The following is a 72,089-nucleotide window of genomic DNA, read 5'->3' as shown; positions in this document are numbered from 1 at the left end:
GCATTGCTGGTAGAATGGTTATCACAAAAGTCAATCCCAAATGAAGTTCCTGGAACCCTGGTACTGGAAGGTGGGACCTGGTGAATGTCTCCAAAATCTGAAAGCTTCCCAGGCCTTGAGGACCCGTAAGGAATAAATGAGATAATAATGAGTGTGAATTACTATAGATAGTAAGTACTGAATTCAATCAACGGACTTAATTTTGTTATTGTTGGTGACGGAGCCACCTACCCAGAGTGTCATTGTGAGCAGAGCACTGATGAACTAAGCACCTATTATGAGCCAGGCACTAACTATGGTGGGAACTGAGGATATGGCGATGAATAAGACAAATATTGTCTCTTTCCTCGAGTTTACATTCTAGTAGGGAGACTAGTGAGAATCAAGTAAACAGACAAAATAATTTCAAGTTTTATTGCTTTATGAAAAAGCAAACAGGGGATAGAGATAATAGCCAACATTTTACTGAGTGGAATGTTTAATACGTCCCAAATATTGTTCTAAGCTTTACATTGACTAACACAACTCTACAAGGTCCCCGGGGGTTTAATATTCCCATTTTAGAGATAAGGAAATTGAGTCACATCAAAGCAACCAATAATACATAGCTGGTAAATTTCAGAGCCGAGATTCAAATCCAGGCAACGGTTCCTTTTTAGACGTGTCAATTTTGAAATGACTCTAAAACAGCCAAGAGGATATGTTGAATAGGCGAGTGAGGCTATGAGTCTGGGTCTAAGGGGAAAGCCCAAGCTGCAGATAGAGACTCAGGAGCCATCAGCACAGAACTGGCTTTTAGAGCCATGGACCTAGATGAAGACCCCCTAGGGAGAGAGCGCAGCTAGAGAAGAGAGGCAGGCCCAGGTTTGAGCCCTGAAGCCCTCTAACATTTAGAGCGCGGGTAGACAAAGAGGAACCTCAGAATTCTGATGAAACTCTCCAGAAGCCATGAGAGAGAAAGACATTTTAAGGATAGTGTAATCAACTGAGTCAAAAGTTCATCATCATCATCATCATCATCATCATCATCATCATCATGTCATTACTCTGGGACATTGGTTAGGACCATGTGGAGTTACTAAAGAGGCCCCAATTTAAGAAATGATAATCTGGTGAGAAGAGGCGTAACCAGGATGACCATGCATTCTCGTTTTGTCTGGGACAGTCTTAGTTTACACCTGTTGTCCTGCATCTCATCCAATTTAGCAACTGTCTCATACTTTAAACAATTTCCAATTTTACATTGAAGTATAGCTGACATACAATATTGTATTAGTTTCAGGTGTACAGCATAGTGATTTGACAATTCTAGACATTACGCAATGCTCCCCACGATAAGTGTAGTCACCATCTGGCACCATACAAAGTTATTACCATATTATTGACTATATCCCCTATGCTGTACTTTTCATCCCCGTGACTTATTTATTTTATAACTGGAAGTTTGTACCTCCTAATCCCCTTTATCTATTTGCCCATCCACCCCTAGCTCTCCTCCCCTCTGGCAACCACCAGTTTGTTCTCTGTATTTATATGTGCTTCTGGTTTTTTGTTTGTTCATTTGTTTTGTTTTCTGGTTTCCACATATAAGTGAAATCAGATGGATTTGTCTTTGTCTGACTTATTTCACTTAGCATAATACCTTCTAGGTCCATCCATGTTGTCAAGAATAACAAGATTTCATTCTTTTATGTGGCTGAGTAATAGTCCTGTGTGTGTGTGTGTATCTCACATCTTCATCCATTCATCTGTTGATGGACACTTGGGTTGCTTCCAGGTCTTGGCTAGTGTAAATAATGCTGCAATAAACACAGGGGTGCAGGGCCGCCTGGCTGGGTCAATGGGGAGAGCATGCAACTCTTGATCTCAGGGTTGTGGGTTCAAGGCCCATGTTGGATGTAAAGATTACTTAAAAATAAAATCTTAAAAAAACAAAAACAAAATCATAGGGGTCATACATCTTTTCGAATTAGGGTTTTCATTTTCCTTAAGTAAATACCCAGAAGTGGAATTACTGGATCGTATGACATTTCTATTTTTAAGCTTTCGAGGAACCACCATACTGTGTTCCAGAGTGGCCGCACCAGCTGACGTTCCCACCAACAGTGCATGAGGCTTCCCGTTTCTCCACATCCTCGCCAACACTTGTTGTTCCTTGTCATTCTTAGCCATTCTGACGGGCATGAGGTTTGTCTCATACTTTTCATCTTTGGGTATGGTAATTAATAGCTGTGCCAAAACAATTTGGTTTGGTTTTAATAGATTTCCAGTTTCTACAATCAGTCGCACAAGCTATCGGCTCTCCAGGGTCAAAGGGAGATGTGGGAAATTACAGGTTAGGTGTACATGAAATATATGTAGGGAAGGGCAGCTAAGCAGCCCTGCCACACAGCGTATAGAGAGTGGTCTGAACATTCTTGCAACAATGGTTGCGTAATTTATGCATGGTATAAATCTACAACTATGTATTTTACTGACTGATAATGCTTTTCTATTTTGTAATAAATCCTCTTCACAGTAATGAGCACAAATAAATGAACATATGTGTTTATGAAAATTTAGGTACTGAATTTAACGATTTACATGTAACTCACACAAAATGTCTGTTGATGTCTGCCACCCATGCGGCCACAGTGATAAAACTGATCACACAAAAACAGAAGACACCTATCTGCTGACAAAACATCAGCACCTACCTCAGAAGTCGGTAGTTATTTCACAATGGAATATTATTCAGCCATTAAAAAGAACAAAATCTTGCCGTTTGCAATGACGTGGATGGAGCTAGAAAGTACAATGCTAGGAAAAGCAAGTCGGTCAGAGAAAGACAAATACCATATGATTTTGCTCATTGTGGGGTTTAAGAAACAACAACAAAAAGAAACACGAGCAAAGGAAAAAATAAAAGAGAGAGACAAACAGACTCTTAACTCTAGAGAAGACACTGCTGGTTACCGGAGGGGGGGAGGGTCAGGGGATGGGGGAACTAAGTGATGGGGATTAAGGAGGGCACTTGTCGTGACGAACACCGGGGATGTACAGAAGCGCTGAATCACTAAATTGTACACCGGAAATTACCATAATGTTGTATGTTAACTCGACTGGAATTAAAATAAAAAAGAAGTTGGTAGTTATTTTAATAATGTGCTCAAGGATCACAGGCAGATGCAGAAGATTTACATATAACGCTGTAAAACATAACTTTTCAAGATCAAATGGTTGTTCTAAACTCATTTTGCTTATTTTTTATTCTAAATTTCCTTGTGTCTGTATGAAAAACGAAGCGGTAGCTGTTAAAGTGTTGGCTGAATTTGGCAAACAAATGGTTCCGTGACACGCACTTTACATCAGTGTCTTTGGGTGCTTTCAGATACAACTTCAATTCATCATAGTTCAATTATTCCATCCAATGTGTCAAATCGAATAACAGTTTTGGAAGTTAATACATTTATTTGGTTTTTTTTCAGTGATAATATGAAAATTATAAATTCTAACACAGGAAAATGTTGTGGTAAAAATAACATTTTCCCTCAATTAAGAAATCTATAGCACAGGGGCGCCTGGGTGGCACAGCGGTTAAGCGTCTGCCTTCGGCTCAGGGCGTGATCCCGGCGTTATGGGATCGAGCCCCACATCAGGCTCCTCCGCTATGAGCCTGCTTCTTCCTCTCCCACTCCCCCTGCTTGTGTTCCCTCTCTCGCTGGCTGTCTCTGTCTCTGTCAAATAAATAAATAAAATCTTTAAAAAAAAAATCTATAGCACAGGAGCATTATTGAGATTGGTTATAGGACACATGATTGATAACTGTATCCAAACTAACTGCAAAAGATTTTTCAAAGATTTATTTATTTATTTATTTATTTATTTGAGAGCGAAGGCATGCGAGAGAGCGAGTGGGGGGAGCAGAGGAAGAGAATCTTCTCCCAGACTCCCCGCTGAGCGTGGAGCCCACAGGCAATCTCCCGTCCCTGAGCCAACATGAAGAGCCCCCCAGGCGCCCCCAGACAGACTGCAATATTATACCGATGGACAAAGCTGTGGCATCAAATTTACCAACATATTTTTTCTGTAGACACAGTTCAGGTCTGAACATTTTTTTATGCGACAAGGTTCATGTTGACTACCCACCAAAATAAGAAAAACTTAGCTCAGCAGCATCAGATTTTTTTTTTTTAGTACTCTACCTAAGTCTTTTTTCTAAAAAGAGAGTTCTCTAAATTTCGGGTTCTTTCGTTCACCATCCCTTGGAAATAGTCAATCAAAATATTCAACAAATAGAGTGCTAAAAAAAAATCCCTTTGGCTTTTGAAGCTTTTAGCGAATTGCAGTTAACGAAAACAGGAAGGCATTAAAATGTCTCCCTAAAAAAGGATTGGAACAAATTACAGCGAACAACAAATAGGAGTAAGAAGCTGATCGAATCATGTGAGTATGTACTAATAATAATTACTCTACTTATGCTATTTAAAAATATTCAGATACTCAATATAAGTCATTTATAGCTTGCTTTAGTATACACAGATTTTATTTCCATTTTTTTAACAAAGGAGTTTACTTTTGACTGGTTTTTGCACACCAGTGAAATTAATTTTGGTGAAAGAATAAATATTTCAAAAATTATATAGTTATTTTTAGAGCCCATTCACTCTCCAAAGTGTCTCAGTTTGGATTAGTGGCCCTAGTATCCCTCTAACGATAGCGTACATAGGATATTAGCTTTGTCAGCAGTCAGCCAGGGCTTCAATCCTAGCTTTGCAATTGAACAGCTCTTTCTCATCTTTAAAATGGGGATCATAATAGGACACCTGGCTGGCTCAGTTGGTGGAGCATGTGACTCTTGATCTTGGGCTTGTGAGTTCAAGCCCCACACTGGGTGTAGAGAATACTTAAAAATAAGATCTTTGTTTTTAATTTTTATTTTATTTTATTTTTATTTATTTATTTATTTTCTGACGTAAAGTTCGATGATTCATTATTTGCGTATAACACCCAGTGCACCATGCCATACGTGCCCTCCTTACTACCCATCACCAGTCTATCCCATTCCCCCACCCCCCCTCCCCTCTGAAGCCCTCAGTTTGTTTCTCAGAGTCCATAGTCTCTCATGCTTCATTCCCCCTTCTGAAAAAATCTTTGCTTTTTAAAGAAGATAACCAGCTTTCATTTTTAAAAAAGATTTTATTTATTTATTTGAGAGAGAGTGTGAGTGAGAGAGAGCACAGGCAGGGGGAGCAGCAGAGGGAGAGGGAGAAGCAGGCTCCCCGCTGAGCAGGGAACCCGATGACATGGGGCTCCATCCCAGGACCCTGGGATCATGACCTGAGCCAAAGGCAGATGCTTAACCAACTGAGCCACCCAGGTGCCCCTAAAAATAAAATCTTAAAAAAAATTTTTTTTAGGGGCGCCTGGGTGGCTCAGTCAGTTGAGCGTCTGACTCGATTTCAGCTCAGGTCATGATCTAAGGGGCGTGAGATGGAGCCCCAAGTCGGGCTCCACACTAGGCGTGGAGCCTGCTTAAGATTCTCTCTCTCCCTCTCCCTCTGCCCCCCCCGCCCCCCTGCTCTGTCTCTCAAAATAACAATAAATTCACTTTAAAAAATGTTTTAACGGGGATGATAATAATAGAAACTCATTGGGTTATTGTAAGGATGAAATGAGGTAACATTCATGGCATGCTTAGCACAGCGCTGGGCATATAGAGCACCCGATAAACATGAACCATTATTATTATTGTGTTTGTTACTGTTACTAAGAGGCTATGTTCTTGATTGCTGTCAAATTATCTTTATCAGTGACTTGGTGTCCTAACATGAGCAGATTGGTTGCCTGACTTTGTCTTTACCTAGCAAAGGAACCCAGTGATCGGGACGATTCACCAAATGAAATCATAGCACAGAGCAGCATTTTCAAGAATGTTTTCTTTAGAATATTGGCACTGCAGGCTGCTCTGCCAGCAAAAGCTTCTGCAGTCAACTGCCATTGGGAAGCTCTGCCGTTGGGAAGCTCTAGCCGTGTTCTTGCACATCCGTAATACTGTGTCAGCACTGTAAACTCTGAGAAGTCTTGCCGTAAAGAAACGCTTTAATTTTGTTTAACCCTCATCTTCCCAATTTATTTGTAGCCTCTCTTCTCTTTTTTGTATGTGATCCCTCAAAATCAACAGAGTATTATAAAAAAACATATTTAATGAAACATGGATCTAGTCTTTTTCATTTTAAAAATGGAAGGCCCAATTGTGAGGACTTTCCCAAGGCCACACAGTAATAGTGGATTCATAGGCCTTGATCCTAGGTCTCCAAATCCTTGTGACTTTTCTCCTAGGAAAGGCATTTTGTATGTTATAATCTTTGTGCCACGAATGTATTAATGCAGGCTATATATTAATTAGTAGCTGTATGGTACCTTTTTTTAAAAAAGATTTTATTTATTTATTTGACAGAGAGAGAGATAGCCAGCGAGAGAGGGAACACAAGCAGGGGGAGTGGGAGAGGAAGAAGCAGGCTCCCAGTGGAGAAGCCTGATGCGGGGCTTGATCCCAGAACAACGGGATCACGCCCTGAGCCAAAGGCAGACACTTAATGACTGAGCCACCCGGGCGCCCCTGTATGATACCTTTGAAAGGACAAGGACAAGAATATTTTATAATAGCCAGAGGTTTTCTCTCATAAGTCTACAGCTTTAACAGCCTCCTGTGCTCTCTGGGACCAAGGGTCTCTGCTCATAGGCCGGAGGGAGGGACATTAGACCACAGTTAATGGGACGTTGTCTCTTGAACTTACACAAGATGAACGCCAGAGGGCGCACTTTCCTAAGGATAGTAATTCAGATTCACGGAGCCAGAAGGCATAGAAGCAGAGAGAACACTGAGGAAGACAGAAGACACTATCACTGTGGAGGCATGATGATGTTTAAGATATTAAAGTCATGGAGGACTAATTAGAAAAGAAAAGGAATCCAAATACCACTATGTCAGTGTATAAAACTTCTGTTTCATAATCAACAAAACTAAGGTAAAAAATGTAACATGAAAAAATGTGTGTATGTATATTCATATACAATATATACATATATCCTGTCCAAACCTATGACATCAAATCTTCAACAGCCAAAATATGTCAGTTTCATAGTAGAAGAAATAATATAGAAATAATTGCTAATGGGGAGTCTGGGTGCCTCAGTCGATTGGGCATCTGTCTGCCTTTGGCTCAGGTCATGATCCCAGGGTCCTGGGATTGAGCCCTACATCGGACTCCCTGCTTATCAGGGAGTCTGCTTCTCCCTCTCCCTCTAACTCTACCCCTTCTTGTGCTCTCTCTCAAATAAATAAACAAAATCTTTAAAAAAAGAGATAATTGCTAATATTTATTGAACACATATTATGCATTAGGTATCTTCTGTGCACTATCTCATTAACACTGAAACAGGCCTATGAGACAGATATTACTTGAATACTGTCCTCATTTTACACATGAGGAAACTGAGGTTTAAAATCTTAAATAACTTGTTCAAGTTCATATTACTAAGTAGAAGAGACAGCTGAGCCTCCTAGCGTCTCCCTCCAGATCACCCAACTACTCACTCCCTCCCCATGGCTTATGAGGCCCTGTGTGGCCTGGATCTCACTTCTCCAGCCTTCCTTAACACAATTTGTATCCAGCAGGACAGAAGTACTGTCAGTTCCCCGAACAGGCCACATTCCCTACATAGGCCCCTCTTCCCTTCATCTTTACCTGACTGAATCTTACTCATCCTTTTGGTCTCAGCTTAGACATCACTTCCTCCAGAAGTCTCTGCTCTCCAAGTCTCGGTTAGGTGACCTTCCTCTGTGTTTCTATAGCTCCCCCTCATTTCACCATACTGCAGGCCAATTGCCAATCTCCTGATCTGTCCCCTCTGCTAGACTGAGAATTTGGGAAGAGCAGAGACTAGGTGTGTCTTGCTCTCCACTGCATTCCCAGCTCCTGATGCAATGCCTGGCATATAGTAAGTTCCCTATCCACAGAAACCTCTCTACTTGGGACATTTCTCAGAGTCACAAAGCTGTATGGAGAGCAAACATCACCAACTCCGTCTGCCACATGCAGATGGTTATTGACCATCATTTTGGTCTCTGGCATTGGTGTTCATCAGGCATGTTTGCTGTGGTTTTGCTTAGGCTTCAACAGTTTAATGAACATTATTAACATATATCTGATACATACAAAAGCAGTGGGAGTGTTGAAAGCTCCAATGAGAAGTGATGTAGCGTTACAATAGAAACGAAACTAGAATATGAAAGTTACCAGGGTTGCACAAAAATGTACATAAAGAGTAGTGAACATTCTTTTTTTTTAAGTAGGCTCCACACCCAGCATGGAGCCCAATATGGTGTTTGAACCCATGACCCTGAGATCAAGACCCAAGCCGAGATCAAGTCAGATGTTCAACTGACTGAGCCACCCAGGTGCCCTGAGCAGTGAACATTCTGATGGATAAATACGAGATCATGCAATATGTGAAGTATGCTGTGCTTAGGAAGAACCCCCTCCCCCCAAATCAAGAAGAACCATCTATCTCGACTGAGGAAGTAAGTGTCCTAGGCTAATTCCCAGAGAACCTTATTTTGGGATGTGGGTAGCGCTAGAGGTCTTTGCCCACCTTCCAAGAGTCTTTTTTCAATCCTTTTATGACACATTACCATCCCGAGCTTCTCTGAAAACCATTATTGTGAAATCTTGAATTTAAAGATGTTATAGCAATAAGCCAGGATAATCAATCTTTATAAAGAAGGTTCGCATTCTCTTAAAAAAAAAAAAAGGCAGTGAATCCCTCCCATTGTGTATCCCCTTGCTCCATCTACATAGAATTTTACAAAATATTATCATCTAGATTTTATAATATATTACCATTTTTGAGTGCCCATTAGAGGTCAGACACTTCTTAACATTATCTCATTTAATCCTCACAATGTCCCTGTGAGACAGGTGTTATTATCTCCTTCTAGATTAGGAAACTAGGACTCTGAAAGGTTAAGTAACTTCCCCAAAGTCACACAACTATGAAGTGTTGATATTGGAATTGGAAGCATTTTGTTGGATCCAACATGCTCTTTACACTGCACCAGCCCGCCTCCCCTAAGTTCATCCTTACAACAATCATGTAAATGCAGGTACAAAAATTATCTCCACCCCCCCCCACTTGAATGAAAGCAGTGAAGCCCAGAAATGCTTAAGGGTCCACTACTAGGTAGTGGTAGAGATAGAAGTAAACTCAGATCTTCTGTCTCAGATCACCATACTTTTACTTTACTGATTCGTTAAAGGCTAATGCTCAGAAACTTTACAAGGGGGGGGTACCTGGATGACTCAGTCAGTTAAGCGTTTGCCTTCGGCTCAGGTCATGATCCCAGGGTCCTGGGATTGAGCCGTGAGCCCTGCATGGGCTCCTTGCTCAGCGGGGAGCCTGCTTCTCCCTCTGCCTGCTGCTCCCCCTTGCTTGTGCTTGCTCGCTTGTGCGCGCGCTCTCTCTCTGATATATAATTAAAAAAAAAAAACCACCTTTACAAGGGCTGGACTTTCTTAATGACCAAGGAGTATGTGCCTGGGGAGAGCTGCGGGAGCGCAGGCTTGCTCTGTTGGTGGCATGAGGAAGGGAACCAGCAGCAGTGGCTCTAGCCTGTGGATTTTGTTCCCCAGCTGCTAGGCGCTTCCCACTGCTCTGGCTTTTTGGCAACAGTCCTAATCTGCTCAGTGGAAATTGCCCATTGCTGACTTTGACTCTGCAAAATGCAATCCTGGCCAGACTGTGTGGGGCATGATAGGTTTTGTGTGTCCTTTCAAAACACTGTGTTCTGGATTAGGCCTTTGGACAATTGGTTTGGACAAATTGGTCTTGTATGACTAATTGCACCTTGTCCCATGAGTCTTTAGGGAAGTTGAACAGAATGACCCATTTGAAGATTAACTCTTCAAGTGCTGTCCTGGAACCAAGGGCTGGCTGGGAGGGGCTGGGGTGCTAAGGGGAGATATTAAAACCTGAGGACAGATTCTGGTCAAATTTCCTGAAATGATTTCCCTGGGAGTTACAGGTCTTGAATTTTGATAAGATTGGACCCCCTTTCTGATGTGTATGTGTGTCTCTCCCTGTGGATTCCAAATATTACTATTGAGTTTAGCTTGCCATTAATCTAGTATTAAACATTTTTTAAAGCAGTTTTTTTTAAAAGCATAACACCGATGCCAAGTGCACAAAGATAAATGTATGAAAATGTAGAGGACTTCTGCTTCTAGCCAAGAGGAAGTAAGTAACAGGGACTGGATTTACCCTTTGACTGAAACAACCAAAAAAAAAAAAAACCCATAGAAAATTCATGAAACAATAGTTTTCAAGACACATCAGGCAATGCAGGAAAAGTGATCCCTGAAAAATGGTTAAAAAGTAAGGTGAACCCTCCAACCCAGGCTGGATACAAAAATTGTGGGGCTCAGTACAAAATTTAAAAAGTAGGGATCTGGGACACCTGGGTGGTTCAGTCAGTTAAGCGTCTGCCTTCGGCTCAGGTCATGATCCCAGGGTCCTGGGATCGAGCCCTGCATCGGGCTCCCTGTTCAGCGAGGAGCCCGTTTCTCCCTCTGCCTGCCGCTCCCCCTGCTTGTGCTCTGACAAATAAATAAATAAAATCTCAAAAAAAAAAAAAAGTAGGAGCCCTTTTTCAAAATGCAGGAAAAAGTTTTCCTTTCTTCCAGTCTCTCCACCTGTCATGGTGATTTTGATGTGCTATTTAATGTCGCATTCCTTCAGGCATGAGACGCTTTCAGGGCAAAGGCAGACCCTCAGAGGTTCCCGGAAGCCGTGCCCTCTGACAAGGCATGCACGCACTTGCTTACCGCGTGCCCGCTGCTGCATCGGCGCCCCTAGGAAGATGAGCAAGGAATCGGCACTTCCCATACATCTGACCCCCAAACGACTGTGGATGAGCAGCCCAGGGGTACTGAAAACTCTGGGCCAGGATGATTTGGTACCTGCGTAAACGTAGGCAAGAGCTTCCTCCCTGCGGAATGTACTGCGGGGTGCCAGCCTGCCACAGGGATGGTTACCACCACAGGGACAGACATCTCATTCTGACTCTCCCTGTGCCCATGCTCAAGTTCCCACTGCAGACTAGAGGGGGGTGTTAGTTGCTGGGCAAGGGAAGAGAGGGGGAGACTGAGGTGCCAGAGGGTGAGGGGACCTATCCCAGAGAAGCAGTGAGACAGAGGGAAAAAGGGCCATGTGTGAACCCCGGTCCCAAGCCTTTGGCGCATGCTCTGCAGTCCCATGGGACTTTGCTTACAAAACACAAATTCAAAGATAAAATTATTAGGAATTTCAAGATGGTGACCATAGAGCATTAAATCCAAACATGGGCCTTTTGGAGTTTGGGGCCCTGTGCTACTTGCTTGGGCCACCAGTCGGTGAAGCTGTTCCTATTTCCCAGGGAGGGGGAACCAAGACGGCTGGGCAGCCTTCCTGAGTTCAGGAGACATGGCTGAGCATCTGGAGACACCAAGGCAGCTAGAGCACGTAAGAAAGAACAGCAGAGAGGAGAGCACTGCACACATCTGCAGATGGTGCCCCTCAAATATTCTGCAGAGTACTAAGCAGTGCATTCACGTCAGAAAACTGCCTGAGACAGGGAAAGACCCATCTGAAAGAATTAGAGGACACAGTGCCTGGTGCACACATAAGGCCGGAAATGGGGCCTGATCCCACCAGCCAGAATGGAAAACCTCATGACTTACAGGGCATCAAGTAGAGTGCAGAGAGGTCTTGCCTGAGTCGTGCCAAATAATACTAAGAAGCTCAAGGAGATTTCTAGAAATACAAAAAGATTCAAGACCCAGTATCATGAAACTGACAGTGCCCGGTATCCAATCGAAATCATAAAAGAGGCAAGGAAATACAACCCATAATGAAAATAATTTATCAAAAATAAAGCAGAAATGTTAGAATTAGCAGAAAAGAATATTAAAACAGTTATAATTGTATTCCATATGTTTAAAAAAATTAAGTAGGAACATGGAAGGTAGGAAAAGGCAAGAAAATAAAAGATAAACAACTGGGACTACATCAAACTAGAAAGCTTCTGCACAGCAAAGGAAACCATCAACAAAATGGAAAGGCCACCTATAAAATGGGAGAAAATATTTACAAATCATACATCTAATAAGGGGTCAAGCTAGCCAAAATATATAAAAACTCATACAACTCAATAAGCAAAAACCAAAACTAAACAATCCAATTAAATGATGGGCAGAGGAACTGAATAGACATTTCTCCAAAGAAGACGTCCAGATGGCCAACAGGCACATGAAAAGGTGCTCACCGTCCCCAGTCATCAGGGAAATGCAAGTCAAAACCACACTGAGCGATCACTGAGTATTTATTAGGGCTATCATCAAAAAGACAAGCGATAACAAGTGTTGGGGAAGATGTGGAGAAAAGGGAACCCACATGCATTGTTGCTGGAAATGTAAATTTGTGCAGCCAATATAGAAAACAGTACGGAGGTTCCTCAAAAATTTAAAAACAGAACTACAGTAGCCCCCGCCCCCAGTTAAGTCAGATCACCTGTAAACAAAGAAAAATGAGGCTAGCAGTAAATTCTTTAGCATAACAGAAGCTGGAAGACAGTGTAGTATCTTCCAAAAGCTGAGAAAAAAATAACAGGCAACCAAGAAATGTGCGGCTAGAAAACTATTTGAAGGCAAAACATTTTAGTTAAGGAAAAACAAACTTACACACAATAGACTTATATCAAACAAATTCGTGAAAGATGTAGGTCAGAAGGAAAAGAATTAACAACTCTGAGATGCCAAAAGGAATGAAGAAAAAATTGGAAATATATAAACTATACATTGTATAATTTCTATATATATACAATATAAATATAAAAATATATAAATATGTATATATATATAAAATATATATTTTATACATTGTATAAAATAATTTGTTCATTTATTCGGCAAGTATTTATCACCTACTGTAGTAGACTGAATGTCTACTCAAGATAACAGATCCTAATCCCTAGAACCTATAAAATGTCACCTTATGCGGAAAAAGGGGTTTTGCATGTATGGTTAAGGATTTTGAAATGAGATTATTTTGAATTATCCGAGTGGATTTCAAAATGCCATCACAAGTGTCCCTATAGGCTGAGAGGCAGAGGGAGATTGCAAAGAAAGCCAGAGGATAGAAGCAGAGTCAGAGAAGATGCTATGCTGCTAGCTTGGAAGATGGAGGAAGGGGCCAAGAGCCAAGGAATGCAAGGAATGCAACTCTAGATATTGGAAAAGCCAAGGAAACTGATTTTCCCTTAGAGCCTCTGGGGGGATGTGGCCTTGCCAACACTTTGATTTCAGCCCAGTAAAGCTGATTTCCAACTTCTGGCCTCTATAACTGTGAGAGAATTAGTTTCTGTGAATTTAAGTCACCAAATTTATGGTAATTTGTTACAGCAGCCAGGAAACAAATGCACCTATTATGGCTAGACACTGCTCTTAAGTGTTTGAGATAATCAAGGAACAAAACAAAGGCCTCTCTCCTAATGGAGCTTAAACTCTACTCTAGTGGAGTAAACAGACGATATACCATAAGCATATTAAACAAGTAAACTGATATTTTAAATACAGTGGCTATGGTAAGCCTCGTTGAAAAAGTGGTATCTGAGCAGACTTTTAATTTGTGTTTATTTTTAAAAAGAGGACAAAACTAAAATACTGGATACTACCGTGTAAGTTGGGAAAGAGGTGATCAGTATCTAAAGTGTTCTAACACCCATATATTATTTGGAACAACCGATAGTAACTTGAGACTTTGTTAAGCACACATGCTAACACATCAAGGATAATCAATGAAAGAACAGAAATAGAATATATAATTTCCAAATTAAGTACTGGGGGAAAATGGAATAAGAAAATAAACAAAATTTAATTTTTTTTTAAGCTGAGAAAGGAGAAAAAGCAAAGGAAATTAGAACAGATAGACAGCAACCACTAAGATGTTAGAAACAAATACAAATATAAATGTGGCCACAGAGATGCAAATGAATGTAATTTGCCAGTTGAAAGAGACTGTCAAATAAAGGGCAGAAAGGGAAAATCCACCTAAAATGGAAAGACACCCCTCAAATATAAGAACACAGAAAGCCTGACAGTTAAGCAATGAAGAAATATACCAAGCAAATACTAGCCAAAAGCCAGAGTAGTTATATTAATGTAAGTCAAAACAGAATTTAAAACGCATTGCTTGGGACTCAGAGGGTCCCTATAGCACGATAAAGGTGGGGCATTGTAATGCTCCTTTCTCAATTTTTGATAGGTTAAAACTAAAGACAAAAAATTAATAACAATATAGAATATTCAAAGAACCTAGTTAACACACTTGTTTGGAAACTGCTACAAATATTCACATAGAAGTCTTCTCATGCACATGGAGCAAGTTTCTCCAATGTGAGGGTGGAACTGCTTGATCGTAGGGTTTGTACAATTTTCATAAAACACTACAGATAGAATTCAAGTTCTGCGTACCCCTCTACCTTATTCTCCTTCATCCTCCCCCAAGAGATTACCACTGTCCTGGATGTGGTGTTTACCATTCTAAGGCAATTTTAAAATTTACTAGTTCAAATGTTTATGTGTAGCCCTTAAACATTATAAAGTATTATTTATACTTTTAAATTTTAAGTAAGGAATTTTAATTATTTATTTTTTGTAAGTTATTTAAAATTTACATAAATGGGGGGCACCTGACTGGCTCAGTCAGAAGAGCATGTGACTCGATCTCAGGGTTGTGAGTTCAAGCCCCACACTGGGTGGAGAAATACCTAAAAAAAAAAAAACTTAAAAAAAATAAAACTTATGTAAATGGCATCATACTGGCTGTGTACTTCACCTTGCATTTTTCACCATTGTTTTAGAGATTTATCTGTTGATGTAGTACTAATACATTCAACTGCTATATAACACTTATTATAAATCTTATACATTTATATATTTTATAAATTCAAAGTTTAAATGTTATATACTTTAAAATGTATCACAATTTATCCATTGTGCTGTTGAACACAGTCTGTCCCAATTTTTTTTTTTTACTAATTACAGATGCTATAGAAATATTCTTGTGTACTTCTTTGTACATGATGTTAGAATTACTCTAGGATATGTATCTTGAATTAGAATTGCTCAGTTTTAAGATATGGGCACCTCTGACTTTACAAAACATCACTATATTGCTTTTCAAAGTAGTTGTACCAATTTATATCACCACCATTGAATTTACATTGCTGATCATAACTGTCATCTAGTACTGAGTCTTTTCCATTTTTGCCAATTTGATGCATGTGAAATTGTACCTGTTTTATTTTGCATCCCCATGATTAGACTGATCTTAAAAATTCATTGGCCATTGGGGTTTCCCCTTCTGTGAAATGCCTATTCATATTCTTTGCTCACTTTTGAGTCTCCTGTTTTTCTTACTGACTTATAAAGCTTGTAATTTACACACAGGGAAATTAATTTTGGTGTATACTTCCAAGTTTTAACAAATGCAAAGAACACTAAAATCTTAATGTTCCATTACCTCCTGAGATTCCCTCTTACCTATCCCCTTTGTGGTCAAGTGCCTCGCCCCACACCAACCCATGCTAATCATTAATCTGTTTTCCACTCCTAGTTTTGCCTATTGCACAATGTAATGTAAATGGAAGTATACCATATGCAGCCTTTTGATTCTAGCTTTTTTCATTTAACATAATGCATGGGAGAGCCACATTGTTGAATGTATCAATAGCGTGTTCCTTTTATTTTATCTTAAAGTAAGCTCTATACCCAACATGAGACTTGAACTCTGAACCCTGAGATCAAGAATCACATGCTCTACCAACTGAGCCTGAGCCAGCCAGGTCCCCCAACAATGTGTTCCTTTAAATTGCCAAGCAGTATTAGTATTCCATTGCATATACGTACCAACCGGTTGTTTATTCACCAGCAGGACCGTTTGATTAAGTTTTTGGCAATTAGAAATAAAATTACTGTGTTTACATACAGGCTTTTGTGTGAACGTAAGTTTTCATTCCTCTTGGGTGAATTAGGAGTGGGATTTCTAGGCATCTTTAATTTTGATATGCATACTTAAGAGTCCAAAGTTAGTCTTTACCCTTCTTCTGAACAGAGGCCTTACTACATTTATATTCCAAACTCTTTCCATCTTCTATGTTAGCTTGTTTAGTAGGTGAGCGCCAATCTTAAATTAGTCATTTTACTTTTAGTCCATGTTTATTTGAATATATGAACATTTCAACAATTTGATCACCATTGCTTCTTGCATCCCACTCATTTCTCCCAAAAAACACATTTTAATGATCTACTTTGGAATGATAAATTGGAAATTAAGTAAACAGAATGTTCTAGTATTTTGATAGAAACTGATATCCCCAAAATACATATTCTTGGATGATAGAACCTGATCATCTGTTTTACGTAGGATGCTACACATTGGTCTGGAACAACTGACTTTTCTAGTCCACTTCAGTTGTGAAGGAAAGGACCCTCTGTTTATTACCGCCTACATAAGAGTCGAGGGAGAGGCTAATAGAGGCCCCCACGGGCCTCCCTTCAAGATCCTTGAGGCTTTCATGCTATTCCTGTCTGTTGTTAAAACATTTGACTCGTGTATATCTAATTTCCTCTTAAAATAATCAAATGCCAAACCGTGCTAAGCAGAATACTTAATATTCCTAAATATTTTATGAATTATTAAATATTTTAAGAATATGAAAGTCAAACAAAAGAGGGAAATGTTTGTGTAGTAACTTTCTTCATCATAATCAAAACTCCTTAACTCAAAGAGTAATTAGAAACAAATCTTTGAAAAGTGCCAACTCCACGGCATATATTGCAATGAGTGTTTTAGGACAGACGTCATGTAGGTCTGATTCTAGGAAAATTTGCCTTTGCTTTTTTTGTGTGTTATCTTTTTAAAATCTAGCAAATCCCATACTGCCCTTTTAGATATATTAACCGCTGTGAAAAATTTCCAATTATTTTTTTCAGACAATTATCTTTTAAAAATGTTTTCACAAGGTATTAACATACCAATGATTTAAATAAATCAACAATGAAATAGATATACTTAATAAAAACCAGAAAATGTTTTGTTTTGGTATATATATACATGTGTGTGTGTGTGTGTCTGTGTATATGTATGTATTTATATTTATCTATTTATCTACTTATTTATTTAGTAGGGTCCTCACCCAGTGTGGAGCCCAGTGCGGGGCCTGAACTCATGACCCTGATATCAAGACCTTAGCTGAGATCAAGAGTCAGACACTTAATCAACTGAGCCACCCAGGGACCCCTGGAAAATGTTTTAAAAAATAATTTCTGGGGTGCCTGGGTGGCGCAGTCAGTTAGGTTTCCTACTCTTGGTTTCCACACAGGTCATAATCTCGGGGTTGTGAGATCGAGCCCCACATTGGGCTCTGTGCTCAGTGGGGAATCTGCTTGGGATTCTCTCCCTCTGCCTCTCCCCACATCCTTGCACGTGCAAGTGCTAGTAATTAAAATCTTAAAAAAAATAGGGGCGCCTGGGTAGCACAGCGGTTAAGCGTCTGCCTTCGGCTCAGGGCGTGATCCCGGCGTTCTGGGATCGAGCCCCACATCAGGCTCCTCCACTAAGAGCCTGTTTCTTCCTCTCCCACTCCCCCTGCTTGTGTTCCCTCTCTCGCTGGCTGTCTCTATCTCTGTCGAATAAATAAATAAAATCTTAAAAAAAATAACTTCTGACATAGAGGAAGAAAATACCTTTATGCATAGCAGGGACTTTTAATCAACACAAAACAGTTAAATACCTGAAAAGAATTCACTCTTTGATAATTATTTTCAACTTAATGCCTTACTGGCTACTTAAGACTGATTTAGGAAACACAAAAAAGACATTACCTCTATGTTAAAGGGCATACAATGTATAAAGATATGATTTGTGACAATAACTACACAAAGGAGGGCAGAGTTGTATAGGAACAATTTCTGTATACTGTTGCAGCTAAGTTGGTTACTAATTCATACTAGTTTGTTGTAAATTTAAGATGTCAATTGCAATCCCCTAATCACCAAGAAAATAACTAAAATGATAGAGAAAAAAAGGAATGAGAAGGGAATCAATACACTATATTACAAAAAAAATTCAAACACAAAAGATAGTAATAAAGGTGTTGAGAAACAAAAGATACAAGATATATAGCAAACAAATAGCAAAATGGCAGTTTTATCAGTCATTATTTTAAATGCAAATGGCTTAAACTCTCCAATCAAAAAAGGCAGAGATTGAAGACTGGGGGTGGGGGTGGGGGAATGGGATAGACTGGTGACGAGTAGTAAGGAGGGCACGTATTGCATGGTGCACTGGGTGTTATACACAACTACTGAATCATCGAACTTTACATCGGAAACCGGGGATGTACTGTATGGTGACTAACATAATATAATAAAAAAACATTAAAATAAAAACAAATGAAAGACTGGATTAAAAAAAAAACATTAATTATAGGCTGTCTGTAAGAGAGTCACTTTAGATCCCAAAACACAAATAGGTTGAAAGAGAAAGAAGGGATAAAGATATGCATGCAAATAGTAACCAAAAGAGAGCTAGAGTGGCTCTATTACTATCAGACAAAATAAACTTTTAAGTAAAAACCTGTACAAGAGACAAAGAACTGTAATATATATTAAGGGTCAACCCATTGAAAAGATATAACAATCTATACATAGAAACACCTAACAGAGTCCCAAATTACAAGAAGCTGAAATTTACGGAACTGAAGGGAGAAACAGACAGTTCCACAATAATAGGTGAAGACTTCAATACCCTACTTTCAATAATGAACAGAACAAGAAGGTCAATAAGGGAGCAGGCCTTAAACACTATGCACATTAAGTCCACATGGAGTATTCATTCTCCTGGAAAAATCTATGTTAGGCCACAAGTCTCAATAAATTAAAAAAAAAGACTCAATCATACACAGGATCTTCTCTGACCACAATGAAAAAACTAGAAATCAATAACAGAAAAGTGAACAGTTCACAATATGTAAAAATTACACAGCACACTCTTAAATTACAAATATATCAAAAAAAAATCACAATGGAAATTAGAAAGTGCTGAGATAAATGAAAATACCGTACTAAAACTTAACAAGATGCAGCAAAAATAGTGCCAACAGGGGAATGTATAACTGTAAATGCCTACACACACAAAAAAAATCAAATCAATAAGCTAACTTTTATACCTTAAGGAACTAGAAAAAGAGAAGTAAATAATAAATATTAGAGTGGAAATAACTGGAGAACAGAAAAACAAAAGAGAAAAGCAACAAAGTCAAAAGTTGGCTCTTTGAGAAGATCAAAATGGACAAGCCTTTAGCTAGACTGAGAGTAAACTCAAATTACTAAAATCAGAAACGAAGGTAGGACATTACTACCAACCTTACAGAAATGAAAAGGATGAAAAAAAACCCACTATGAACAACTGTACACCAATGAATTGGATAACCAAGATCAAATCAACAAATTGCTAGAAACAAAATACTAAAACTGCCTCAAGAAGAAACAGAAAACCTGAACAGGTCTATAAGCAAAGAGACTGAATTGAGTAATTTAAAATTTCCCCATAGAGAAAAGCTCAGGACCAGATGGCTCCACTGGTGAGTTCTATTAAATATATAAGAATTAACACCAATCCTTCTCAAGGTCTTCCAAAGAATAAAAGAGGAAAAAACACTTTTTAACTCCTTCTATTGAGAGAAAAGCCAAAGACACAAGACTACTACAGACAAGTCAATATCCCTTATGAATATGTAATGCAAAAATCCTCATCAGTGGGCGCCTGGGTGGCTCAGTTGGTTAAGCATCTGCCTTTGGCTCAGGTCATGATCCTAGGGTCCTGGGACTGAGTCACACATCAGGCTCCCTGCTCAGCGGGGAGTCTGCTTCTCCCTCTCCCTCTGCACTCCCCAGCTTGTGCTCTCTCTCAAATAAATAAATAAAATCTTTTTTAAAAATCCTCATCAAAATATTAGCACACCAAATTAAGCAACATATTAAAAGGATTATACACCATGATCAAGTGGGATTTGTCAGGAATGCAAGGGTGGTTCAACATATGAAAACCAATAAATGTAACACACCAATTTAATAGAACAAAGGGGAAAAGCCACAATTGTCTGAATTGATGCAGAAAAAGCATTTGACAAAATACAACATTCTTAAATGACAGACAGTCAGAAAACTATGAATAGAAGGAAACTTCCTCAACATGATAAAGGGTATTTGTGAAACCCCCACAGCTAATATCGTTCTCAATGGTGGAAGACTGAAAGCTCTCCCCCTAAGATAAGGAACAAGACAAGGATGCCTGCTTTAGCCACTTCTATTTGACATTATAGTGGAAGCTCCAGAGAAATTAGGCAAGAAAAAGAAAGAAAACACACCCAAATTGGAAAGAAAAAAGAAAAACTATCTCTCTTTGTAGACAACGAAGATGCTATATATAGAAAATCCTTAAAAATCCACAAAAATATATTAAAGCTGGTAAACAAATTCAGCAAAGTTGTAGGGTGTAAGATCAACACAGAAAGATTGTATATCGGGAGCCTGGCTGGCTCAGTCAGGAGAGCAAGTGACTCTTGATCTAGGGTTGTGAGTTCAGTCCCATGTTGGGTGTAGAGATTATTTAAAAATAAAATCTCTTGGGGCGCCTGGGTGGCACAGCGGTTAAGCGTCTGCCTTCGGCTCAGGGCGTGATCCCGGCGTTCCGGGATCGAGTCCCACATCAGGCTCCTCCGCTGGGAGCCTGCTTCTTCCTCTCCCACTCCCCCTGCTTGTGTTCCCTCTCTCGCTGGCTGTCTCTATCTCTGTCAAATAAATAAATAAAATCTTTAAAAAAATAAATAAATAAATAAAATAAAAATAAAATCTCTTAAAAAAATTGTATATGCTAGGGGCACCTAGGTGGCTCAGTCAGTTAAGCATCTGCCTTCAGCTCAGGTCATGATCCCAGAGTCCCAGGATCCAAAACCCGGTCAAGCCCTGTGTAGGGCTCCCTGCTCAGCAGGGAGTCTGCTTTTCCTTATATTCCTTTACCCCTCCCCCTGCTCCTTCTCTCTCTCGCTCACTCTCTCAAATAAATAAAATCTTCAAAAAAATTGTATATACTAGCAATGAACAATCTGAAAAGTGAATTAAAAGAACAATTCAGGGGCGCCTGGGTAGCACAGTCGTTAAAGCGTCTGCCTTCGGCTCAGGGCGTGATCCCGGCGTACCGGGATCGAGTCCCACATCGGGCTCCTCCGCTATGAGCCTGCTTCTTCCTCTCCCACTCCCCTGGCCGTGTTCCCTCTCTCGCTGGCTGTCTCTCTGTCACATAAATAAATAAAATCTTTAAAAAAAAAACAAAAAACAAAAAACAATTCAATTTGTAACAGTACTGAAAAGAACAAAATACATAGGAATACATTTAACCAGGGTGATATAAAAGACTTGTACAATGAAATGTATAAAATATTACTGAAAGAAATTTTTTTAAAAGATTCATTCATTGCAGAGAGAGAGAAAGCATGTGCATGCATGAGTGGGAGGAGGGGCAGAGGAAGAGAATCTTCAAGCAGACTCCCCACTGAGCACAGAACCCCACCCAGGGCTCGATCCTATCACCCATGAGATCATGACCTGAGCTGAAACCAAGAGTTGGATGCCCAAACAACTGAGCCACCCAGGCGCCCCTACTGAAAGAAATTTCTTAAAGACCTACAACAAGTGGTTTAAAAATGTAAAGACATTGGGGCTCCTGGATGGCTCAGTCAGTTAAGCATCTGACTCTTGATTTCAGCTTAGGTCATGATCTCAGGGTTGAGATCGAGCCCCGTGTTGGGCTCTGTGCTGCATGTGGAGGCTGCTTAAGATTCTCTCTCCACGGGGTGCCTCAGTGGCTCAGTCAGTTAAGCATCTGCCTTTGGCTCAGGTCATGATCCCAGGGTCCTGGGATCGAACCCCACATTAGGCTCCCTGCTCGGCAGAGCCTGCTTCTCCCTCTCCCTCTGCTGCTCCCCCTGCTTGTTCTCTATCAAATAAATAAAATATTTTTTTAAAAAAATATTCTCTCTCCCTCTCCTCCTGCCCCCCCTCACTCACATGCTCTTTCTAAAAAAAATGTAAAGACATCTTATGTTCATGGTCTAAACTAAGACTTAATACTATTAAGATGGCAATACTCGCAAAGAGATCTATACATTTAATAGAATCCGTATCAAAATCCCAATGGCCTTTTTTGCAGAAATGGAAAAGTTGATCCTAAAATTCACATGGAATAGCAAGAGACCTGAATAACTAAAAAAATCTTGAAAAAGTGTAGGACTCACACTTCCCAATTTCAACTTATTAAAAAGCTACAGTAATCAAAATAGTGTAACACTGGTATAATGATCCATAGATGGATCAATGGAAAAGTCCAGAAATAAATCCATAGCGCTATGCTCAACTCATTTTTGACAAGGGTAACAAGAGCATTCAATGGGGGAAAGAATAGTCTCTTCAACAAATGGTGCTGGGACAACTGGACATCCAAATGCAAAAGAATGAAGTTGGACCCTTACTTGATGTTACATACAACAATTAACTCAAATGAGATTAAAGGTAAAAGTATAAAACTCTCACACAAGAAGACACAGAGGTAAATTATTAAGAGCTTGGATTTGGTAATGGTTTCTCAGCCATGACAACATAAGAACAAGAAACTAAAAAAAATTAATTGGACTTCATTAAAATGTAAAATTTTTGTACATCAAAAGACACTATGAAGCAAGTAAAAAGATAACCCACAGAATAGGAGAAAATATTAGCAAACCACTGTATCTGATAAGGGTTTTGTATCCTTAATATATAAAGAACTCCTGCAACTCATCAACATGAAGACAACCCATTTTAAAAATGGCCCAAAAGGAAGGGTGCATGGGTGGCTCAGGTGACAGAGCATGAGACTCGATCTTGGGGTTGTGAGTTCACGCTCCACACTGGGCACAGAGATTACTTTAAAAAAATGGCCAAAGGACTTGAATAGATATTTCTCCAAAGAAAAGGTACAAATGGCCAACAAGCACATGAAAAGATAGTCGACATCAATAAGTCATCAAGGATATGCAATTCAAAAACCAGCACTTCACACCCACTAGGGTGGTTATAATAGGGGAAAAAAAAAAGAACAAGTGTTGATGAGGGTGTGGAGAAATCTGAACCCTCGTACATTGCTGGTGAGAATGTAAAATGATGCAGCTTCTACAGAAAAGTTTAGTGGCTCCTCAATATATTAAGCAGAGAATTGCCATATAACCCGGCAATTCCACTGCTGAGTTCATAACCAGAAGATTTGAAAACAGGGAGGTGAACAGGTATTTATACACAAATCTTCATAGTGTTGCTATGCCACACAATTGCCAAGGGGAGTAAACAACCCAAACGTGCATCAACCGATGACTGAATAAACAAAATGTGGTACATACATACACTATTACTCAACCATAAAATGGAATGAAGTATTGACACATGCTCTATCATGGGTGAAACTTGAAAGCATCATGCTAAATGGTAAGAAACCAGACACAAAAGGTCACATATTATATGCATGGATATGAAATATTCAGGCTAGGCAAATCCATAGAGATAGAAAGTAGATTAGTGCTTTCCAGAGGCTGGATAGAGGAGGAATGGGGATTAACCACCTAATGAGTACAAGGTTTCCTTGGGATGATGAAAATGTTCTGGAACTAGAGAATGGTGATGGTTGCACAAAAGGGTGAATGTATTAAATGTCACTGAACTGTACAATTTAAAATGGTTAAAATGGGGATGCCTGGGTGGCTCAGTCAGTTAAACGACCGCCTTTGGCTCAGGTCATGATCCCAGGGTCCTGTGATCAAGTCCTGCATCAGGTTCCTTGTTCAGAGGGGAGCCTGCTTCTCCCTCTGCCCCTCCCCCTGCTCATACTCTCCCTCTCTCTGACAAATAAATAAAATTTTAAAAATGGTTAAAATGGAAAATTTTGTGCAATTCACAAATTTTTTTAATTAAAGAAGAGGTTTTAAAATATTTTATTACAATTAGAGGTTATGGGGCACATGAGTGGCTCCGTTGGTTAAGCACCCAACTCTTGATTTTGGCTCAGATCGTGATCTCAGGTTTGTGAAATCAAGCCCTGCGTTGGTTTCGCACTGGGTGTGGAGCCTGCTTAAGATTTTTCTCACTCCTTCTCCCTCTGTATCCCCGCTCTCTCGCAAAAAAAAAAAAAAAAAAAAAAAAAAAGAATTAAAGGTTATGAGGAAAATGTTTTTATAGCTATAGAACTATTAATTTCTAATGTGGCTCCACAGCATATTACATTCTACATCAAATAAAAAAGTTCTACACGAGGCGTCTGGGTGGCTCAGTAGGTTAAGCGTCTGCCTTCAGCTCAGGTCATGATCCAGGGTCCTGGGTTGGAGTCCTGTGTCATCATCACTGGGCTCCCTGCTCCTTCCTCTCTCTCTCTCTCAAATAAATAAATAAATAAATAAATAAATAAATAAAATCTTTAAAAAAAAAGTTCTCCAAAAGAAAGTTTACAATTCTTTTTACTGTGCTAGACATAAATTCTAGGGATTGGGGTTTTTTTGTAGTATATTTAAAAAAATTTTTAAAGTAGGCTCCACACCCAATGTGGGGCTTGAACTCGCAACCCTGAGATCAACAGCTGCATGCTCTATTGACTGAGCCAGGCAGGGAATCCTAGGGATTGTTAAATATAAAAGTATACTATGTGTTCAAAAAAAGAAATACCTATTTTATAATAGCAAGGAAAAGAACTGAACAAAATGTTATATCTGAACCAAGTGTTTCCAGGTGAACAAATCTCTTCACATTCAAATGTAAAGCAAATTTTTGTAGGAAACTTAAAAAATATTGATTAATGAAGCACTAGCAAGGACATCATATAAAGCCTAATTATGCAAATTCCCATTAGTACTGCTCTTTTCTTTTTAATGAACAGTATGTTTTGGCAATTTTATGTAGATGACAGAACAGAACATGTTTATAACACTTCCTGCCGTTCACAGCATTAAACAGAATGGTCATTAAAACAAACAAAAAAACAGCTAATGTAAAAGAAGATTTATGGATACTAAGATTAAAAAAGAAGCTTCTGAAAATCTTGAGACCCAGATGCCTAAACAGAATAAACTGCTTTCCTCAACTGTACACACATGTACAAGATCAGAATTCTCAAGAGTGTGGCTAGACAGCATGTTCAGACTGTTCAACAGACTCAGGAACTGGGTTAAAAAAAAGCTTCCTGATTCCTGATTCCTTGGTAAGGTCCTTGATGTGCATCTTACAGTGACAGTACACAGCAGAAGTCATTATTAATAGCAAAGGAAGATCAAGTGCCATTACTGAAACAAAAGCATTTCATCTTTTATTCTTTCCTCAATGTAAATCTAGTTTCACATTCACTTTATGCAACAATCCACCTTTTGAGAATTCGAATGTAACAGTGTTTACACTTGCACTTGGTTTTTCTAAAATATGACATTTAAGAATGAATACTCACCTTGAGAATTCCTGGGAATTTGACTCACCCTTTACCAATACCCTCCTCCACATTCCTATAGCATTATCACCAAACAACCACAAAAATAAAAAAGAGAAAATTTTAAAATAACAAAATTGACAGATGTAAATTCATTAAATCATTAGGAAGATTTAAAGTTCTGTTGTCTCGTAACTTTCTTAAAAATGCTTGAATTTTAAAGATCTTCTCCAGAAACTTTTTTTAAATAAAAGTTTTATTGGAGAAAAATAGAACCACCACGTACACAGGGAAAAGAGCACAAAAATTTAACTGATACAGAACAACTGAAAGTCACAATTACCCAATGTTGTTTGCAATTATTTTTCAATATCTTAAACAGCTCCCCTCCACTTGTGTGTTAATATTCTTGCCAATTTTTCAGTTGAAACAGCATCAAGTTTTCAAAAAATTAAGAGCCTCAGGGAAGGGACCAGCTTTCAAGATAACAAAAGTGACACCAAGAGTCTCCTCCTAACAGGGACCAATTCTACCTAAAAATGCCTTAAGAGTAACTACTGAGTCTTGTGGAATAGTCTATATATCTCAGAGACCATCAGGGATGAGTTAGAACACTGACAGAAATGGTCCAGTGTGGAGAGAGGACGAACAGAATTGCTGCATTTCCTTGTCAGATGAGCCCATGCAAGGAAACCAGGGAGAAGCTGAGAAAATATAGGCAATGGCTGCTCAAAAAGAATTAGGAAGGCATTCTAAATACCACATATTGTTAACAGTGTGCAAGTTGATGCAATCAGAGAGAAACAGGCAACTTTTTTATAATAGCTGGTCACAGGGCTTGAGAATTCAAGAAAACAGTCAATAGTAGACACAAGAGCCAAAAGTCTCCTCAGTTGACAGTTAGGACCTAGGTATTCTTCCTAACGGCTCCAAATAGTCAAGAAAATACACTGTTGCCAAAAGCATCAAAGCAATTCTGATTTTAAAAAATCCACACAAAATTTTCTGCTTCTCCTCCAAGATCGATTCCCTTCAAGGAAAAACAAAGAAGCAAAAAACAAAAAAACCCAACCACCAAACCCACAAAAGCCAACCAACCAACCAACCAATCCCCCACTGATGCTAAAGAGAAGGCTTTTTACTCACATCACCAATTTGAGTAACAATACTTTTGCTATTGTCTATGTATGAACAATCCTAGGACATTCCCCTGAAAAGCAGATGTCCAGTGGCTATGAGAACTCTTCAAGAAATTTTGAAAGGAATAAGATCAGAATACAGATTTTGAAATTCCCACTTAAGAGGTATATGGAGAAAATAAAGGAAGACCTTTACTTTAGGTCTTTAGGAAGTTAGGAGGATGACAGTTTTATTTAGCAAAATGGAGAGTTGGGGTGCTTCCCCAAAAAAAACTTTGGTAGAGAAAATAGGAATGCTAAATCCTAGGAAGCCTGTAACAATCTAACAATTGGTCCAAGTTGAAGACAAAACTGTCCAAACAACATTGAAGTCTATAGGAAGTTGAAAACTAGTTGATGAATTTTTGCTCTTGTAAAAATTTACAAAACACATGGGTTTTGGTCTCTTATGCAATGTTCATATTGTATTCATTTTTAATATGAAGAGTTGGGTTTTTCTCTCCTACCATGTTCTTCTAATACAGCTGATCAGCAATTTTCTATTTCAGCTATTTTTATAAGTACCTGTTAATCAGAACAGTAAACTCAGGGCTAAGCCATATACACACATCCCATGGTCATAAATAGAATGTCTTAGGATGTGTATATACAAGAGATTATGTAAGCAACTGTCCCTCTACTTGAAAACTTGTTTCCAAATAACTTTTTTTTAAAACATCCCTTTCAGTGTAACAGAACATTACGTAGTAAAATATCAATAGCTATGACAACTTATTTTTCTTTTCAAGGGAAATCACAAAACAGGTGAACAACCAAGTCCAGGGTGGTTTTTCTATTTGATAAATACATCCAGAACTCTGTACAGTAAATAAAGTTTGCATGCAGTTTAAGTATCTTTAAATGACATTTTAAGCAAATAAACCTTTTGCTTCATAATTAATGGTGTATAAGAACCCCCCCTCCTTTTTTAATAGCCATAGGACCTCTTCCCCAGTTCCAAACAGGAATCATGAAGACCAGGTACTTTCTTAAGAATTTTCTGCACATCATACTAAATAACATGCAAAGAGTTCAACAACATTCTTCTTAAAGGTTAAGTATTAACTCTTTAAATGGGCATGTTAACCACTGAAAAAGTCGACTCAACTATTTCCATTACACTGCTTCATTTGGTCATTGGTAGTATAAAAGAAGTCAAATAATATAGGATCAACAAGTTAGTTTATCCACTGGCTACCGCATATGATACCAAATACTCGGAGGCCAAGGTTTTATGCAATGTAATTGTATTGGTTTGGATTTTCTTTATCTCTTTCCATGTAATCCCGATCAATTAAGGATTCTATTCTCTTCTTAAGATCAGCAGGCTGTAAGAGAAGGCAAATTTTCAGTGCAAACCTTATAATCATTGGCTCAAGCCCATGTACCAATACCCCATTTAAAAAAAGAAGTTTTGGCTCACTGATTTAGTGTATTTAAATATCCTTATTTTTTTAAAGAGAAAAAGTATAATGAAAATAAAACCAGATTAAGAAATGTTTTTATACTATACATATACCGTCACATCTCGTCATATCATTACACAATACTTTGTTACTTTTCTACCTTAAAGAGGTCTTTTGAGAACCAGATACTCTCCGCACAAATACAAAAGACTAACTTATCATAACTTCACATGAGAAATACATTATAGTTTAGGGAAACAGAATTGCTATTTAGTTTTGCCAACAGAGTGTGAGAAGATAAGTAGACCCTAAATTTGGGCAAAAGCTAGTTCTCACAGGCAGGTTGCGTTTTTATAAATTAAGGTAAAAAAATGTACTACAGAAAACACTATTTACAAGAATGCTACAACAAATGGTCTGATAAGTGAATTACCTCCTAATATTTTAGGTTTAATGTAAGATTTACCTGTTACCTACTATAAACAATTTGGATTTTTGAATCCTACTTATGGTTGAAAAATTGAGACAGCTTCTAACTTGTTCTCACCATTGCATTCATAGCTCTTAGATGACAAAATTTCACTGTTTTGTATCTAGCCCATAAAAAGAATATAATCTTGCTGACAGAGTTTTTCAGATAGCGTAAAATGGCCACTTGATTTGAGAAGAGTAAAGAGCAAAAGTAGTTTGATGGGGTGGCCAAAAACCAACATTTATTATAATGATCCTTTAACTGCCTCAGTGACCTCTCTGGCTGGAGATGAAATAGTTGTAAGGCAGAGCATGAGGGTAAGAGTGTGGTCATGAGAAGGCAGTACTAGGTTTGGAGAAGAGAGAAAGCCTGCCTTATTAGCATTAATCACTAACAAGCACTTACAATGCCAGGCCCAGTGCTAAGTTTTGTACACAGATCATATCTCATTTACGCCTCACATTATCATCCCCATTTTACAAAACAAGGTGAAATGATTTACCTAAGCCCAAAGCTGCTGAGAACCTCAAGAGCCAAGAGTCTATCCAAACTCTACAAAGTGTTTATCATCACAAAGGTTTGAGAACCTTCTAAAAAAACCTTGGAAAACAGGCCAATAAAACACCACATTGTCTAAGCCTCTTTATTACTGGACATTTACACTGGCACATGTCCATTTAAATGACCAATTTCAGGTTGCCAGAACAATTGTTAAACTTTTCAAAAAGATGCCTGATGGTTAATTATCTGTGCAGAGTTTTTAATGGACACTTAGATAAGCTAACTAAACAGAAGATTAAAATAACCAAATCTGTCAAAATACCAAGGTATTTCAAAAAGAAAAAAAAAATAACAAAAATAACAAACCTCAGAGGAAATATTGTGAATGAACCTGAAAATTTCACACTCATTTAGCAGCTAAACTTTCAGGTTTAAGATCCCTTATGACTTTCCCCTTTGTCCCAGTTACCCACATATGCTAACAAAGGGTTTTGGGGGGGGATCATATATATGAGCATGAGAAATGAAAACTTTTGTCCCTCCAAATGGTCTTGAGGCTTTAATCTATGTTTTTAAGATTCGTGTCTGAAAATGTAATGTGTTCTCTTTTATATATTATAAGGTCAATTCAAAAACACAGAAGTACCTACCTTCACTGGAAATTTCAGCTGGTTGTACACTTCTGAAACAAGAAGATTGTGGCTAAGCGTCTTTCTCATCTTCATAATCCGAACAATTGCAGCATCAATTTGATACTGTCTGTCTTGAAATACTCTTTCTGTAGTGCTTGCTTGTTCCTCAACCTAAAAAAAAAGTTTTTAAACTTAGGAAATGTACCTGAAGTGAAACTTGCTTACACAAATTTGTACGTTTTAGGGACATGACACACTATTAACGGTTTAAATACACTGAATTATTTAAAGAAATCTTATAAATACAGATGATGACAGGAAAAAACCTACAAACAACTCTTTTCTGTCCTAATTATATTGTCCTGTACCACTGAAGTAATGCCAATATTAGTTAATAGAAAAATACCACTTAAAGTTGCCTTTTTAGAAGTAGAGAGCTGGCTGATGGAGCATTTACCATTTTCTTTTACTTTGTCCTCAAAATCTTCTAAATGTGTCACAAGGGGTTACTGCCCAGATTTCTGTAGGACATTAGCTTATCTGCAAAACAGACTGACTCTGATCTCTGACTTAAAGTATGGTACTAGCTAAGCAAACTAGAGTCAAACTTTTTAAAAATTAATTTTTATTTTATAATACATAAATCAGAAATGCAGTGTTAGCTATTATATTTGCTCAAGACTGACAGAAATTTAGGTGTTTAGGAGACAGTTTATCAATTTTAATGCTAAAGCAAAAAAAGGCCATCTTTAGCACCTAAGTTAAAAGAACAGTTTGGGCTTCTTGTAGTTAATTTCTTTCTGATACAGCATAAATGTTTTAAAAGAACACAGTACTCTTCTAAGGGATTATCACACCTTTAATGTGAATGTAAATAAGACAGGAACGTGTCTGAGATACCGACCTCTATCCCACATTAAAACTTTTCCTCATGTACTGCATTAAACTTTTGGAATTGAAACCAAATGGTTTCAGGAAATGCTGCAGTTGTTTCTTTCTGTAATAAAAGTCTCTTACAAATTCAAATGGCAAAAACAAACAAAAACTTCACTGTTAATCAAAGAAATACTAACTAAATTGGAGTTTTCACTCGGCAAGTTGGCAAAGATTTAAAAAAGAAAGTATAATCTTTAGTGCTGGTGAGGGCACCATTAAGACAGGCATTCTCACTGCTAGACAGAGTGTAAATTGGTCCAGAAGTTCTGGAACGCAATACGACATCATTTTTAAGACTCTTACAATGTTCATACTCTTTAACCCCAAAGAAGTACTTCCATGAATTTATCATAAAGGAAGTCTCAGAGAGATTAAGATTTAGGTACAAAGATGTTTCTTGCAACATGAGAGACTATGGACTATGAGAAACAAACTGAGGGCTACAGAGGGGAGGGGGGTGGGGGAATGGGATAGACCGGTGATGGGTAGTAAGGAGGGCACGTATTGTATGGTGCACTGGGTGTTATACACAACTAATGAATCATTGAGCCTTACATCGAAAACCGGGGATGTACTGTATGGTGACTAACATAATATAATAAAAAATCATTATTAATAAAAAAAAAAACAAAAAACAGGGATGTACTGTACGGTGACTAACATAATGTAATAAAAAATATTATAAAAAAAAGATGTTTCTTGCAGTTTTATTGACAATAGAAATTATGACAATAGAAATGGAAATTTATTGACTAAGAAATTAAGAATTTAACTGCCCAACAGACACTGGTTGAATAAATTATAATGGCCATGTAAAAGAACATCGTGTGGCCATCTGCCATTTTATGAAGATACTTAATGGCATGGAAAATTCTAAAACTCTAATATTAAGCAAAAAAAGCAGGATATAAAATTATCAAGCCCAACTGTGTGCATTTCCCCCAAAAAACTTCGAGATCAAGTACTGAAATATATTGAGCTAGATATAGGCACAGAAAATGTTAGTTAGTGGTTATAGTACAGGCATAAAATCTTCTTTATACATTTTTATTATGAACACGTATAATTCCAGTGCATCAGAACAAGGAGAATGCAAAAGACATACCGTTTCTTTCATCTGGATTTGATTGATCTTTATCCTGAAAAGTTTGTGTTTGAAATCATCATTACAAATGAACTTGTCACCATCTTCAATATCTTTGCCCTTTGGATTTTTTGCCAGAACTCTAGCTTTGCCACAGGCCAATGACTGCAGTGTTCTCCTTAATTCTCCATCCTCTGAAGAAGAAATAGTGGATTAGTTATTTGTTACTAGTTCATCAACACAAACCACTACATTCACCTCAATCTACTTCTACCCCATCCCTCTATTAAAACAGTTTCCTTTTTCTCCGCAAGGTCATCAATGACTTCCTCTTTGTCCTAACCAATGGCTTTTTTCTTGTGGTCCTCTAAAGGCTCCAATTATTCCATGTGGATAACTACCAAATCTTCAGAAAGGACATGTCACTTCCTTCTAATCCCACATTCAAAAGACACCTCCAGGGATGCCAGGGTGGCTCAGTCACTTAAGCATCTGCCTTTGGCTCAGGTCATGATCCCAATTCTGGAATCAAGTCCTGCATCAGGCTCCCTGCTCAGCAGTGAGCCTGCTTCTCCCTCTGCCTGCTGCTCACCCTGCTTGTGCTCTCTCTGACAAATAAATAAATAAATAAATAAATTAATTAAATAAAATCTTAAAAAAAGTCTTACAAAACATACCTCCACCTGTTTTACTATCATTAACTCCAATATGTCCAAAGTTTAATTCATATCTTCCCCATAAAACTGTGTCCTCTTTCCAATTGTTAGCCCTGAAACTACCAATCCACTCTGGTGAGAAACCCTGGAATCATCTTTTTTTTTTTTTTTTGACAGAGATAAAGACAGCCAGCGAGAGAGGGAACACAAGCAGGGGGAGTGGGAGAGGAAGAAGCAGGCTCATAGCAGAGGAGCCTGATGTGGGGCTCGATCCCAGAACGCCGGGATCACGCCCTGAGCTGAAGGCAGATGCTTAACCGCTGTGCCACCCAGGCGCCCCTGGAATCATCTTTTAACTGTTCCTTCCCCTTCATCCTTCATGTACCTAGTAGTTATTTCCTTAGAGATAGAGGCCTCTTCATCATTCTCACTGGCCTCATTCTAAACTAAGTCCCTTATCACTTTATGCCTGAATTACCCCCACTAGCTTCTGGACTGGCATCTCTTCAACCTCCAAGCTGCCCTACCGTCTATTGATTCCAAGTAAGTTGTCCAAATAAGCCACTTCTAGTATGTCGCATACTTGAAACCCTACAAAGGTTTAATTTGCTAGATTTGCAATGCTTTCCATGATCAGGCTCTATTCATCTTACCTATCTAGCTTTGTATCTCACTATTTGATGCTGCAGTTAATACTTCGGGACTCCTGCCCACACTGTGCTCATTCCTAGCGCTAGGCCTTGTCTCACACTATCTCCCCTGGCAGCTTATGCCATCTCCCTAACTAAAATGTGAAGCCCCACCTCAAATATCACCTGCTTCATGAATGATTTCCCAATTATGCCAGCCCACAGACATCTCCTGCTTCACTGAACTCCTAACACATTCCTAGTCAGCACCACATATTGGTACTTACTGGTTGTGAAATTCCCCCTTTCCCCATGATTATATGAGTGCTGAGGAGAGGGAGTATTCCTTTGTATCCCCCCCAAAGCTCTTAACCTAGTAGAATGAACACAGTAGACACTGAATAATGCTTGCTAATTGACTGATTAATAATACAAACCTATTCCGGTAGCCTGCTTGATCTCCTCCAAACTGAACTCCTCTCCCTCATTAAACATTAGCAGCACCAGGGTTTGGAAAAGAGAGACCTGGAGTTCTTTTTTACCCTGTTGAAGAAACAGCAGGTTAGCCATCATTTTTTAAAAAAATACATGAAAATTAATCAAATAACTAATCTTTAATAGGAAAAACATTTTTTCAATTAGTAGATTCAGAAACATGGATTAACATTATCCAGAAAAGCCAGTATGTTCAGTGTAGGGTTTACGTGTGATCCTACCTAAAACAGGAAGGAGGACTGGGTGACCTTTCCACAGGTCTTTTTTTAAAGCCTTATAATTAAAACAGAACAACAGAATAATGAAAATTAATAACTCAGCCTCATGTGTCATTATAGATTATTTTTCAGAAGCAGCAAGAAATCACTATTTCAAATGCATTTTCAACTTGTTGGATTCAAATTAGTCATGAAAAGCTGCAGGGATTTTTGGAAATTAGATATGGGAACTGTTCTCCTTTACGCCCACTCTATTCTCTAGCTCCCAGCAACAAGAAGTTTCCTGTCAAGCAGCAGCAACAAGAATTCTGCATCCACAGGTGGCAGAAAAATGGTTATTGGTTTTTGGTCTTGCAGCAGGGCCAATTCAGCCATGAAGAAGACCATATTCTTATAATACACACAAAGCTGTGATAAGCAATCAGTCTGTCATGTATTTAGGATAAACTTGTAAAACAGCTTAAACCTTCAAGTTAAGAGGAATGACCTGTTGGTGAGCACAGCATAATATAGACAGAGGTTGAATCACTATGTTGTACACATGAAATTAAGGTAACATCGTATGTCAACTTTACTCAAATAAAAAAAATTTTCTAAGGAAAAAAAAGATGACCTCAACATCAAAGATGAAGATGAAAACTAAGTTTGGGGAACATCTACTTACCTCTTTAAATTCTGCCTTTAGCACACAGTGTCCTAGGGTTGACTGCCACTGAAGTTTCCTGCCACTATGTTTGCCTAGGTAAAATGTCTTGAAAATCTCCTGAAGTTTTACCATCTACAATAAATAAAATACAGCTTTATTTAAGCTCTGTATCCAGTATCACTTTCACCATTTTTTTAAAGATTTTATTTATTTATTTGACAGAGAGAGAGAGGCAGCCAGTGAGAGAGGGAACACAAGCAGGGGGAGTGGGAGAGGAAGAAGCAGGCTCCCAGCAGAGAAGCCCGATGTGGGACTCGATCCCAGGACTCTGGGACCACGCCCTGGGCCGAAGGCAGATGCTTAACGACCGAGCCACTCAGGCGCCCCACTTTCACCATTCTTTATATTTACCTCATGTGTAATAATTTCTGGAAGTTTTTAGTATCAGTTTTTATACCCAGTAGTTCCACTGATCTCTCTGATATAAGGTAATGGTCTCCCCACTACCAAAGCTAATGGCATTTATCAGTTTTTATACTCTGATCTCTCTGCAACATCTAAACGTCCCCTCTTTTGAAATATTCACCTCCAGGAGCTTTTTGTGCCTCCAAACCATACCGGTTCCTTTATCTCACTATTGCTTCTTTGTTGGTTTCCTTCACAGGTCCCTTTTCCTACCATCTGCCAAATGTGAACCTTTTCCAAAGTTCTGTCTCAGCCCTTTTCTTCCTATTTCTATATTTTTCCTCCTAATGAGGGAGATCTCTACCCCCTTGGCTTCCATGATCATCTCCATGAAGAATTCTCAATATCTATCTCTAGCCTTAACCCCCTTTCTAAGCTTCAGTCCTGAGTTTAAGACATTTCCCCAAAAGTTAGGATGGATTTACTCAAGCCCACTCACTCAGCAATCCAACCCCCAGGTGATACACAAGCAAAAATTTCTGACAGCTGGGCAGAATGATGGGTACAATCTGGAGAACTAAAAGAAGAGTCAGAGAAACTGGCCCTGAACTCAGAAACCTGACATTGTTAACTATGCTCTAATGATATATATACAAGAGTCATATAAAAAGAAGAGCAAAATATTAGAACAGTTGGCATTTGGTGTTGGTGTGCTTACTGACACAAACTTTTAGAAAGTATTTATTTTTCAAAGACAAGCAAGATAGAAGCTTTATGTATTTCTATGCTTATAACTCAAGTCCTGAACAGCAACTCTTACCTCTGGTGGTAAATGGACTTCCATAGGCACATACGTTGGCCAATAACCCATTGTCAGGATGTTCACAGTTAATTCAATATTCCCAGGTACATTCTGGTTCTGCATATACTACAGTAAGATCAACACACACACTAAGATCTTAAAAACGAAAGCGCATACATTTCATGTCATAGTAACGACCCATTCAAGAAGTTCCCCTTTACAAAATTACATGCAAACATTGACCATCTTTAAAATAAAAGGCAACTGTTATAAAAGGACTATAAATGAAGCCTATATTAAATGTACTAGATAATATTTTATTACAATGGCACACAAGGATCATGTGACCTTGTTAGAGGCATTATTGACTTAAATAATTTCTCACTTATGGCTGGGCTGTTATAGGTAGAATCTCATTCTCCATTCTTTTCCCCCTACCACCTGCAGTCCCCATCTTTGGAGATGCCTATGTGGCTTGGGACACCTTGTAGCAACCCCCATTCCTCGCCCCACCAGCCAGCCCAAGTCTCCAGGTTTTCACTTGCTCCACTGCCTGTCTGCAGGGGGTGACCTGAAGTGGGGAAGGAATAAGAAGGGGAAAGAGCAAAGCAGATAAACCCTATTCTGTCACTACTATAGGACCATGATTCTACTGATCTTTCTCTTGTGTTGTCCATTCTCAGTTCCCACTACAGCAATATAGTGGTAAAGAAGTCATTACTAAAACCCTGAGAGGAAAATCTAATTTGCTATCGCTATTACCTATGCTCTTAAATATTTCAAAACCACCTTCTACCAACATCTGCAAAACTGTGGATCTAGCTTTTCATTCACAATGTCCCCAAAGGCCTTATACAACCATTCTATCACCTCTCCTCTCTCCCCACTGCCAGCTTTGAACATACAAATCACCAACAGCAATTAGATGCTAGTGACAGCCCTGGTCTCAAGATCTAGCTACAGTTTTTCTTGTCGTGACTTCAGTCAATGCATTTTATTTGGTTTTTTGTTACCTTGGATCTATATTGGGAATAAATTCTGACGTAGGTCAAATATATTTTGTTGGTGATTTTTTTCCTCTAATGTGAATATCATCTAAGCTCCTATGATGTATTTACAACAAATATAGGTTTCTATTTATCCTCTTCAGTGCATATCACAGCAAGAAGATAACTAAATATACTTAAGTTTGAGAAATTAAGTTAAGAGTTTAACTCACTTTTACCTGTTTGAACTGAATCATGATGTCTTTAGAAAGTTCCATGTCTTTAAACATTCCTTCAAGTTTGCTGGTGAAAGCAGCTCCACATTCTATCAAAGATGTTTACACATTTATGATATTTTAAAGTGGTGAAAACAAAGAATTGAAAATTGAAAACATGAAATATAAAACTTACTTTAGCATGAAATATGATCTGTAACTATTCACAAGAATGAAAAAATCCTTACCCCAAAGTGTATGCCCCACTAATTCAGAGTCAAACTCTTTAATCCTGTAGTAACCTTATCTACTATTTAGGCATAAGATAAATGGAAAATATTTATACAACTAATAAAAACAAAAACAATGTTTTATTTTTTAAAAAACTGCAACAGCTCTGGATATATACAGATATGTACAATAGGTTAGAAACCTCATGAGCTTACTCAATTTACATTTTCATTATATGAACAATGATTAATGAAAGAGGCAATTTAAGAGTAAAAATTAAGCTAGCATTTTCCCTCAGAAATCAAAGGAGAAAAGGAATAGAAAGAATGACAATCATACCATGTTTAAGTTTGGACAGCATTGATTTTTCAGCATCTACAGATGCACTCTTCCCAACTAACAGGCGCTTGGCTAAATCTTTCTTATAGAAGGCCTCAAAAACATCCTTACCTATGTTAAATAATAAAATACAATTCATAAGAGTCCAATAAAAAGTTCTGACAAAATTGCTCCAAAGTGCTTAATAAATCACACCATTATTCCAAGTTATTTAAACGTATACATTTTATCCATGTTCGTTAAATGCAACAGACATTAGAGGTAGATATTTAGGCTGGATATTTCAAAAGTTCTTTGTTGTAAAGAATTAAGACTGCATTAACTTTTCTTTAAAAAAAACTTTAGTCAACTGGCAGTTTTAGCATCAATAGAAATTAAAACAAGCAGCAAAAATAAGACTCTTAATAAGTGGAAAAGACAAAGCACAAGGCAATTAAGTAACATTCCTCAAGAACCCTAATGAATTAAATGCAACAAACACAATACAAATTTAAATAAATAACTCCCAAATAAATAGTCCCTCCTGGTTGATTATACTTGATAGTTTCTCTGCTGAGTACTCTGTTTTAAAAGAAAAATTCTGAAACAAAAACACTTACCATAGATAAACCTAAATATGATCATAATTTTATCCAACATTTTTTCAAGTTCTTCATCTGTAGCTTCTTTGTTGCCTGCGCGAAGCTTCGAATCTACATACTTAGCTAAAATGGGGGGAAAGTTCATTGTTTAGTGATCATATTTAGTGATCATAGATATCCATAAGATGCTAGGCACTATATATACCGAAACAGGAGTATGATACACTGAGTTTTTCAATGTTTCAGAGGTATACATGCATTTTTTTAAAGTCTCCAAAGTCAAGGTCAGTAAGTGACTTATTCAATGTCACAGAGCTAATAAATACCAGAGCCTGAACTCAAACCCAAGCCTTCTGGCTCCCGATCTAATGTACTTTCCACTTCCACTATCCTGATGCTTATTAAAATGGGGTAGCGGTATCCTGGGGGAGGCAGTGTATACAGAAGCATGCTGGAGTCAACAAAGCCACTGAAGATGGGAAGGAGGTCCAAGACGGCAGCATAGGAAGAGCCTGAACTCACCTCCTCCCATGAACACACTCCCAGCTACAGTTACACAGAGCATTTCCTTTTGAGAAACTTCTGAAAACTAGATGAACTATTCTCCACAACAGAGGATAAAAGGATCACACCAAGATGGGTGGGAGAGGCAGAGCCAACGCAGGTATAGCCACACACAACAGGGAAAGATTTCACCAGACAGGTGCTTCTCTTGGAGGAGTAAGGGGTTGGTGCCTTACTTCAGGCACCCTGGCCCTAGTGATCTGTACCACAGAGATGAGCCCCCTAAACATGTGACTTAAAAAAACCAACAGAACTGATTTCCGGGGATCCCAAAGTGCTGTAGGAAAGAGAGATTCCCTCTTGGGGGACTCTCTTGTGGCCTGGCTCACCCCAAGACCCAGTGAAAAAAACAGCAGTTTGAAAAGCACCTAGACCGTATGTGAAAAATACATCTGCTGATGTGGGGGCATATCAGTCGGAGGGGCGAGATACAGCTAATATGCTCCCTAGAGACCAACGTGCTGGCAGACACCATCATTGCACTTTCCACATATCCTGCGAGCACAGATAGGGGGCTTGGATGTGGTAACTGAATTCAACAATACACTGAAAGGATCATATACCATGATCAAGTGGGATTTATTTCGGGGATGAAAGGATGATTCAACACCCACAAATCAATCAACATGATACATCACAGTAACAAAATGAAAGATAAAAATCATATGATCATCAACAGACATAGAAAAAGCATTTGACAAAATTCAACATCCATTTATGATAAAAACTCCCAACAAAGTGGGTATAGCAGGAACATACTTCAACAAAATAAAGGCCATATATGACATACCCACAGCTAATATCATACTCAACAGTGAAAAGCTGAAAGATTCGGAACAAGACAAGGATACCCACTATTACCACTCTTATTCAACATTGTACTGGAAGTCTAGTCACAGCAATTAGGCAAGGAAAAGAAATAAAAGGCATACAAAGTGGAAAGGAAGAAGTAAAACTGTCACTATTTGTACATGACATGACACTAGACATAGAAAACCCTAAAGACTCCACCGGGAACTATTAGAATAAATGAATTCAGTAAAGTTGCAGAATACAAAATATACAAAAGTCTGTTGTGTTTCTATATACTAATAATGAACTATCACAAAGAGAACTCAAGGAAACAATCCCATTTACCACTGCATCAAAAAGAATAAAATACCGGGGCACCTGGGTGGCACAGTTGGTTAAGCAGCTGACTCTTGGTTCTGCTCAGGTCGTGATCTCAAGGTCACAAGATGGAACTCCATGTCGGGCTCTGTGTTCAACGTGGAGTCTGCTTGAGACTCTCTCTCCCTCTCCCTCTGCCCCTCCCCCTTGCTCTCTCTCTCAAATAAATAAATCTTTTGAAAAATAAACAATAAAAAACCTAAAAGTAAACTTTTTAAAAAAGATTTTATCTATTTATTTGAGAGAGAGACAGAGCACAAGCAGGGGGAGGGGGAGAGGGAGAGAGAGAAGCAGACTTCTCACTGAGCAGGGACCCCGACACAGGGCTCGATCCCAGGACCCATGAGATCATGACCTGAGCCAAAGGCAGCCACTTAACCGACTGAGCCACCCAGGTACCCCCCTAAAAATAAATTTAACCAAGGAGGTGAAAGACCTGTACAGGGAAAACTACCAGATACTGATGAAAGAAACTGAAGATACAAAAACAAATGGAAAAATACATCGTTTTCATGGATTAGAAGAATTACTATTGTTAATATGTCCATACTACCTAAAGTAACCTACAGATTCAAAGCAATCCCTATCAAAATTCCAAGGCATTTTCCACAAAACTGTAACAAGTAATTTAAAAATATGTATGGAACCACAGAAGATCTCAAATAGCTAATCTTGAAAAAGAAGAACAAAGACAGAGGTATCATGCTCCCAGATTTTAAACTATACTACAAAACCAAAGTAATCAATGCTCACTTCAGCAGCACATATAACTAAAATTGGGAGGATACAGAGATTAGCATGGCCCCTTGCAAGGATGACATGCGAATTCATGAAGCGTTCCATATTTAGAAAACCAAACAAATAAAAAAAAACCCCTATAGTAGTAATCAAAACAGTATGGTATTAATGTATAAAGAGACATACATATCAATGGAACAGAATAGAGAGTCCAGAAATAAACCCATGCTTATATGGTCAATTAATCTATACCAAAGGAGGCAAGAATATACAATGGGAAAAAAGACAGTCTCTCCAATAAATGGTATTGGGAAAACTGGACAGCCACATGCAAAAGAATGAAACTAGACCATGATCTTACACCATACAGAAAAATGAACTCAAAATGGATTAGAGACTTGACTGTCTTTTTAATGGATGGATGAAGGCCTGAAACCGTAAAACTCCTAGAAGAAAAAACATCAGCTGTAGGCTCCTGGACACAGACCTTAGCAATGTTTTTTTTCTGAATCTGACTCCAAATGCAAGGGAAACAAAAGCAAAAATAACTAAAAAGCTTCTGCACAGAGAAGGAAACCCATCAATAAAATGAAAAGGCAACCTTTTTGGGAAAAGACGGAATGAAGATATTTGCAAGTCATATATCCAATAAGGGGTTAATACCCCAAATAAAGAACCCACACAACTCAGTAACAAAAAAATCCAATTAAAAAATTGGCAAAGGATCTGAATGTCTTTCTCCAAAGACATACAGATGGCCAACAAGCACATGAAAAGATGCTCAATATCACTAATCAACAGGGAAATGCAAATCAGAATCATAATGGTATATCACCTCACATCTGTCAGAATAGCTAGTATCAATAAGACAAAAAAATCTGTTGAAGATGTGGAGGAAAGGAAATCCTCGTGCACTGTTGGTGGGTAGCAAATTGGTATAGCCACCATGGAAAACATTATGGAGGTTCCTCAAAAAATTAATAGAGCTACCATATGATCCAGCAATTCCACTACAAAGATAATACAAACATTAATTCAAAAACATATGCACCCCTATGTTCACTTCAGCATTATTTACAATATCCAAGACAGGGAAACAACCTAAGTGTTCATCAATGGATGAATGGATAAGGAAGGGTGTGTGTGGGTGTGTTAATGGAATATTACTCAGTCATAAAAAGAATGAAATCTTGCCTTTTGTGAGAACATGGATCTTAAGGGTTTTATGCTAAGTGAAAAGAAGACAGAGAAATAAGACAAATACCATGTGATTTCACTTATATGTGGAATCTAAAAAACAAAACAAAACAAAATTCAGACTCAAATACAGAGAACAGATTGGTGATTGCCAGAGGGAAGGGGGTTGGGGTGCCAAAATGGGTGAAGGGGATAAAGAAGTACAAATTCAGTTATAAAATAAGTCACGGGGATATAATGTACAGCATAGGGAATACAGTCCATAAATATTGTAGTAACTTTGTAAGGGGACAGATGGCTTACTGTGGTGACCATTTCACAATGTATACAAACACTGAATCACTACGTTGTACATCTGCAACTCATGTAATATTGTATGTCAATTATATCTCAGAAAAAAAGAGCCACTGAAAGACCTGGCACATCCTCTGGGGTGTCCATTTTACACTGATGTTATTAAGCAATCTTAAATACTACTTAATATAAAAAAAACCAGATACATCACAGAGTAAAAGGCAAAATTTGCCAAAAAATTAAAGGGTAAGTAGCAGACCAACGAAATTTCATCCTTCTGGCAGAAGACGCTAGACCTTTATCACAGGGTACCTCTCCTTCTGACATTAAAGGGTAGTTTGGTAGGGAAATCTGAGAAACACTGCTGTATACCACAGCCTTACACTAAATGGGCCCAGATTATTAAGCTTATTTTTGTCCTGGACATTTTTCCTTTCTCTCTAGCAACTGTAATTTCTTGCTACCCTCTCTTGTAGCACTAAGGGTGGGCCTCTAGACGTAGCACCCTGCCCCACCTCTAAACTGCTATAGGCTTAGAAAACAGATATCCAGCTTAGTATAAATAGGAGTAAATAGGGTTCAATGTACTATCTTACAAAGAAAGAATGTTATGTTTGACATGTGAACTTGAGATGTTCTTTACCTTGAAGGACTTATTCCTTATATCTGGTTCTTAGAAACTACCACCTGAGCAACCCCACATAAATGTGTTAATAAACTACACAACCTCGTCAAAATCAAATTGACTGAAATTCTATGAATAAAAGAACATTAAATAGCCAGAAAAAAAAAGACTGGAAAAATACCTATAAGCTCAGCAGGTTTGTTTGGTCTTTTGTTAATGAACGTTTCAAATGCTTCTTTCATGGCATTGATAAATTTTTCATTTTTCAGAAAGCAAATATCAATTATATGGTCAACCTTATCTTTAAAATCCAGCAATTCTTGAACCATGGTTTTATCTTTTTCAGGATTAATTACAATAGTGCTGCCAAATGCCTAAAAAACAAAAATGACAACATTTTAAAATTGAATTATCTCTGAAGAAAACAATTCCCAAATCATATATTAAGTAGGTACACATATTTTTAAATTTCAAAATATTAAAATAAAATAAAGCTGTTTTCAAAGTCAGGAAAAAAAATAAAGTGATAAAACATCCAGACTGATAACCATTCATCTATAATCGCAAAATAAGGGATGATCCACTGGGTATACAGTATCATAATGGGGTATTATTATAAGCCTCTAGGCTCTTGTCCCTACTTTTAAAGAAGTCAGTTTTCAATTTTTTTTTAAACGGCAATCTGGCTTCACTGTAAAAGTGAAGAAAGGAAAGAAATTTTGGGCCCCCAAAAAGTCCTCTTTTCCCCCCCACATTCACTATTCTAAATATTGGTGCTAGAAATCCCATCAGATGTCAAGAAGATAACTTTTACTGCTGATCTGTTACATAGCTATCATTCTCAGGTTGACTGGCCTCAAAACTCCTATTACTTAAAAAAAAACTGAGTCTAACAAGTAAGAAATGCTTGCTGATGTGTACTCTGAGTGTATAGATTATAAGACATAAGAGAAAAAAACCACAAGTTAATTGTTAATACCTTAATGTATTCAATCCACTGTTGTAAGAGAACCTGAACTCCACCTCGAACTCTACTGAAGAGCTGATACAGGAGAGATAAGTCTTGAATTCGGTTTTCATCAAGGAGGCTATTTAAACCTGAAATTTCAAACATTTTGGCATTAAAAACAGTGAACAAAAATGCCAGACATTTTAATGAAAATTCAGTTAAATTATTATTGTGATACTGGTCTAAACTATTACTAATCTATGAATTTTAATATAAAGATTTGTTTTCTATTAAATCCAAATAGATAAATTTCCTTTCCAAATGAAAACTAAATATAGGGAGCTTTAGTTTATATAAATATAAAAACAATTCTGTAACGGTTTGTGCCATTTAGCATGGTAGATCAGATGTATAAACCAATTTGTAAAAACTGATTTACTTAAATACACATTATAAATAACTCACTCATATGTGCAGTAGCCATATTACATCTGGCACTAATTAGTATACATAACTGTATCTCAGAGTATTGGATATGGTCTGTAGTATTTCAAAAACCATGCATTAATAGGCCAAATTTGAATAAGATTTTAATATATTTGATTTTCAGAATGAACTAATAATGTAACTGCATTAAAGTTCTAAAATATATCCATTTTATATAAAAGAAAAGATGGCTGGAGAGAATGGTAAGGCTTTTGCCTATTTCTGGCACTGTCAAAGTAAAATTCAGGGTTTACCCTTAAGATCACTTGGGATTAGTAGAAGTGCTTGGTTTTATATGCTATGAACAAATACACTTTAGTGTAAAAAGAAATTCTTTTCCCTACCATAATCTTACAAATTAAGTCAAGAATTCCCACATTCCCACTGTTTTTTTTGGTTTTTTTTACTGGTGTTAGTGGACCCCTCTCATTCTCAGTTCCTATACCTTTAAGTTAAGCCAAGAAGCACCTCCTCAAAGTTTACCATGATAAATAGGGAAAAAGGGTTATGTCCATCCTCAGAAAAGCAGCCACAAAGTATCAAACTTCTTAAGAGGGTAATCTTTAAGAATTTTTTTTTTACTTATTTGCCGCTACCATTTTAAAAGTGATCTCTTTATAAATTGGTCAATTACCTTTCTGAAGAATTGCTGTTAAGTGTTCACCTAGAAGCTGTTTTTCTACAGTAGCAATTAATGACTTCCTACAAGGAAAAAAGGTTTAGAATTACTGACATTTGACTTTGCTGAAACTTTAAAGCCTTTGGCAGGGGTGGGGAGGGGCAAATAGCTTGCTGGTGCTTTTTTTTTTTTTTTTTTTTTTTTTTTTTTTTTTTTAAAGAGAGAGAGCAACGGGACGCCTGGGTGGCTCAGTCAGTTAGGTGTCTGACTCTTGATTTCAGCTCAGGTCATGAGGTCCGGCTTGTGGAATTGAGCCCACATCAGGCTCCACACTCAGAGGGCAGTATGCTTGGGATTTGCTCTCTCCCTCTCTCCCAGCTCTCTCTCTCTAAAACGGGTAAGTAAATCTTTAAAAAAAAAAAAAAAGAGAGAGAGATAGGGGGGAGAGGGAGAGAAAGAATCCCAAGCAGGCTCCACGCCCAGCACCTGAGCCCGACTCAGGGTTCCATCTCACAACTCTGAGATCATATATGACCTGAGCCAAAATCAAGAGTTGGGACGCTTAACTGACTGAGCAACCCAAGCACCCCTCAAATAGCTTGTTTTATGTTAATTTCAATATTCCTATCCTATGTTTAAATGTATTGGTGCTCAGAGTTACTCTACTTACACCATAAGAAAGAAAAGCGCATTATTTCAGAATTTGATTTACATCACTAAATAAATATTTCCATGGTCTTGCTGTGGCTGGCTTTTTCCAAGTTTTTCTGCTTTTATTAGGAAGGCAGTTATCTATGCTGCTTACAGGAACTCCTTGGTTGGTAATATTTAGGAAAGCACAGAAACGGTTTCTCCTCCTAACATCTACTGAATTTTAATCAGCCTTAAGATTTCAAAGATCACATCAGCTTCTAACACTATTTTTACTTATTTGCCGCTACCATTTTAAAAGTGATCTCTTTATAAATTGGTCAATTACCTTTCTGAAGAATTTTTTTTTTTCATTTTTTTTTTTTTTTTTACAAAGTAAGCTCTACACCCAGTGTGGGTCTTGAACTCATGACCCTGAGATCAAGAGTCACATGCTCTAATAAATGAACCAGCCAGGCACCCCTCTAATAATAAATATTATTTTTAAATTACTTAAACACATACACATACACATATTAGATTTATTAAATCTAATTAACTGGGGAAAATGAAGTTACATCAAGAAAACAATTGTTAAAAATCTCAAATCACACCTGAAAATAGGTACTAATGGGTTTGGGGACACAAAGTGCCTTAAGTGATTCAACACTACTGGTTAAAGTCTATTAGGCTGAGCATATAATACTTACTGGGTGGTCTGATCTAAGTAAGTAATAAGTCTGTCTGCTTCTTCTTCTAGACGTTTGTTAACATGATGAAGATATTCAGGAACCTAAAAGACAGTTTTTTATATTATTGTTTTCCTCCCCATAAACCATTCAGAAAATGTAAAGTCCAAAAGATCCCGGGAGCAGCCCTGTCAAATGTGACAGGGTTGAATTTTATGTAAAATTATAGGTAGTTTATGATCCAGAATTCTGGCCTTTAAGAAGAGAGAAAAGAAAGAGCACCTAAGTGAGAAAAAAGCATCACAATGTTGGGAAGATAAATGCAAAGGGCAGTTTATGTTCTAGAATGTAAGGTCTATTGTGAGACACGGTGGATTTATTAATCATGATTTTTAAATACCTCTCTTTCCTGCATTAATTTTTGGCCTTCAGCTGCATAGAGCCGGTTAGTTTCTTCCAAAAATCGTTGTTCAAAAGAATCCTGATAAATCTGGGAGGAGGGATCAAAATAAAGGAGTTCATTTATTCAATAAATATTTATTAAATGTCCTCTACGTGAACAGCACTGAATTTGGTTTTTAAACATCAAACTAGGAATAGCAATCAGCTCTTAAGTGAAGTTAACTTACTTGCAAATCAGAGAGCATGCTTAAAAGGCTTCGGAGTAAACTTCTATCAATTGCTTCACCATTCCTTTCCCTCTCAATCAAGAGAAGAATGCCATCAATTGTCTTATTCTGGACTTTCTGATCACTTATAATATGAGCCCTAAATAACTCCAGTCCCATGTCCCTAAAATAAAAAAATATATAGAATCAAAATTAAATGACAACAATACCAGTTCTAGAGAGGCCTGCTTAACTTCTCACCACATGTTAATTAGGGTCCAGATTTGAAGCCGCAATTGTAAAAAGATAAAATCCACACATTTAATTTTACACAATATTATTAGAGTTAAAGCATACAGGAAACTCATTTAGTCTTTAATGAGAACTGAAGCTAAATTCCTGTCTTCCTCCATAACTAAGTTTTGTTGTATTATTTCCTCTGGTGGATTTCTTCCTTGGTCAAATCAAGAGACAAAATTAGTTCAAAGACAAAATGGCTTTCACTATACTGGTAATGAAGGCTTAATTGGTCATTTGTCATCTGGCTTCAGTACTCAAAAATCAGTAAACTCTCCGGTAATTACTGTAGGTAGATGCTAGGCACAAGGTGGGGAAAGAGCTCATTATACTATTCTATTTTCGTGTATACGTGGAATTTTCCATAGCAATGTTAACAGATAATGAGCAAACTCTTGATAAACAACAAAATAACGCACACTCCTAGACAGTCCAGAGCAAACTTTAATCCCCTTGGCTAACAAAAAAACTTCTTCATTAAGTTATATGCTCAGGGAATGTTAGTTATCTCCAGTATTAGAACAGGCAAAACATAATTAAGAAGGTAAAACTGCTATAAATACAAGTCTAGAAGCCAAATTTGAGTTTTTAGGAGAATATTCACAGTATCACTTAGAGACTCTCTTTCCATTAGTGTAACTAAGATTTGACTATGATTTCTAACAATTTTTTTCTGGCATCCTTACCAAATGGAGGGTAGCATTGAATTCTGTAGAACATAAGTTCTATCCAGAAACAGAAAAATACTCCTGATCATGATCTGCCAACAAAAAAGAAATAGATTTTTAGATTTTGTTAAGCTGAAACATTTGCTCTTGATAAAATAATAAAATTGCAGGGTTTACTTTTATATATACTAGACTACTACATACAGATAAAGAAATCTACCTGAGAATACGCCCATACCATTTTTATTAAACTATTCTATTGTCTTAATCCTCGCTGTAGTTTCTAGAAAACGGACACTTAAAATGGTCCTATGACTTCTCTGCAACTTGAGATGTAACTGAAAATAAAAACAGGGAATTAAGGGGACATACATACAATTCCTCCTCAGTAACAGAGCTCATTCAGAGTGAAACTGACCTAAATTGTACATGTGTGGTTCTGGGTAGGAGGATTTTAAGATTTTTAGTTTGCAGAATATAAATTATAAAATAAATACCAGATTAGGGAGAAAGGAAAAGGTGATCTGAATGAACTAAAATGCAGGACCATCAGGCACCTTCACAGGCAATCAAGCAGGTGGGTGGGACATCCATCAAGACTAACAGACAAAAATGTAACTTTTTTTAAAATGAGATACTTTTTGGTTAAGTGTAACAAAACTAAAAATGATCCTGAGGTGCAAGTCATTCTAAAATGGTGGTTTCCCTATAACTTGCAGTTTTAAAATAGAAAACCAAAATTAGCATTCAATTCAGAGTAAGAGCAGATATCGAGGCAATCCCCCCCCACTGCAAAGCTTTTAAAACTAACATCCACGTATTTGAAGAAATTCATTTAACTACAATATTTAGCTGAAACATAATAATTTCTCCAGCTTACCATTTGTCTGCAATGATTTTGCCAGCATCTATCAATTTTCTTTAGAAAAAGAACACTATCCAATGAATCCATGAAATATGTCAAGGATATTTTTAAGTGCTTAGTACAAGTAACATAAGCAATGTAAGAGCATATTTGGCTTAAATATGGAGTATTACACACTAAATAAAAATAGGGACCCCTGGGTGGTTCAGTCAGTTAGATGCCTGCCTTCAGCTTGGGTCATGATACCAGGGTCCTGGGATCGAGTCCCACATCAGGGTCCTTGCTCAGCGGGGAGCCTGCTTCTCCCTCTGCCTGCTGCTCCCCCTGCTTGTGCTCTCTCTCTGGCAAATAAATAAAATCTTAAAAAAAACCCACTAAACTAAATAGCACTTAATTATAGAAAAAAATGCTATTTCTTAAACTATAAAAAAGTTTTAGGTCCCACTCAATACCTTTTAGAACAAGTCTTACACATAAGTGAGCATTATGTTGTTTATGATTTCCCTTAGAAGATTATTTTTCCTTCTATGGAAATTTGTTAGGACAAAAAGAGTAAAGAAATAAGGACATCTTATTTGCACTAACATCACAATGTAGACTTGGAACCTAATTAAAGCTGAAAATTCAAAAACTCGTTTCTTCTTTCTCCAGAAATATAGGAATAGTAACAACTCTACAAAACACAGTCATTCCATCTCAAGTTGGGTTAAATAGTGAGGGATAAGGAGGGAACAGATAAAAATACAGTATTTTTGGTTTTTAAAAGGATATTCTCTGAACTGATGAATCTGTGCTTTGATGTGATCTTCACAAATCTGTCTCAGCTGTTTGTACAAGTTTGCAGAAATCTTGTAGGAACAGAGATTTTCTACAGCCTGCAAGATTAAACACACACTCGCTTAAGAAGAAAACGGGGTTATTGATTATTTATATCAAATTCTTATCAGTATTTTTACATCGCTTTATTAAAAAGGGTTATTTATCCATTTAAAACACAAAGTAAAAAAATATGAATGCTAGTGAACTTTTTCATAATCTATGTACCAAAAAAAAACCCCAGTAATATATTTATTATGGCTGTTCAGACTAAGGATGGAGGGATTCAAGCCAAGTTCTACCCTGCAGAGACATCCAACTTATAACAATGACTACATATAAATGCTGTCTTGTTCTTAAAAATGTTAATTATTTTCATATGCAGAATTTCATTTTGAGTTCAAAAAACAGTTTCACCAATTGTTTATCAGATGGATTGGCAGGCTGACCACCACTGCATTAAAACTTTTACTTTCTTTGGTTTTCCTGAACAGAACAATGGATAATTGCTAGCAGTATTATAATGAGCATGATGCAAACACCAAGTATTTTTCTCTAATATTTGTTTATGAATATTTAAATATAGAGGCTTTAAAATCTGCACAATTAAGTAAACATTAATTACAACAGAAATGACTATTTTTACTTCATTCTAATAGTTGAATTGGTCTTCTTTTATACTCAGATCCCAAAAGGACAAACTTCAGATTTCTGTGAGTTTCTTGCTATGTGTATCAAAGACTTTCAAATTTAAAACAATAGGCATGGTAAACTCTTTGGATGAACTCTGATTTAATCTACAATTCCAACTAGTAATGACTTCAGTATTAACACCAGGATTCCTTTCTCACCACAACAAAAGGCAGAAAATCCATTAAAATTGACTCTAAGGGAGGATCCAAGTTCTGTAGGTTGCAGTGTACTTTTATGAATACGTACTTGGAAGTCACATTCCCAGCATGCAGGTCCAGTAAATAAATTAGCAAATGAAAAGAAAGCTGAAAGAAAACCACTTATTTCATTGCAGGAAAGTCACTGCACCTCACCAGGAAACAGCAGGCCAATTAGATCCAGTAGCTAAGGAGGAGTAAGAAAGCTGATTCTCCTCTGGACGCATTCCATGGGGCCTTGGATTAGGCCACAAAGACCTAAAGGGTTTATTTATGCTTATTTCATGATCCGTTCTGTTCACATTGGTTCTCTATGGACTCTTCCCCTTCCTTCTTTAGTATTTTTCTCATTGTATCTCATGTTCCTCTTGAATGACTCATTTTCTCAGCATTTCTCGTTTCCCTGCTTGGATTCTGTCTTTGTACTTCATCTTATCCACATTTCCCACTTCCAGTACTTCTCCAAGTCCTATTTCTCCCATTCCCTTCTGCTGTGTTTCTCTTTATTTATCTTCTCACAAAAGATACCATATTCCCTTACTACTCAATTGGGTCCCACCTCTTCCAATAAGCTTTCCTTAACTGCATCACCTGGCACTATCATCAATTATAACACACTGATTCGTCACTGAGTCAATACTATACCTTTTTAAAAATACTATACCTATTTGTGTATACCCCACCCCCCAATTCTCCTTAATGAGAAAAAGAGACTATGTGCTTGTTCATGTTTCCACATATTCTTTTAATGCTTTTTGGGGGTTTAAACCAGGCAATATGGTAAATATTAGAAAAACTAATGTACTTACAACTAGCAATGTGTGCTGCACATAGAAGGGGCTTATAGTGTAAGGAGAAAACTAACCAGAAAACACAGAATTACAAAACACTGCATTAGGTGCTAAGATGAGAATAAGCATAGAGACAAAGGCCCTAACCCAGTCTCTTTAGGACTGGAGCAAGTCAGGAAAGGCTTCCTGAGCAGCAGTAAAAAGCTGGAATCCCAAAGACCAGAGGAAAATGAAGAGCTAGTGGGAATATTGAGAAATAGAGAATTAAGCTGGGCTTTATATGCATACACTCTCCTCCGTGTTTAGTTGGAGAATTACTTAAGATGTCAGAGGTTAAGAAAAGCAGGAAAGGGAGCATCTAAGGTGAGTCTTGAAGGTCAAATTGGAACAGAACACTCTGCTTCTTTAGTTAGCCTTGACTGCTTCTTAACATATATAGACCAGATCTAGTAATTTCCCTTCCTTAACAAACTGTCATCAAGCTCCTCAAGTACTGTTATGGAGAAATTACATAATAGGTATAAAAAAATAGAAAGGACTGGGGCACCTGACTGGCTCACTCAGCAGAGCATGCGACTCTTGATCTTGGGGTTGTGGGTTTAAGGCATGTGTTGGGTGTAGCAATTATTCAAAAATAAATTCTTTTTTTTTAAAGATTTATCTATTTGACAGAGAGAGAAAGAGCACAAGGAGAGGGAGTAGCAGGCAGAGGGAGAGGGAGAAGCAGACTCCCTGCTGAACAAGGAGCCCGATGCGGGACTCAATCCCAGGACCCTGGGATCATGACATGAGCCGAAGGCAACTGCTTCACTGACTGAGCCACGTAGCTGTCCCTCAAAAATAAATTCTTAAAAAAATCTTCTAAAAAAATACAAAGGACTGGGGCACCTGGGTGACTCAGTCGTTAAGCGTCTGCCTTCAGCTCAGGTCACGATCCCAGGATCCTGGGATCGAGCCCCACATCGGGCTCCCTGCTCAGTGGGAAGCCTGCTTCTCCTTCTCCCTCTGCTGCTCTCCCTGCTTGTGTTCCCTCTCTTGCTGTATCTCTCTCTGTCAAATAAATAAAATCTTAAAAAAAATTTTTTAAAAAATACAAAGGACTGAACCATGTGGTGCATGGTCTAATATCATTTATGTAAAAAAGACAAAATAAACAAAAACACACACAGTTGTTTTTACATACATAAAACACTGTTGGAAAAAGATACTCCCCAAACTAATAATGTTTGTGGATAGAGGAACTAGCTGGGGGGAGGAGGGTAGAGGATAGGATGGAAGTGAAACTTTTCACTACGTACTCTGTAATACTTTTTGGGCTATGAACCAGATGAATATATTAAGTACTCAAAAAACTTAAATATTACCTCACCCAATAAACCCCTTCTATCTTCCCCACCACCACACTTTTCAGCATGGCATTCAAGGCCCAATTTTACTATTTTAGTAGTCTTATGTCTGTATATAATCTTCCATACACACCATGATCTAAACATTCTGCTTTCCTTACTTTTTAAAGCAAGGTTTGTTTGGAGCAGTCATGTGTGCCTAAAACAGGGGCTTCCAAAAATTTTTGACAAGCCATAGCAAGAAATACATCTTATGTCACAATCCACTGTATGTAAAATAAATTCATGTAATTAAAACAAAATCTTCATGAAACTACACTTATCATTACTATGTGTGATGTTCTCCAATTATTTTCTATTTTGTCTTTTAAAAAATGCTGGTCATTGGGGTGCCTGGGTGGCTCAGTTGTTTAAGCATTTGCCTTTGGCTCGAGTCATGATCCCAGGGTCCTGGGACAGAGCACCACGTCAGGCTCTCTCCTCAGTGGGGAGCTTGATTCTCCCTCTCTCTCTGCAGCTCCCCCTGCTTGTGTGCTCTCTCTGTCAAATAAATAAATACAATCTTAAAAAAATAAAAAATAAATTAAAAAATGCTGGTCACGAACTTCTAATTTCATGAACCTACTAGAATATAAGTACCTAAGGGGCAAGACCTAAGTGATCTCTATATCCCCTGGCATCTGTCCAGCTTTGCACAAAGGAAGCAGTAACTGATTCAATAAGGACTGAGTGTTTACTAAGTACTCTGTACCCTGTTAGGTGCTGGGATAGAAACATGAATAGGAAGGTGTTAAATCACTACTTAAAACTTTGGGATAAGCTCTATTTTATTCCAGATCTTTGAAATGCACTATTAGAAATGTATTAAGTATTATTTTATATCTCACTTCACATGCAACTATTTTTATCAAACAGACTCTACATAGTTTTATAAGTCTCTTAAATAAAACTTTCTTTTTACTCAAGCTCCCAATCATTACTGGTAAAATATGCTGCCTTAAATCCTTTTTGAAGGTAATCAGATATAAAATAGGAACATTCTAGCAAGGTTCTAACCTTTATTTCTCTAAATCCCAGCCCCTACTCACCCCACCAAAATCCATACACGTCACATCAAGAAACATGTTTGACACAAACAAAACCATGCACTCCAAAGAAATGTAAACATGTAGCAAATGAAATGTAAAACTATAGTTCCTGAAATTTGATGCTCTGGGGAATACAGGATTTAAGAAACAGCAAAGGCACAAAAGATTGCATCTGGGACAAGGAAACGGAAATAAGGGTGAGCAGTTAAGTCTAGAATAAAAAAATGAAGAGAATTAAAATAAGAATAAAAAATGCAAAGACTACAAACATAATTAAACATGATAAGGGAGGAAATCTAGAAATTTTTCTGACTTAACAGTAACAGACACCCAGAGAGATAACTCTGGTCATTGGCCTAATGGGTTGGGTCTTATTTTTCAAACCATATGTTTAAAGAAAGGAAAGCACAACACAAAGTTTTCAAGAACTGATACAGTAATAAAATCTAAATTATCTTTTTACATTTAGTAAAAATGGTTGAAACAAGATACTTGAAATATATCAAAAACTAAGAACTCGCAGAAAGGAAGCCAGACATGAAATCTAATTTTTCTTTTTCATCTAGTAAAAAGGGTTTAAATAAGACTAAAATTACGAAAGACTGAAGTTCTAGTTGCAACTTTATAAAGTGCAGGGATAATACTGAGTACTAGCTCAATAAAGAGAGAAGCAATACATAACATGACAGACTTAACATCAAGAGTGACAACAATTAAATAACCTTACATAGAACACAATTAGCTACTCGTCAATACAGAATACAAAAGGTGAACCTGGGTGGCTCAGTCGTTGAGCCTCTGCCTTCCGCTCAGGTCCTGGTCCCGAGTCCTGGGATCAAGCCCCACATGGAGCCCCGCACTGGGCTCCCTGCTCAGCGGGGAGTCTGCTTCTCCCTCTCCCTCTCCCCCCTGGCTTATGCTCTCTCTCACTTACTCTCTTTCTCTCAAATAAATAAAATCTTTAAAAATATATAAAGAAGACAAAAGCTGGTCATCTCTGCTAAGAATCTAACTGCTCTTCTGTAACCTCTGACTGCTTAAACAACCAGATTTTACAATGGGTAATACCCTATACTGGATGGACCAGTATTTGCTTCCGGTCGTATGGTCATCTACTTGATAAATGAAGCATTACTAGAAAAGTTCATTATTTAAGAATTATTTCACAAAAAGCTAACCAAACAAGAGCTCCCATTATTAATAATAAATAAAATTATTTCCATCAGAATTGAAGTATGGACTAGGCTTGCCTTCAAAGAAAATAGCTAGACATTTATATTAAGAATAAATGTTATACTTTCATATATAAACAACCAGCCCGCTCCAAAAAAAGGTAGCTGATTAAAAAACACTACACAGCTACTTATACAAAGGCTGACAACATGAGGAAAATAATCCCATTATTTAAAATACCCAAAATTCCAACGATTATAAGATACCACATGTAAAAAAACAAGACACATTCTTGAGAAGTAAAGCACACTGTTCCTAGAGAGTTCCTCTCTTTTTCTACTATTTTTTCAATTTGGCTAATGGTGTCTACTGACACATATTTGGAATGTAATCTATTTATCAGCCAGCTGTTTTGGCCCAGAGTGGATTTAGAATTTTAAAACATGTGTGGCTTTAGAGCTGTATAATAAAATATAATCTTAAAATAAAGGTATCTTTTTAAAAGATTCATTTATTGTCATCATCATCATCATAATCGATGACACCAAGAAGTAGCAGACATTATACTAAGTAGTTTTTGCAGTATTTTGCTTACAGCTCAACAACCCCGCCATGTAGGTTATGTTGGTCTTCCCATTTTACAAATGAGGAAAATAAGGCTTAGAGAAGTAACTTGCCTAAAGTTATGAGTGGCAGATCTCTCATCTAAGGCAGGCTGATCAACTCAAAAGTCAGTGCACTTAACCATACTATCTGTAGTCAATCAAAAACAAGCAAACAAACAAAAAAATCCCCCCAAACCAAAGCAACATTAACCACTGCCTCACACTTAGGATTTCAAGGTTGTCTAGGAAAGAGAATTTTTAAACTCAAGTACAACTCTCATTTAAAATCACTTCTAAAAGACATTTTGTTTCTTGCAAATGGACTCAGAACCACATGTTCTTTTCTAGAAATTAAAAACTTAGGGAGGCAGTACATGCAATCCGCACTAGGGACTTCCATGCTTAAGATTTAAAACATAACGGTTTTGCATGCACAGAAAAAAGTTCTGCATAGACATATGCCAAATAAACATTTACTTCAGAGACAGAGGGTAGGATGGGGGAATGAGGGGTTTGGTGAACTTTTGCTTGGTATACTACATACTTCTATAGTTTCAATTTTAGGAGAGTTAAGAGAGTACTTCTTTTTTCTTTCTTTTTTTTTTTTTTTTTTGCCATTTCCCTCCCCTACCCCCTCTTTAGGAGAGTACTTTTAATTTACATTTCAACCAGTCAAAATTAAACAAGCACCTGAAATCCAGATGGTATGAAATAATTTTACTCGCTTATCTTTTTATTCTTTTTTGAACTTGAACATCTCAAAATAAACTTTCTGAGAATAATCCAAAGGAGCATTTATAAAATTAAGGTCAAAAACACCAAAAGAGCTAGAAACAAATGCTTTTGAATTTATTACAGCAGAAACAGTAAAGTACTGTGAAAAGTGGAGAGTAAAAAGTTGTAACACTGATTTTAGGCTGAAGAAATGCAACTGAACAATAGCAGGTAATAATTCTGAAGTAGAAGAAAACTAAAACAAAAAATGTAACTATGAACTCTTGAAACATAAAAGAATTTAACAGAATCAATTTATCAGGAAAAATATTTTTGAACCCAAAAGCTCTAGAAAAATATTCAAGGTAAAGTAAATAGGGTTCATTAACAATCACGATCGATATGCTATAAATATAAAACATATAACATTATTGAAACTAAAGATGCTGTATACTATACCACCATATCCAAATAAACACCATATATATAAACAAATGAAAAAAATTAGCTTCTTTGAGGATAGTTTTTCTCCTTAAAGTCAATCTATTTGCCTCTACACTACACTACAGAGGTATTCTAAGTGCTGTGGTGTATTACTGAAGAAGCATAGCAGTGAAGGTGCACTGGACTTGAAACCTGGGCATCTCAGTTTGAATCTGGGCACATTATTTAACTTCCCTGAGACTCAGTTTCCCCATCAACAGAGGAATATTAACTACTACCCTGTCTACTTCACAAAGGGTTTCTATAATGCTTAAAAGATAATAAATGATAAACCTAATTTGTAGAGAACCACCTGCACTATATGAAGAAAAGCTATTGGACTACATGATCTCTTACGGCCTTTCCAACTCTAATTCCGTAATTCTACTTTTATTACTGTACAACTCAGGAGCCACATATGTAATATAGCAACATAGCCAAGTAACGTGGGCTTCTCCTTAATAGCTTAGTACTGCTACTACCTGACACAGAGTGTTATAAAGATTATATTGTATAACATTATTACTATGTGTTGGGCATTGTTCCGAGTGTTTTGCATGCACTGATTCTCACAGCAACAGAAACTGGTGATCTTAATTGACTTACTACAAGTGAAAAAGCCACACTGTGACTTATGAAAGAGCTTTAGTAGTGATAACATCATCTTATATTTCTATAACATAGTGCTTCAAGGTGTTTTTCACACCTATTTGATTCTTAGAGGCAACCCCGTGAGGTAGATAGGACAAGTATTCTTTCCCCTATTTTACAGGGGAGGAAACTGAAGCTGAGGGAGGTCTAGTTTCTTGCTCAAGATCAGAAAGGTAATAGCCGCCAAAAGAAAATCCCAAATTGTCTTCCGACTCCTAATCCACGGTTTGTCCATTACCATACCACCTCTGCAACTAAAATGAATAGTTAAAAACAACAAATTCTGATAAATCAAACCAACTTAATTTCTTACAAGGTACTTATCAATATGAAAAACACAAACAGGGTGCCTGGGTGGCACAGCTGGTTAAGCACCTGACTCTTAGTTTTGGCTCGGTCATGATCTTGGGGTCATCACGACCCCGAGTCCTCACGAACCCGAGTCCAGCTCCACACTCAGCACAGAGCCTGCTTGAAATTCTCTCTCCTTCTGTCCTCCTCCCTGCTCAATCGCACATGGCCTTACTCTCTAAAATAAATCTTAAAAAAAAAAAAAACACAAGCTATTGGGACTCTGAAGTATTTTTTTTATATGAAACTGCTTATGCTATAATGGAAAGTAACTTCTTGAAATGGTTGTCTCAAAAATACAGTAGGGCAGGGGCCCCTGGGTAGTTCAATTAAGCATCTGCCTTCGGCTCAGGTCAAGATCTCAGGGTCCTGGGATCAAGTCCCGCATTGGGCTCCCTGCTCAGCAGGGAGTCTGCTTCTCCCTCTCCCTCTGCTTCCCCCCTCTACCCCCGCTGCTGAATGCGCTCTAATAAATACAATCTTTTAAAAAAATACAGTAGGGCAAAATACCATGGTAGTAAGCAATCTAAATCAGTAATTGCTCTTAATAGTATATTTAAATTAAACACTTCAAGTATAGACCCATTTGTTAAGCAAAAGAAACAAACCTGCATCTCAGACCAAGTCACTGGACTACAACCTGAAGCTCATTTTTTGGCTAAGGACTGTCTTGTAGTCCAGAAAATAAAACAACCATAAAGAGCAAGAAAGAGAAATGGCAAAAGCCTACTAATAAGGAGGAAGAAAAAAGTAAACAGAGAATATCTGCATTTCTTGAGGCCTTTCCTATAGGCAAGTAACACCACTTAGCAAGAAGTACCATAACAGAATGACTTGTCACCAGAAATCGTCTTTGGGATCCGGGTTGCAGGATTCCATTATAGGTAAAACCTTGATTATACCAAGATACTCCTCACTGCAAATCGTAATCAGAAGGGTCCAAGATAAACCCAATATATACCAATATGACTGTACTCACAGTTTGTCAGAATGTCAGAGTATGTCAGAATATGTAGTCTGATTATAAAACAGAGTGCATAAATTAATCAAGAAATTTTCATTAGAAGGAAACCAAAAGTCTACATAAGGGCTCATTTCAAAGTAAAATCCATATACATACCACCTCAATTTATGCTAGCAAAATCTGGTTTTCCACATTAATACATACCTGATAGAGTTCTTCTAAATTGTACTTAATCGAAGTACTATTCTGGATAGCTTCCACCGCTTCTTTCAGTTTCTGCCATGTTTCATCCGTGTAGTTCTCTGGTAATTTAGGCTTATCTAGATAATATGTACAAGGTTGATATCAGAATATGTGGCATATAGTAATGGAAGGATCCATTAAAGTACAATAATAGTATTACTGCTTTTTAAGGGTAAATTGTGATTTTTGTAATAATTACATCTAAATATTAAAGTAGCTACTGTATCTAGGCTTAGCTTAAAGAATAAAATTTGAAATGCCAGAATACTGTTTAATTCATTTTGACTCACCTATTAGAATTAAAGGTAAGATTTTTCTTTTTTTCAATTGACTGTATTGCTTCAAAAAATAAAAATTCAAGCATCACAGATAAAAAATAACAATCCTGATCTTATTCCATCATACGTAAAACCCAAATCAGTTAACATTAATTTTGCACCTGAGATTTAAAATACTCAATGTCTACTATGCACAAGGTACTTTACAAACATCTTAATCTCCCTAAGGACGCTCTAAGGAAGGTTTTATCCCAGTCTTGCAACCGAGAAAACTGAGGCTGAAGACTCATTTAGTAAGGCTTGCCCAAGGTCATCAAAGCTAATCAATGGCAAAACTGGGATTCTAATCCAAGTCTGTTTGATCCTCACATCTATGCACCATCTACAAATGGAGAGCAACATCTTGACTCAGGTTTTAATTTAAACCACATCTATGAGCAGAGTGAAATTTAAAAAAATTAAAACATCCAAAGGACTCCAGAACCTATGTAGCATTTTCAGAATGGAAAGGACTATCTTAACCCAGGCTTTAACTTCACTGACCAGCAATGAGTATTTTTTTAAATTAAAACATTCTAATACTTTCACGATATGTTTTTAGTTTAAGAGGGAAAGAAAAAACCCAAACAAACAAAATCTCAGAAACCAGTATGCAAATGAAATTAGGATCATAGCTCATTTCTTTAAAAATTCTTGGCTATTAAATTGATATACTTTGAGTGGAACACTGAACACATTAGTCAATTACAATTCACATTTACTTCAGAAAGGTCTACTATTAAATCAGAAAGATTACAACACTCTTTAAGAACCTGGGGATCGGAGAGGAGTGACAGGAAAAAAAGAGAAGGTTAAAAATAAACACTATAACCCTCTGCTTTAAACAAAATAGAGCATATTCCTGATTTCTACACTGATGTTGCAAACACAAGTATTGAGAATCTAATTTTCTCAATACTAATATTTGGCCACAAGGCACTTATCTGGTAAATATTACTTCAGTTCATTCATTTACTTCTCCATTTAATAAGCATCTTAACATCTATTACCCGCCAGTTAAGGATGCTGAAAAACCAAGTCAGAAAAATAGAAACACAGTCAACAGAAAAAAAGTAATTCAGCTCAATTACGTTTTTAAAAACTGTTGATTTTATATACATCAATGCATTCAGAGTACTCTCAATCACGTATCTCAAACATAAAAGGAACAAATTTTCCTAAAAGCTGCAGGTCAGTACTTAAAAAAAAAATAGATGTAGTAATTGTTCCTATCTTTAGACTAGTGGTACACAGAGTTACTACTTCTGTGTATACAGTATTTTTCACTTCCAAACCCTACCTTTGGAAGAAATGCAGATATCACAAATATTTTTCTCCAAATACTGCTTCCACAATGAGTTTCAGGAATATAGTATCCAACATGATAAATCTAACTATAAATCATCATTGAGCATGAAAAGATTACCATTGCTACCTGCATTTCTAGGGACTAGAGAATGTGGCCTACTGAAGCATAAAAATAAAAATCCCAGCAGTGCCAAGGCTCACTATGCACCTGAAATAAATAAACCTCTTCAGAATACAAATTTCTCACCTGTATAATCCAGATCAATCATACCGATTGTCAATGTTATAATGAATAACAGATTAGATATAAGCTGAGCCAGACATCAAAATACTGCACAGAAACACTCGGTGTATGCTTCAGCACAAGAATACTAACCACCCCCGGAAAATGAACCCTCCACCCAAAAAAAGGACCTCCCTCCACCTCATTGATTATGCATAGAACATTAGGCCACCTCTATACTGTTTAATATATTAACATAAATAGAGCACGTGACCGCTCAAGTGTCAAATCCTTAGTAGGTGATTATGGATTTTGGCCTTGGTTACCTTTAAAGTTCTTGATCACTAACTTCTTAGCAGAGCCAGGCTTGCTGTTAGCAAAGCTAGAAGTGGTGGTAGAAGATTTGGCTAGGCCGTTTGCGTGATGCACCGAAGCCACAGAAGAGATTAATATACTCTTATTTTTAAGTTGCTGCTGCTGAGATGTTGCAGCAGTTGGTGAGGAAGAGGAGGAAGAGGAGGAGGATTCCTCAGCCATCTTCGCATCAAACCCTACAAACTCCAGGGTGTCTTCAAAACGCAGCTTCTTCTGTATCGGTACGTGGCTGGAAGTAGCCACTGAAACCCCCAGGCAGAAGGACGAGGTCGAAGGGGATGCCGAATCCCTGGGTTGTAAAGGAGGAGTGGAAGAAGAGGAAGAGGTGGAATCAAAGTCTTCTCTCTCGTTACTACTGTTACTGCTGCTACTGCTGCTGCTGTTTAACTTTCTCTTCTTGGCAGAGGTGGGCGGAGTGGTGCTGGTATTACCATCAGTGGCAGATCTGACCTCCTGAGCAGCAGCAGCAGCTGAGGGATTGGGGGAAGAAAAACCTGTTGGAAACATGAAAATAGCGGGGTCAACAGGCAGAGGAGCATCAAAAACCTACGTTTATATGCCTGCGTGCGTGTAGGAGAGAAGGTGGCAATGCTAGAGGGGGAAGGGAAGAAAGAGAGGAGAAACACAGAGGACGAGAAGGAAAGTGAAGGGGGGGCTACACCGGGGGAATGGGAGGGTTTGGGAAGGCGGATAGGCTGACACCAGGAGTGAGCAGAACGAGGGGGGAGAGCGAATGAGGAGGCAGACAGGTAAACGGCTGTGCCGTCCCCCTCCCCTGCTTTTCGGTCTCTCTCCCCCCTTTCTGCAGGAGCGACTCAGTGAGTCTGTGAGGCTGCAGCTCCTCCTCCTTTTCTCCCTCTCTCTGGGAGGGGAGATGCCGTGGTTGGGGGGAGGGGAAGGGGGAGGGGGAGAGAACCAGGGCTTGTTATTGTCAATAGCACAAGAGGCTAAAGATGGCGCCACTTCCGGTCACGCGGCGGCGAGGGCGGGGCGGTGACTGTCCTCGGGAGTGGGGGGTGGAGAGAAGCACTGCAGGCGCCCGGGGGGCGGGGGAGCCGGCTCCAGGGGAGGCGGCGGGAAAGCGGCGGCTAAGGCGCCCAAGACGCTAGTGATCCTTCGCTCGCTCTCGCTGTCCTTCCCCCTCCCTCTCTCGCTCCCCTTCCCTGGCAGCACTCTCCTCCCCCGGCCCGCCGGTAACTCCCACCCCCTCCTTAACGGTCCCGCGGGGAGCTTCGCGCTGCAGCGCCCTTACCGGAAGTGACTGGGCAGACACTTTTCATAGCGCCCAGATCCCGAAGCCCCCAGGTCCGCAGGACTTGAGTGGGGGGGGTGGGGGGGGAGAAAAGGGGGGGAAGAGAAGTGGAAAGGGAGGAGGGGGCGGGCTTTCGAGACACCTCCCGAGCTCCTGATTGGAGCTTTCTGAACCTGAGGCGGGCCGGGTGGGGGGAAGGTGGCGGGAGAGGCAGCGGGAAGAAGCCTGAAGGGGAGGGAAGGTGGTGACGGTGAGGGGCGGGGTGAGCTAGCTGGGAAAAAAGAGGAGGAGGAAGAGAGGAAGGGAGGGAGTAAAAAGTTAGGGAACCGAGAATGGAAACTTTGAAAGAGATAAAGGAATAAGGAGGGGTTGCAAGGCTAGGGGAGTAACCCGAAATGAAGGAAAACATAATGATGGCATTATGCCTGGTGCTATGGAGAAATGTCATGATGTTAAAATAGGAAAGGAAAAGAACCTAGATACTAAGAAAATGAGTTTTGCTTCGATTGAGCTACACATTGTTTCTTTTATGGCAAGGACACCCCTGGGCCTGAGTTTTGATTCCTTTCTCAATAATGTAGCAGCAAATCTTTTTACCTTCCTAACAGGAGCATTTTCTAAGATGGCTGGCCAGAGTTAAGGGTGCATTCTAAGGCCCAAGAAACAGGAAGCTAACTAACACCTCCCCCCAACACACACATACACAACACAGTTCCCAGTACCAAGCCCAACCCCGATCTCCTCCGTCATCAGTCCAGCAATTTACAGACTAAAACATAGCCACTTTCACCAAATCTCAGTTCATAACACTGTTTCGAAGAACACATTTTAGGGGAATGACATTGGCAAAAATCAATGTTTTCTACCAATGTATTCCACAAGCTCAGATTTCAAAAAGGATTACTCATAAGAACAAACCTCTAAATTTGGTTAAATTAGCAACAATAAACCTTGTAAATTTTCTGCTGGGAGTTTTTATTTAACCCGAGGGGATGGGGGGGCAGCACAATGTCAAATAAACTAGATTTGCCAACCTGTTGATCATTCTAACTGCAGAAACATTCAACAAACATGTACTGAAAAGACTTTATGCCACATGCTATACCAGGTTCCTGCCATTGAGAAGCCAGTAGGGGAAGACAATTTCAAAACTAATTTCTGCAACAGTTCTATAACAAATGTACAAAGTGCTCTGGAAACAGGTGAATCGAGATTTGGAGGAATTTTGGAATAGTCAGTTTCACAGAGGAGTTGTTTATGCTGGGTCCCAAAGTGGGAATTGCCAAAAAGACAAGAGGGGAGAGATGAAAGGCATTCTGGGGAGCAGAAATGGGCAAAGCAGGGAGTTGTGAAAGGGCCTGTTTATGGGAATACGGAGAGTGCAGCGAAGCTGAAAAGTAAGATGTCTAGTTGGAAGTAAGGAAAATGAGGCTCAAGAGTGGGGTAGGTGGCCAAGGGCAGGTGGCCCAAAATGTAACACAATGGCATATTGATTATTTTGAATTGAAGCTACTTAGGAAGCAACTGTTGCAAGGACAGGAAGACCCTCTGCTGTCCCCCTGAAAGCAAGAAACAAATTTCGCATAAGAAAAATAGCCTCCCTCGGGCACCTGGGTAGCTCAGTCAGTGAAACGTCTGCCTTGGGCTCAGGTCATGATCCTGGGGTCCTGGGATTGGTCCCACATAGGGCTCCCTGCTCATCGGGGAGCCTGCTTCTCCCTCTCCCTCTCCCTCTGCCTCTCTCTCACTTGTGAATAAATAAAATCTTTAAAAAAGGAAAAGAAAAAGAAAAATATCCTCCCTGTACTAAGATGTAAAAAAAAAAAAAATCCGTATCACCAGAGACAGAGACTTTAAAGCTGAGAAAGCTGAAGAAACATTTTTCTAATCTACCTCAATCTAAATTCTGCTTAGAATTCCCTACTAAGTAAAGCTCCCAATCACCTGTTTACTTTACCCTGTCAATTCCTCACAAATTTGTTGTCTCATTGTCTAAAATGTATAAAAACTGCCTTAGTCATTTCTTGGGGTCTGAGTTTTGTTATTGGTCCTCTGTGCCCACATAATAAAACTTTGGGTTTTTTCTCCTATTAATCTGTCTCCTGTAAATTTAATTCGTAATCAGATGGAAGACCTTGAAGGGTAGAGGAAGAATTTTTCCTTCCCTCCTCTGGCATACAAAGCCAAAAATCTGGTCTACCCTGTAGCCTAGAGTAGATAGCAAGGAGAGGAGGGAACAAGCTGGGCTTTTAAAAGCAGGGGAGTAACAGGATGGTGGTGGTGTAAAGCAGTTTGTATTGTATAGTTTGAGATAGACAAATCAGAACTCTAAGAATAAATCCATTTTCTAGCCGTTTAGACAAGCCCACGTTTTATTTATGTATTTATTTTTAAATTTTTAGGTCTTCAAAAGTCTTTGGTTAAAATGCAAATCCTCCTAGAAAGAGGTACCACCTTGAGCCACTATGGCTTTGTGCTGTTTGATGACAATTGGCCAAGAGCAAGGCTCTAATGGGACTTAGGCCCTAGGGCCACAGAGAACTGTAGTAGACGCTGAAAAGGGGGTAAGATGGACTCCTATCTGTTTTGAATGTACCATTTTGTTCTTGCTGCCTGAAATGAGACTGTAGACTCTTAAAGCAAAGGAAAGTACCCTAAAACATTAAATCCTCCTTTATTGTGTCTCGTATTTCACACGATGCTGAATAACTGTAAATGCAGAGAAAATACTTATTGAATTGGATATCTCATTGAATGAGAATAAAATAACACCATGTCTTTACAGGGGAGGATTAACTGGCTAATTTTCCAGATTTAATGAACAAGGTTGTTCTAATTTGTATAGTTCTATTCCTTAGAAGGGTGTATGGATGGGCCAGCTGATAATGGCTCAAATTGATACCTTTTCTAGAAGAATTGGCAATTTAACCAAAGACTTCTCAAGACCAGAAAAATGGGGCTCGTTCTAATTCGTGTAATTATATTTCTTAAAGGGTATATGAAAGGGCTAGCCTAGCTATTTTTAAAATTACAAATATCAGTACAGCTGAAAGGGAACAGACATAAAGACAGAAAACTGCTTTTGCCATTCAAAGATAAACTTTTATACTAACATAAAACATAGCTGAGTCTTGTTAATATTCAACTACATTCTAATAATAATAGCTCCCAATCTGACATGATTATCTAAGCCCTTCAGTCTTCCAAGTTACATGCTGGCTCTAAAAGCACAGATCCTTGGCTCTTCAGCGCTAGTTCACTTTGAATGACCTAATAGTCTAACTTACTATTTAAGTTTTCCATGAAATATCCTTAAATGAGTTTTGTGGAAAAAATATTTTTCTTTTTTATCTTGGTGACTAATTGTAATCTTCCTTTTGATATCCTAACAACCTTATTTTATTTTGTGCCAGGTCAATCCTCACATATTTAGCATATCTTAATATGGATATGTAATTTTAATAATGATTTTTTAATTTAACATTTAGATTTTGTGGCACAAACCAACTTAGATATTACTATATGATGTGTGAGGGCCAGAACTTTGTGCCTTCTTGGACCCTTGGACCAATTTAAAAAGAAGAAAAACTTTCCATGCTTCTTTGTAAATCATCTTTTAAATCAAGAATCAAATAATTGGGCTAATCAAAACATAAGCATATATATTCTATACACCTAAACATTTGCCAACCAACGTTAAACAAATTCTCAACATTAAAATACATTTCTCAAGGTTGAACTCACTGAAACCACAATAATCAAGACATGCAATGTAGGACACCATACAATTATGGCCATTATCAGACTAAACCAGATTGGGCACTTAACATATCCATATATAGAATCTTTCATCTTGTGAGTTCAACTCATACCTTAGAAACATTAATTAAACTTTACAGTGCTGCCAGATGAAGTATAGTTATTATTGGTATTCTTTTAATCAAGCAAATAAAATAAATCTGTAACTATTTATAAAGGTAAATATACACACAAAAGAAGAAATACAAAGACAGGACTAGTTTTTCTCATGTCCATTCCCCTATTTCAGCAGTTATGTCTCTAAAAAAGAGTGTGACCTGTTTCCTTTTTTTGATCACCGGGATTCCCCAAGGTGCTTGATTCTGAGTCTTTTCCAGACATCTCAGAGCAGGGCCTTGTTATCCACAGGTGGGATTTTCCTTAAAAATAGGAGATACTGCTTGCTTAGGAGAATACTAAAAATGTTTCTGCAGCAAGCATTGCTTAGGAATGTGTCTAGAAAACACAACTGGTGGGTAAAAGGTAGTCCATGTTCCCTATCTGCCTTTCTGAAGGACCATCTTTGAAGCAGGGAAATACAGAAAAGGCAAACCAAGCAGTGGTGAGGTAGCCAGCATTACATCATAATAAGGGCCTTGTGATGCTATCAACAGCAAGGGGCGGCTAGGGGAAGACTGAGGAGGTCAAAGCTTAAGCAAAGATAATCCAACTACACGATGTGAATTCACTCTTTGCCCATCCTAGAGTTTAAAGCAAGGAACTTGACAACAAATGCTAAACCCGTGGTGCTCAGTACAATGTAAATAAATAACACAGATCTCATATTTTTAACAAAATCATTTATCTTCTTCATAAAATATCAACCAAAGACTTACTGACTTGGGTACATCAAACATTTGAAGACTTAGCCCCTTATCTCAGAGATTTTACCTACAGTTGTACCTGTGAACCATCTGGAAAGCTGATTTAAGGACTAACAGTTAGGGCCAGGCCATTTTCCCTGGGGGTTTGGGGTGGAGGACTAGATCAGCCACAGATTACTTCCTTTGGTGCTGCCAAGCACTTGCTTATTGTGGAGTTGCTGGGCCTATTTTTAACCTTCCCTTCACTTTATTGATGACTCTCACAGTCCCTCCCACCCTGCTTTATGATTTGATCCTCCAATGGCAGTTGGCTTTTCTTTTTCTCAAGAGCAAGGCCATTTTAGGTTTAAATCAGTAGTTCCCAACTCCAAATAAACAACAGAATTGCCTGGGGACTCTAAAGAAAAAAAACACCTTTGCCCAGGTTTGAAACTAGTCCAACTCAATTAGAATCTCTGTGAGTAGGGCCTCAATTACCATTATTTCTAAAAAGCTCTCGGGGTGAACTACGTACCTCCAAAATTGAGACCCCAGCTGTAGGTGAACTAAGTACCATCATGATTTGAATGAAGCTGATAAGCCCTTGTACTCTTTAATGCCTGAAATTTCACAATTATTTATTCATTCCTTTTGATAAAAATAGTCTCCTTCTCTAGGACTCCTTTTTTCAAATGCAAATTAGCCAGGGAGCCTCAGTTCCTGACCCTTTAAGGTGAATGCTCCTTGAAGAAAGGATAATACAAAAGTCCTAAGTGCCTGGAGGTAAACAGAACTAGGACTAGGCCTGGCAATGAGAGTTGGGGGGGGGGGGTAACGTTACCATCAAGGGAGGAAAGATTTCTGAGAGTACATTTTGCTGACCTCACAGTATTGCCTGGGGCCAATCCTGCTTTGTGATGACTGCATGTTTAAGATGTAGTCAAGTTTATCTCAGCTGCCAAAAGCTTATTCAAAGAAATTTAAATATTTTTATAAGCAAAACAAAGAGCAGACATTGGGAATGTAGATTTGGGGCTACCTATAAATGCCTAACTCTGAACTATTCACCATATGGATGTTTCTATTGCCAAGTGATCTGTTTTTCCTGGTTCCATTAAATGTCCTTTATTCCCACCAATAGCATTATTTTTCTTGCCAATTCATTTGGTCATTCAACAAAAATGTATTGAGCAACTACTCTGGGCAAGGCACGGTGCTAGATGTCATAAGGGAATACAGAACTAATACAAAATTCCATTTGTGGTTGATTTTACAGTTTTTCAAAGCACTTTCACACACAATCTTATTTTCTCCTCATAATCACACTACTAGATAGGTCAGGTGCCATCCCCATTTTACAGATGAGAAGCAGGCTCAGGGAAGGAAGTTAAAATGATTTGCCAAAGACACAAAGCACACAGACTTAAACCAAACCCACTTTTTCTGTAAACCCAAATATGGTACTTCCCATAATTTCCAGCTTAGTAAGGAGACATGCCATAAAATTGTCTCAAGTAATAGACAAGTTAGGAAAAGACGTTCAGGGCCCCACTCACCAGAAGGAAAAAAAAAAGAGGAATAAAAATATTACTTCTTTATTGAGATGAGCCAAATCATAATGCCCAATAGGAGACCAAGCTTGGATTCAGTTCAGGCAGGACCCAGCAGCAAGCAATGCACATTCAAGGAGACAGTAGCAATTTGGTTCTAGAGAATCAGAATCAGTCCATTCTCTGTGGACGCTCAGCCAATGGCTGATCTTCACCAGAGGCAGAAACCAGCTCCCTCTCCCAGCCAAATCCAGACAAACACTGAACATGCCTTGCCCGAGGACCTGTTAGGATCCAGTCACTGAGCATACAAAGACAACCCTTGCCCTCAAACAGTTCTCAATTGGTCTAGTGGGTGAGGCAGACAATTAGAGGACAGAGTGATAAAAGCTGCTGTAAGAACAGAGACACCTGCACAGCCTAGGAAGGTGGGGTGGGGTAGAGAAAAGGTGGGGGTGGGGGTGGGGCATTACAAAATAGCTTCCGGAGAAAATAATAGCTTCCAGAGAAAGTAATTCCATTTAAACCTGTGAGGGTAAGTGGGAATTAACCGGCAAGAAGAGTGGGAGGGGGCAGGGGGCACAAAGAAGGAAACAGGTGCAGGTTTAAATCCTGAAGATGAGAAAGACGAAGACTTATTTAGGATCTGCAAGGAAACAAGTTCTCAGGGGATCGTTTGTCCTAACCAACCCCCCTGGAGTGTTAAGGAGGGAAATCAAGGCAGCATCCCAGTCTCAAATCTGGTACAGTAATGATGAGGGAACGGAAGGCAAGCTGAAGACAAAGCAGAAGCTGACACCCTGCAACCCCCGGCCCCGCACCACCATGGGATGTATACAACATTCCTCAGGCACTCCTGGCTGCCCTAAAGGACAAAGAAACAGTCCTTACTACCTACAGCCCATTGACAAGTCATTGAAACAGGTATGGTGACATTCCTCTAGGAACTCAGCTGCCTCGATGTTAATACTTTGCTAAGGGCAAAAGGCAGTCCTGGCCTGATCCCCTCCCCTCCACCAAGATACTGTAAGTCTACTTTAACGTATAAAAATTCCTTTGGAAACTTCCTTTATCTCTAACCGCCCCCCCCCAAGATATGTGTTGGCAATCATCCCCCAAGCATATGGCCCACCGATATACATCTGAAGGGTCTCATGACTGAGGTTTTATTAGACGGTAATAAATGACCCTTTCCCAACAGTAGCTAGCCCCTCAAGGTCCTGGAGACCTTGCTTCCAAAATTCCTTAGAGACTTAGGCTATCCCTAGCCCCCTCCCCACTTGAGGGTATAAAATAGGCCATTCCTCACAACCCCGGGGCAGCAGCTCTTTCTGCCCATGGGTCCTGTGCCCGTGCTTTAATAAACCACCATTTTGCACCAAAGACGTCTCAAGAATTCTTTCTTGGTCGTCGGCTCCAGACCCAACCCCACTGAACCTCACTTATATTCCCCAACTTCATCAAAATGGCGCCCGAACGTGGGGCATTGAGCTTCGGTGCAAAATTGGTGAGTACTTTCCCTTCTCCTCCTTTACTCTCCTTTCCGGGGCTCTTCAAGGAGTACGGTCTTATTGGAACACTTTCATGCTGATTGCTCAGGCTGTAATCCCCTAGCCCATGGCTACTCTATGGGGAGGAAAAGGCCTGCCTTATGGCTGGAAGCTAGTACCCTGGCCGGGATGGTAATAAGACCCAGAAATTTGATGCCCCCTCTTTACTGCTGTCCTTATACAAAGTCGTCTGTTTTGGGCACGGGACAGCCACCTAAGTGACTAGCACGGCTGCCAATCTTAAGACTCCCGTGTGAGGTTTCCTCCTGATGGACCTAATGCGATCCCCTCACATTGCTGGTCTAGCCACTTCTGGCCGCGGGACCTCCCCTCGGAGCCGGCCGAAACCAGTACCCAATGAAATTACAACCCAACCAGGGACCGTTTCCCAGGGAAGTTGGCTGTAAGGACCACCTGTGTTGGAATGTCGCTTAGACCATGATGGACTTCTGTCTTTACTGTTTTCCATCAATGTCTTCTACTAATTACTTAGGCTACAAAATTCAGTAATTTCCCCTTGTAAAACTTTTCTACTTTTCTCCATGGGTTAAAAACAGCTGGTTCTTCAAGGCAAGGTAAAATACTTTCAAGGCAAGACAAAATAAGGCGTGGCCTTCACGGCACGACCTTCAAGGCATGGTATTTCAGTCCATGCACCAGTCACACATCGGCAGCCTAGGATGCGATGGGGTAGAGGAGGGACGCCAGCATCCTTCCTACTGGCCTTTTACGGCTGGAATGCCTTCACGGGAAGGCAGGATTGTGATCGATAGCGGTTTCTGTTGAGGGACGCCTCCGGTCGCTTTTGACACACAGGTACCTCTGACATATCCTGCGTGGGACGCCACCCGGGAATCGGGGGGGATTTGGTAATGGACCTTCTTTACTTTTCTGTGCATGGCCTCAATGGGCTGCTTCTTCGATGCCCAAGGACTCTCCCTTGGAGTGCCTTCTAACCCATTGGAAATAATTCGGATTGCAAAATTTAGGAAAGCACTGAGCTCCTGTAACACTGCTCGGCCTCAGTGGGATCTACCGATTAGATCTCTTCTGTAAGGAACCGAGCAGATGGACCTAGGGTACCTTCATTGCTCGTACCTAGGCCTTCATTGCTCTACACCAGGACCCTGACATAAGGGCCTCTTGCAGAATGTGTTTGCCTGAATTGGTCAGCTAGTAAACTCTCTTCTGACATATTGGATTATAATTATCTAAATAGGCCTCCTCCGAGTAAACCCAGGTTGCTGGAGGAAACACAGGCCATCCCACGCAAAGGGGACTCTTGACTCTCTTCTCTATCACTGTTCCTTCTAACAGGTGTGGGGGCTTCTCCCTCACTCATTTCCCAGGTTAATGGCTATAACTGGAGCCATCTGTGGTTAGTCTCCCTTGGGACGGGGACTTTAAGGAATATTCCCAAGCAGCTGCCGAAACTCCCTTTGTTTCAGGGAAATTCCGTGTCTTCTCTGGCCCGACATGGACTGCCTATTCCCCCTTGTTGGTGGGAAAACATGGCGTCTGCTCCTGTTGGAGCTGATGAGCTCGAAAACCGGGAACCCTTTCTCCGCCTTCTGGCGGCACTTTGTCTCCTCTGTCTCCCCCTCCTCCTTCTTTCTGCACCACCTGGGGTGTGGCCGGCACAACTGGCTTCTGTACCATCCTCGGTGCCTCCGGCACCATGGCTCCTCCTGCCCTCACCATCAAGGAGCGAAGAAGAGCACCCCCTGGACCTAACGTTATCCACTCCAGATTTCCCCACCAGTGTCTCAGGTAAAAACTGAAAATGGGGTGGGCCCAGGTGGAACGTAATTCAGTATTTAAGCTAAATCAAGTGTGTTGGTTTAATTAAGATAGACCTGTCTTTAAAGTTATCGGCACTAAATGTAAAACTTTTATTCTATCGAGGTTTACTGAAGGTCAGACAAACTTGTGTTACCGCTGTTGTGAGTTGTTAGTAAAAATATGACTAAAATGATTGTCTGTCTCAAAGTTTTCATGGGTAATTGTTAAAATAGCTTTCAAAGTCTTTGGTAACCTGAATCTTTATTGCTTGCATGGTAAATAGGATTGAATTTGTTGGACATCTAGGTCTTTTTCCATATAGGATACAGTGCTGAAGCATTGATTACTGGATGTAGGTTTGTGCTTTTGACTACTTATTGCAAAAAACTAAGGATATTTAAATCTGTTGGTAAACATGTTTTGTGCTTAATTGATTCATAAATTTGCCATCTAAAGAATTCTGGTGTAACAGTTCACAGTTGGTTACTACTTAGTTTTCACTGGAGACTACGATTTCTAAAAAAAAAATATGCAAAACTCTACTAAACATAATGAAGGCTGATGGAAATA

General features: G+C 38.6%; 1 protein-coding gene and 1 non-coding gene across 3 annotated transcripts; one reads left to right on the top strand and one right to left on the bottom strand.

Annotated features, from left to right (window-relative positions):
- Window positions 1-25,066: 25,066 nt before the first annotated feature.
- CUL4B (cullin 4B) lies at window positions 25,067-62,139 on the bottom strand. 2 transcript variants are annotated; one of them, XM_087859473.1, is made up of 21 exons: window positions 62,037-62,139; window positions 60,736-61,278; window positions 58,523-58,638; window positions 49,218-49,321; window positions 48,462-48,531; window positions 47,600-47,673; window positions 46,638-46,800; window positions 46,409-46,498; window positions 46,030-46,112; window positions 44,705-44,772; window positions 43,615-43,733; window positions 42,817-43,009; window positions 38,066-38,170; window positions 37,467-37,577; window positions 36,915-37,006; window positions 35,714-35,821; window positions 34,507-34,620; window positions 33,567-33,672; window positions 31,866-32,038; window positions 29,843-29,995; window positions 25,067-28,141 (listed from the first exon to the last, which is right to left on the bottom strand). In XM_087859473.1, exons 1-21 carry the CDS (start codon window positions 62,062-62,064, stop codon window positions 28,046-28,048), a joined length of 2,709 nt encoding a protein of 902 aa, XP_087715599.1. In that variant the 5' UTR covers window positions 62,065-62,139; the 3' UTR covers window positions 25,067-28,045. The 2 variants fall into 2 exon arrangements, with proteins under 2 accessions (XP_087715599.1, XP_087715600.1); XM_087859474.1 differs by having other exon boundaries at window positions 25,071-28,141; window positions 36,921-37,006; window positions 62,037-62,137.
- LOC123796550 (U6 spliceosomal RNA) lies at window positions 40,527-40,630 on the top strand. Its single transcript, XR_006780775.1, has one exon. It is a non-coding gene; the product is annotated as a U6 spliceosomal RNA (small nuclear RNA).
- Window positions 62,140-72,089: the final 9,950 nt, after the last annotated feature.

This window comes from Ursus americanus, chromosome X (genome assembly GCF_024610735.1).
Source record: "Ursus americanus isolate L20-20 chromosome X, mUrsAme1.1.p, whole genome shotgun sequence".
In the NCBI taxonomy this organism is placed as follows: domain Eukaryota; kingdom Metazoa; phylum Chordata; class Mammalia; order Carnivora; family Ursidae; genus Ursus; species Ursus americanus.
The sequence above is the reverse complement of the archived record's forward strand: the minus strand, read 5'-3'. Positions and strand labels throughout refer to the sequence as shown.

Excerpts from the sequence above, each read along its gene's own strand:
- CUL4B (XM_087859473.1), bottom strand. The coding sequence starts at position 62,064 with ATGAAAAGTGTCTGCCCAGTCACTTCCG. Across the intron at positions 46,801-47,599 it reads TCAATGCTACCCTCCATTTG|GGACATGGGACTGGAGTTAT; the intron begins GTAAGGATGCCA and ends TTTTTATTTTAG. Across the intron at positions 38,171-42,816 it reads CAAACCTGCTGAGCTTATAG|CTAAGTATGTAGATTCGAAG; the intron begins GTATTTTTCCAG and ends CCCCCATTTTAG.